At 38.4% G+C, this 72,089-nt stretch overlaps 3 protein-coding genes across 4 annotated transcripts in view; 1 reads left to right on the plus strand and 2 right to left on the minus strand.

The window, feature by feature from the left end:
* Positions 1-11,826: 11,826 nt before the first annotated feature.
* LOC145778139 (uncharacterized) lies at positions 11,827-32,569 on the plus strand. The gene is made up of 11 exons (XM_082589563.1): positions 11,827-12,026; positions 16,721-16,842; positions 17,343-17,391; positions 17,620-17,769; positions 20,509-20,691; positions 23,183-23,392; positions 24,240-24,345; positions 27,127-27,266; positions 28,125-28,283; positions 28,600-28,756; positions 29,293-32,569. Exons 2-11 carry the CDS (start codon positions 16,748-16,750, stop codon positions 30,495-30,497), a joined length of 2,454 nt encoding a protein of 817 aa, XP_082445689.1. The 5' UTR covers positions 11,827-12,026; positions 16,721-16,747; the 3' UTR covers positions 30,498-32,569.
* Positions 32,570-34,994: 2,425 nt separating this feature from the next.
* On the minus strand, positions 34,995-52,121 carry LOC145778818 (uncharacterized). Its single transcript, XM_082590402.1, has 17 exons — positions 51,981-52,121; positions 50,784-50,971; positions 49,321-49,573; positions 48,865-49,056; positions 47,622-47,791; positions 46,711-46,820; positions 46,382-46,506; positions 46,044-46,132; positions 45,430-45,967; positions 44,850-45,043; positions 44,571-44,737; positions 44,218-44,404; positions 39,336-39,428; positions 39,174-39,255; positions 38,383-38,695; positions 36,935-38,086; positions 34,995-36,581 (listed from the first exon to the last, which is right to left on the minus strand). The coding sequence occupies exons 1-17, from the start codon at positions 52,053-52,055 to the stop codon at positions 36,100-36,102; spliced, it is 4,410 nt and encodes a 1,469-aa protein (XP_082446528.1). The 5' UTR covers positions 52,056-52,121; the 3' UTR covers positions 34,995-36,099.
* Positions 52,122-66,352: 14,231 nt separating this feature from the next.
* Positions 66,353-72,089, minus strand: part of LOC145778487 (uncharacterized) — a 20,430-nt gene continuing 14,693 nt past the window's right edge. For both annotated transcript variants that reach the window (XM_082589973.1, XM_082589972.1), the window contains 4 exons: positions 71,496-71,676; positions 69,802-69,940; positions 69,220-69,380; positions 66,353-68,374 (listed from right to left, as the gene is read on the minus strand). In XM_082589973.1, the coding sequence (XP_082446099.1) occupies positions 68,069-68,374; positions 69,220-69,380; positions 69,802-69,940; positions 71,496-71,676 (787 nt within the window). In that variant the 3' untranslated portion in view covers positions 66,353-68,068. The remainder of the gene's footprint in view (positions 68,375-69,219; positions 69,381-69,801; positions 69,941-71,495; positions 71,677-72,089) is intronic.

Here is a 72,089-nt window from a genome sequence, read left to right on the forward strand (position 1 = left end):
ATAAAGAGATTGAAAGCATCATTCTCAATATCGTGACGTCACACGCGTGCCAAAGGAGGGGGGTTGTAACCCCCCCCTTGGCTACGCCACTGTAGCCTACTATAATTGTTGTAAAATCCTACAAAATGTAGCACTTATTACAACAATACATTTTGCAGAGCCATGACCATAAGATTGCAGAGGCGTTGGACTCTTTGGCATTCCCTGACGAGCTGCATGCGCTTGTCGCTGCACTCCGAAGGGTAATGCCAATGGAAGGAGCGTTCATTTTTACTATGTCGAGGAGGGCTCTTTCCACCTCAAGCACCACAGAGCTCATGCAGATCGCATGGGCTAAAGGCGGCTTGAAGAGCCACTTCTCGACGAAGTGGAGAAAGGGCGTTGTGACGGCTAAGAAAATTACACCTACATGCCTACGTGTTAAGGATGTATTTGTGTCGTAGCAGAAACTGCTGCATTACCCAGATTTTAGGCTGCACACCATAACTTGAATAGTTAGTAGCATGAAGTAGGTCTTTCAGACGTAACAAATGAAATCGCAGCCTAACAACACCGTTGGGTAGAGACTGGGGTTTGTTGAATCATTGCTGTTTTGTGCACTCCGAAAGTTTTTGGAGAAAGAAATATTTATTTCAAGACTGTAAACACTGAAATGCTGTCGCATTGCATTTCTTGCTACACCAAACCTTCCAGGAGTTCTTACTAGACAAGTGTTTGACTGCTTGCTTTTTATTGATATGTAAATTTGGGCACAACCCAAAACGTTTGCCTACCTGACGGAAACAGAAAGTTAATTTTGAAACGTTCTGTTTAAACGTGAACTTTTCTGGGAAATGTTACAACAAACCCCAGTATTCCAACGTGTGCATTACACACGTCAACAGTTTGCTGTTGCAGGTGCACAGTCAAAGACCCGAGATGACCAATCAATTGGTCCGCCATATGAGCCACTCGGTACAGACGGCCCGCGGACGTACAACTGCACCAACGCCTCCAGTAATGCAGAGGTGGTGACTTCCCAGGTATGGAGTCCAATAAATTCACTCCCATTGTTGTTCATCGGCACCAATACGGTTCCACATTTCGTAGAGTCGGCTACTGTTGCCTAGATTAACAAGAAAGATCTCACGGAGAGTAATTAGGTTGTTAAAACGGAATCTGATCTGGGTTTTTACTTATCACCTCAATGTTTTGAGGTATTTTTTTGTGAACATTTCTTTAGTTACGTTTTAACTTATATGATTTGCATTTCGGAAGCAGGTCACTAACGGTGGTATCTCAACTGTAGCCTACTTACAGTAGTGGGTGTCCTATAGTTAACACAAAATTTTGTTTAGATTGATAAATTGGCATTCTGAAGAAAGCGTAACTCTACCCACTGACGAGACGCAGCCATTTCCTACTATTTTCTATTGATTCATTCGTTTCTTGTGCCTGTTGATGTCTCGACCAAGTTTTTTCTCATCAGCATTGGCGTGGTTTCAAAGCAGGCTTATATTTTTATGGACACCTTCAGAAATATTAAAAAGCATGTAGTAGACCTAGCCTGGAAGTGTTCGAACAAAAAATTTCTAAACAAAACGAAATTCTGTTATGTAGCAAGATTTCTCTGCTTGGTTTTGCTTCGACTTCCAGCAAATTTTACTTCGTTTGAATCGAAATAGTGCAGGCCCTTAGGGGCAAAAATGAGCATCTTTAGGCTAAACGTGTTACACGTTGTTTTTTTGCATTTTTTTGTAGTTGATGAATCTAACTTCAATTTTAGTGGGTGCCGCAACTTTTTGGGTCACGTGATCACCCCCAAATCTGGGGTTCCCCCCAAGTCAATTTTGAGCTCTTTTCACGGCATTTTTATGCAATTAGATACGTTATTTTTTTACATTTGGACTGACTGCCACTACAAAATGCACGAGATAAAAATCACACAAAATTATGTTATTAATGACGTCATTGTGACGTCATGTATTAATTTTTTGCTTGTTTTTTTCTTATTGTAGTCGCTTGTTTGTTGTTGGTGTTACTTTTTTGGTTACAATAAGTTACCAATGGTTTTTCAACTGATTTGATTAGTATTGAGTGTCAGTACTAACATATTCAAAATGTTAAGGAATCCAACTTCCGGAAAGTGGTTATTTTCAAGATAGCTTCCAAGATGGCCGCCAAACCATTGAACAAAACAGTAAATTGACCATAACTCAGTCATCATATGACCAAAACATGTAGTTTTGGTGTCTATATCTAGGTTTTTATACCCTGTGAAGTCAATGAGACTATTCTCAGAATTTTTGAATTATCTGATAGCCTATAAATTCAATATGGCAAACCAAGATGGCCGCCAAACCATTAAAATAACAGTAAATTGACCATAACTAGGTTATCATATGACCAAACGTGTAGTTTTGGTGTCTATATCTAGGTTTTTATACCCTATGAAGTCAATGAGACCATTCTCAGAATTGTTAAATTATCGGATAGCCTATAAATTCAATATGGCAATCCAAGATGGCCGCTAAACCATTAAAATAACATAGTAAATTGACCATAACTAGGTCATCATATGACCAAAACATGTAGTTTTGGTGTCTATATCTAGGTTTTTATACCCTGTGAAGTCAATGAGACTATTCTCAGAATTGTTGAATTATCTGATAGCCTATAAATTCAATATGGCAAACCAAGATGGCCGCCAAACCATTAAAATAACAGTAAATTGACCATAACTAGGTTATCATATGACCAAAACGTGTAGTTTTGGTGTCTATATCTAGGTTTTTATACCTTGTGAAGTCAATGAGACCATTCTCAGAATTGTTAAATTATCTGATAGCCTATAAATTCAATATGGCAATCCAAGATGGCTGCCAAAACAATTAAAAATGTACAATAACAATGTATTGTTTATTAAACAACCCAGTAAATTTCTATCACAGGGATTTCTATATACAGGGTCATCAATATTTAGCGTTACAATCTATTTCATCCATCGAGGTTCTGGCTAAAGAGTCGAGAGTGTCGTATGGGACCATGTCAACTTTACTCCGAAAGGACCTGAAGATGTCTCCATTCAAGCATGTCAAGAAACAACAACTTTCTGCTCAAGTTGTTGATAAACAACTCCAAAGATCCCAGATTCGTCTTTCCTGCATTCAGGATGGCATGCTACCAAATCTCGTTTTCAGTGATGAGAAGAAATTTGATGTTGAACATCACTTTAACACCCAAAACGATCGGGTTTGGTCGAGGGATGGGATGAAGCATCTCGAGTGGTAACAAGGAAACAATGTGCCACCTCAGTGATGGTCTGGGCAGCCGTGACAGAGTCCGGTAAAAGACCCCTCTTTTTCGTTGACCAGGGGGTGAAATTGAACCAGCAAAACTATCGAGATGACATCCTCGTTAGCGCATTGTTGCCCTGGGCCCACAAGCACTTCAAAAAACGTCCCTGGTCTTTTCAGCAGGACTCTACACCATCACATGGGGCTAAAAATACTCAGGAGTGGCTTTCCGAGAATGTCCCGCACTTCATTCTCAAAGAGGAATGGCCCCCATCTTCTCCCGATCTGAATCCCCTTGATTTTGGGATCTGGTCATACCTTGAGAGCAAGGTCTCGGCCACTCACCATCAAAGTTTGGAAGCTCTGAAGGTGAAACTGCAGAAGGAGTGGGCCAAAGTCCCTTAGAAAGTAATTCGTGACACATGCAAGGCTTTTCCTAAACGTCTTCAACTAGTTATTGACGCAGATGGAGGACATATTGAATAATATTTTGTGTATTAATTCTCTATTGCTTTTTCCACAATAATACATTTGCCAAAATTCTAAATTTTCTTTCATTTCATAAATATAACCAATTTAAGTTGTAACGATAAATACTGATGACCCTGTATAGCCTATTTGTGTTAACTGAGCAGGCATAAAGAGCTCATACGATGTGGTCATGTAGACTCTTGACATAATCAGCGTAAAGAAAGCAAATGGATCAAGTATTACTAATGCTCATCGCTGTCACTCTCGATGTCATCGTCTGTAATTATGTGATTGCTGTATGGACACATGAACCAGTTTGGCATGGTCCACATCCAGCATGGTATGGTAGCACATATCTCCGGCAACTACAGTGAGGTGAACACGATTCGCAAATGCAGTGATCATTTTCAGTAGGTTGTCCGGGGCAGCTTTCATGTCCGTCATGATTGGAACCATCTGATTATTGTCTACTTTCCATCCCCAGTCTAGAGCATCCATACCATCTTCAGTAACCTACCCATCCTGACCATAATCTGGTAGTAAACTCTGAGGCAGTGGAATTTGGTAAAGGATGATGTAGGTGGCAAAAGTTCAGGGTGAACAAAGGATTTGGCTGTTTTAATTTTCTTGACCAATGTATTGTATCGCTGTGTTTCTAGGTTACTACTGCCATCGTTGCCAAACGTAACGGTCATAGCTTTGTTTCCAAGATGATGTGGTCTGTCTGATTTGGGAGAATAAAGCAGTTTGCACATTCTTTGATTATTGGTTGACTTTTCACTAGTTTCTTGAAAGCGTCTTCTTCCCGATACCAAATATCCTTGACGTTGAATCACAACCGGTGAATGCATGAATGAAGAGGAGTTGTGAGCATAATTATGTCTGGTCCGATGATTGCTTTAAGTTTGTTGATGTCGTGTATCTTGGTTGCGTAAGCCTTTTCGGAGCGGAAGTAGAGGTCTTTAATGTCTGGGTCAGTGTCAGCATAGCGTAGTATCAATATTAAAAGGTCCGTGTCTTCACCAATTAAAGTCGTACTATGTCGATGAGGGCTGTCCATCTGCCGTCTTGACGATGTCAACATCTGCATCACCTGGAGCGTTCCTCACATTGCAGCTTCTATTCCTCAGTTGAGCAGAAGTTAATCCTTCCTTGTTGGAAGCTCGAGGCAAGAACTGCTCCTTCTTTCCAATGAACTTGGTGTCTACAGTAAAGTGAACAACCGGGTGGACATTCATGCCGCGTCTTTGATGGGTATTGTCTTTGATAGACGGACCACCATATCCACCACAGACCACCGTTGCTAAGCGATAATGACGAATGGTAAAATCTGCATACGACTGTGCAATAGACCCATAACTGTCTCCAGTTTCAATGGCACTCGATGCAACAAGAACCCTCCATCAAGGACGTAGTGATCGGTTTTCGAGGCAGATTCTTTCACTACTCCATAATCAGCTGACATCACACTGCTGGCATGTTCTGTGATGGCAGTAGCTATTTGAGGCTTAGGCTATCTTCTGCAAGAAACAGGGTCTGGGTGTTACGTGGCTGTCACAAGTAATACTCGTCTTCCTCTCAACTGGCCTGAGTTTTTGGGAAATGACAGCAACAAAACTACGTGATATCAACTGGTTCAACAAGCTGTGATAACTCCAGTCGATCCAAACTTGTTTACGATTGTTGTAACATCGTTAGATACAGCTCTTAACAATCAAACATTGGACATGTCTGAGGTTTCCCCATGTGATCACGAAGAGGCAGACACCCGTATGTTTCTCCATGTGAAACATGAAAAATCCGATGCCATAGTCAAAACAGTAGATACTGATGTGGTAGTTATTGCAATTTCGTGTTTTGACAAGTTAGAAATCTGTAAACTATGGGTTGAATTTGGAGTTGGAGAAAAAACTCGCTTCATTCCAATCCATGATATTGTTTCATCTTCACCTCAATCTCCGATGATTTGCGCTTCTTTACCTTTGTTTTATACTATCACAATCTGTGATACTGTTTCGTCTTTGGAAAAAAAGGCTTGGGATTGTTGGAAGCTTAATCTTACCGCAATGTGTGGCTTATTTAACTCTCTGAATTTCTCAAGCTCACCTAGTTCTATAAATGACATACAAAAGTATGTCATAGCTCTTTAGGCAATAGTCCTACTATCACGGATGTAGACGAATGCCGTTATATGATGTTTACCAATGGTTGCACTATTGAAAAGCTGCAACCAACGTCAGCTGCTCTGATGCAACATACACGCAGAGCGATACATCAAGCTGAAATACGGAAATCAAGCCTCGTAAATGTTCAGCAACTACCTTCTCCTTTAGCTTGGGGTGGAAGCATAATGATGCAAATCAGCTTGTTCCGTTTTGTCAGTCTACTTGTGGCTCTCGATGTTCCTGTAAGAAAAAATCCATAAAATGCACAAGTCTTTGTTCATGCGAGTACGAAACATGCAATTCGACCACAAAATATCCAATCCTCTCTGATGTTTCATCTTCAATCCACATTGACGTTTCATCTCCAATCCACACTGATCATTCAAGAAATGCTTTTGACTTTCTAAACTCTATCTTGTAACTTGAAAAAACTTGTCGTACACGAATGTTTTTAACATCAAATTACATATGGTAGAAATTTAACATCGAAAACCGCTAGTTTTTTCATCTTGAATTAACAGTGTTAAGACTCTGACATTGCATCATCTGGGGTCGTGTATTAATTTGATTTGTAGATCATAATTAGGCCTACATATTATTTTAAAGTGGCATGACCAAAAGGGAAATTCACCCCTGGTAGCTGCTCTTCTGGTTATTCCCTTGATGACGTCGTTATTGCGTCATACTGTACTGGAATTATTGTTATTGCTTGCAATTGTAAAATTTTAAGCATTTGCAAAACTTATAATGAGAGTATTTGATCGCCTTTTTCGGAATAAACTTACCTTTGGTTCCTGAATTTGAAGTTATCTAGTTTTAATAATGTAATGATGACGTCATAAAAGATGTAATCATGACGAAACTACTTTTAGGAATTGTGAAATGGTTTTAGTAACCAGTACTCCAACTAAAACCAACAGCAAACGACCAAAATAGGTTAAAAAAGCAAAAAAATATATGTGATGACGTCACAATGACGTCATCAGTAAAATTATTTTGTGTTTATTTTGTCTCACTTATTTGTATGTGCTTTTTAAGTTAAAATATACAAAAATCAAATATGTAATTGCACAAAAATGACGTAAAAAGAGCTGAAACGTGATTTCTGGGGAAATCCCCGATTTGGGGGTGATCACGTGACCCAAAAAGTTGCGGCACCCACTAAAATCAAAGTTGGGTTGATCAACTGCAAAAATATGCAAAAAAACAACGTGTAACACGTTTAGCCTAAAGATTCCCCTAAGGGCCTGAACTAAAATAAAATGCTTGAGAATTTCAAAGCGTAGAAAGTGCTACAAAAGGTATAGGTCTGTTGCCTGCACCACTTCAACGATTTACTAATTAGGCTTATTGTAGTTTAGGCATAGCCAATTCATTAAAATTTATGTTAGGCTAACGGCAATGAATATTGGCTCAGTGACAGCGTGATAGCTTCCGTTCTCCATATAGATCTGTGTAGCTCGTGTCACTGGTTCAATCTTGAAAGCTCAATCGATAAACGCTTAACGTTGACAAAGTAAATCGACAACTTTTCGTAAATCATTTTTTGCTGTTTTCTGTCTGTTGTTGTTGAAGCTTTATTTTGGTCTACGACCACTGACTTTCTGTTTTAGGTTTGGTGGCTTGTAAATTTTTAAGAGTGTTTTATCGATGCTTATTTTAAACCTTTCGATTTTGTCATCTTTTGTTGGTGCCAAATTTGTGTTTACTTTATCGTTCTATACAATCATGTTCGCGTCAGCATTGAAAAATAAATTGAATTGTTGTCATGGTAGCCTAGTTTTTATTTATGTTTTTTTTATCAATTTTTCACCCCGATTTTGCAGTATGTTTGTTAAGTTTTGAATAAAGTTATCCAAAATTATACAGTAGCCTAGGTTCCGCTATAACACAGCTTAGACTAGGCTTACTTCACTGGCTGTAGCTACTAGGGTAGCGTAGTCTACTACTGTATTATATATTAGCCTGACAATAATTCAGGTTTCAAAGTCTCTAAAGATATGTGAAACCGAGAGGTTTAAACTAGCTTTGTCCTCCAAAAGATAACTATTTTCCTCTATCAGTCACATACAGCATTTTTGTTGTGTGTGCTTTTGCTAATTATTTTTTTGCAATTGACAAGCACACGTTTCGAAATCATTTCCCGGTAAGTTGTGCACTAGTGACTCTGGGTGCACTATTCCGATTGCTGCCATGGCACCATATTCAAGTCACATCACATAGCCAGGTGGTCACGATGTCAGATAAAGAATCCGATTCTTTTTTTTTTCGAATTGAAAAAAAAGCCCATTTGCTGACAGTAGGCTAAGGTTAGCCTACCATATTCAGTTTGCATTGACAATAATTTTTTAGTTTGCAGCAATTAAGGATAGATACTCATTTGGATATACGTAGGTTACAACATATTTTCATTTCAAATGGTCAAAAACGACACAAACTGAGATAAGTGGGTCCCTAAACAGCTGCCCCCCTGGGGAGGGGTACGAGAGGCGATTAATGGCCTGCTACCCAAAACCATGTTTGCACAATCATAACAACGATAAAACAATCAATATTTTTAAAGGGAGAGAGGCATGGCCCAATGCAGGGGCGCCGGAACGGTTTTTGACTGGGGGGGGGGCAGGATTATGAAAAAAGGGCACTTTTATTGCTGAAGGCCAACTTTGTTTTAAGATAAGATATAGCAATGATGCTCATCTTCGAGTAATGATACAAGTGTCCAATATACAAAAAACAATGGCACGAGAGGGCATCATGCTATGTTATGATGATGTAGGCTAATTACCTACTGTGATACAGAATTTCGTGTCGTGAATATTATTTTGAGGCAGAAATGAAAGATTATAGCAGGCCTCGAAATTCACGGCGGACATGTCCGCCGTCACAGCATGTGATGCCCGCTGGAAGTACCATCTAGATCGATCATATTTGTCCGCCGAGAAATAGCATATGAACTAGCGATACAAATAGTCATTGCAAAGCACGAACAATTGTTGCGAGAATATAATTTCCCTCGCATTTAGAAAATTTGAGTACTGTATCCCTTAGCTTCCATTCAAAAAGGAAAACTTTCGCTTCAACGATTGATGACATTGAATCAGCGTAACAAAGGTGAATTTTTCGTTAAGAATCGATGGGAATAGTGGTAGGCTACTTCTACACTGATCACGCGCAACTTAGTTCAAGTTTTACGTCACAATGTCTGGCTTTGATCTCCAAGTAATATTGATAAGGCAAGGTTGGTTACAAAATTAGACTATACGAGTAGGCTATATTACAGCAAGATGCAGCAAAATTTGTTAAGGTTTGGTACCGTATTACAGTAAGAAAGAAAACGCCCAAGGAAAATCCACTTTGACACGCAAAAATAAACCTAAAGAAAAAACCCTGATGAAACTTTGCACAACAGAAAATAGTAGCGTTAGTGTTCAAGTTTTCCGACTCATGCCCAGAGCATAGTGACGGAAGAAGCCACACGACCTCGTTCGGTGAAAGTTAATCAGTTATGCGGCGTGAGCAGATAGGCCTACACGGCGCTTTGACTCTTCAAGCGCACGTCGTTGGTCTGATGAAAGCCTTTCAGAGTGACTTCGATGAAATTAAAAGCCTTCTAAGTTGCAGCTATAGTTCTCAAATGGCGAAGAATTATCAAGATAAAGTGATTAAGCAAAATAAGCATGGCAATCGACGCTAAAACTGGTGCGTCCACCGTGAGACTTAATTTGTTCGCCGAGATAGCTGCTCAGACCGGACACGTTTGTCCGCCGTCTACAAAAACGAATTTCGATGCCTGTTATAGTTAAGCTAAAAGCTGAAATTGTTATATCGTATTGCAGAATGTGCAGTAGCTTACATGACCTTAAACGGGCACCATTGCTCCCTGCCCGCATCCACAGAAAACTTGAGGGCAGAGGGCATCCGCCCCCCTGCCCCCCCCTTCCGGCGCCCCTGGCCCAATGCCACCCTGTGTACGCCATTACCTACAAGTATGCAAAAATTACCAGGAATAACCTATCAAGGCTTTGTCAGTCCGAAGGTAAAAATTCAAAACCAAACCGACCAACCAACCAAATTTTAAGGCTGTCAGACGAAATTTTTGAATTGGGGCACTTTCTTAGATTATGAAAGATTGATTTTTAAAGATCATGTACAAATTTACGATGATAGCACAGAAATTAGAAGGCGAATTGGAATGGCAAAAACAGCTGTGACATTACTTACCACGGTGTGGAAACAGAGGTCAATTAGTAAGAACACAAAGTTAAGATTACTGCGAGTGGGAACCAGGGTGCGAACTCTCGTTTTCCCAATTGCCACCTATGGATGTGGGATTTGGACATGCAAAAACATGATTTTAACAAGTTAAAACGTTTTGAAATGTGGTTCGACAGGAGGCTGTTACGTATCAGCTGGATGAAAAGAAAAACAAATAAAATTTGTTACCCAGCAAATAGACGATGACTGGAGTCTGATTAACAATATTAACCTCAGAAAATAAAAATATTTCGGACATATAACAACAAGCACCTCGTTGCGCGAAAAAAGCAAAAAAAAAAAACCTCGTTGTAAAATTAATGTTGACTGGGATGGTGCAAGGAAAACGAACAAAGGGACGACAAAAAATGAAATGTTTGACAATATCAAGCAAACTACCGGAACAAAAAATATGCCAGAAGTAGGCTACTAACAAAAACAGAGCAAAATAAAGGGAGTTCATATGGGAGGCCACAGCTAATCAAATATGATTAATCTGTTGAAGAAGAAGTCCAAATTAGCAGAAAATTTCTATGAGTTAATTTTGTTGAATGTTAGTGACATAAAATTTGGGGAATTTGAGCATCACTGTGAGAATTTCTTCCTGCGTTTTGGCAACGCAGTGTCGCTGTCGCCTATCATTTTGTTTGCATCGTCACATTCGTCAGGCGCAGCTCGGAAAGAGTCTGCTTTGAGAACGCTGCAAACGCAACGCGTGACAAATATTTGGACAGGCAAAAGTCAAAACTACCGAGTACCTTTGGTTTTAGAAATGTTACCATTCCTAACGTTCTCATCAGTTGCATCTTGTCTTCATGCGATTGTGCTGAAAGTACTGTAGTACCGGTATAGTAAGTAAGACTAAGCATCATAATTTATATCAAGATAAAATGGAGCGCAATTTTTATTACCGTACTTAGCATTATACCAGTGTGAGATAACGTTTGATAGGCTCAGTAGAACTTATTTTAACTTCACGACTCACAAGTTAGTTTGCCAACAATGTCTCAAAGAGTCAGTTCCTCAACAGTGCAGTAATGATTGGTACACATTGGTTTTCAGTTCTAAATCAAGTGCATTTTTTGATAATCAAAGTTTAAATGGCTAATGCATAGTTTATCTTCGGTGTTGATGGATACAGAGTTTTGCATTTAAATTTTGCTGCTCTAAATACAGATTAGGCTGCATACAAGTACGGTACCTTGTTTTAATCTGGATCAGAGGTAGGCTAATGTGTCCAATGGTTTAAAGAGTAGGCTACGCAGTACACAAGTTTGACATTTAACAAGCTGCTTGGTATGATATAGTTGGTTGGGCTGTTGGCACATTTGAATCAAGATAGACGCTTTGTTACTTAAAAATAGCATTGAGCTGTATTGAAAACTCAGTACCGGTATTAACTCTTGCACGTTTACTTGTAAATACATATTTTTGAAAGTTAAGTTCCATGTCAGTAATTAGGCTACACAAATATATTTTTTAGGTTTTTACTTGCATAAAATGCTTCATTAAGCATTATGAATGATATATACAAGATTAAATCCTCTAGTAGTTGCATTATGCTTCTTTATTCAAAGTTACATGTTTACTGAAAAGTAAGAGATTATCTCATGCCATCAACATGCATGAAAACTTGCCAAGCTCTAAAGTGGTTGATAGGATAGAACAAGCTTCCAGTGTTTCTTCTACTGCACTTGGCTCATCTGTCCCTTCCTCTCAATATCAGCCAGCATCTATTCGAAGAAGAAGTTTACATGTTTCACATTTTGATGCTCTTCAAACTGCTGTTTCAAACTTAGCAAGAATAGATGACTTTGACCTGGAAGAACTTGGATATGGCTTTTTTTCTGATGTATTTAAGGTAAGATTGTTGGATGTCAAGCCAAAACTTATTAAAATAATCTTAATCATCATACATAGAATGTTTATGTTGTTTGTATTAAGTATGTGCCGTATTTGTTAATTCCTAAAGTTTAAGTTTGTATATAGCAAATATTAATGGTACTGCCCTACTGGTATACATAATATATTTTCTTTGTTATACTTGCTTGTGCTATTTTTGACCACATTTGTTGTGAACATTTATTTGATCTTTATGTCTAAAGATTGCAAATAAATCGGAACCGACATGTGAGTTCTCATTGATGATGGTGTGGTGGTCATTATATTTTTGTGTTTGTGCTTTAACTCAGTTTACTTTACCTCCACTCTCTACATATTGAGTTGATTTTGCAATATATTTATAAGTGGTAGGCCCACTGATCATGTGTGCAAGTACAGTTGTGTTCAAATTGTACTTTACGGTGTATTTGCATGGTCGGATTGCTGTGACGTTATTGCATTTTGTTGAAACCCCTCCCCCCTATGAGCTATGTGCAGTTTTGCACCCCTGCCCAAAAACTGTAATATTATTTCTTTTGATGCTGTTTATTTCATACTGCACTTTCTTTACATATATAATATTATTGTAAATATGTCTATCGAGATTCTACAAATATTGCAGCAATAGTACTACACACTATCCATGTCAAAGTTATACATACAATTGTTTGAGAAGTTTATTGTCCAAACTCCAATGGTATTTGCTTATTGGGCTTGCCATACTTAATTTGTCATATTAAAACCGTTGCAATTGCCAATTAGTACCAGTTACTTAGTTACTCTATTATTAGAATTAGTGTTTACCTATTGAAAATATTTGAAAAACTAGATGTGATTTTGCTTTTTTATTTGACATTTATAATAATTTATGGCTGAAGAATCGTCGAAATTTCTCTTGTCTGTTAGCACTTGAAATTTAACTTTTAACAATGGCAGTCGGCCGGAGCCTTGATAGTTCAAATATAGCGCTTGCGGTAAATTTAATTTCTTCCCTAATGCAAACATGTAAAAAGGCAGGTTAATTTATAACTTTTGTGTGAATTCACTTTCCATTGGTAATCTACCTCATTGAGATTTGCAGCGTCATTGCTTATGCCTTGATACGGCACTTTTTAATAATATTATTGATTTGCTTGGTTCTGTTTTTGAATGGTAGGGTGCTGAAACATTTATTCAGTGTAACCAGTTATGATATATCATATTGCATTTGTTAAATGAATTTAAGTGTTGCAGAAAACCTGGTCTTGCAATGTTTGTTTTCCTTTTGAGTCAATAGAAAATGGTTACCACCTTCAGGACATTCTTATTTAAAAGAACTTTATCTTTTTTAAAGATGTGCAAATAACATGATATTTGCATATACCTTTGTCTAACTGTGATAAACACAATAGGGTATTATGTTACAATGAAGCTTTGAGTGGTAAAAGGTTTATTTTATTTTAACAAAGCGATTATATCAGTCAGCCAAACGCTACATTCAATTTTTCTAATTACTATCTAAATCAAAACGTTATATGACTATATACATAGACCAAACCCTTTGTTTTTACATGTGACTCTTTTTATGGGATTTTTTGCAGGATATATGTAGCCCAATCATATAATCGTTTGAGTGACTATGGTTGATGATGATTGGCTGATAAAAAGTAGTTGAAAAATTCTCAGAAATCATTGTAGGGCTTTCCAAAGATTTTGATTATAATTGTTGTTGAATTTGGAGAGGTAACCTACCCATGAGTCAGAAGGCCATTTTTTCCAAAACCATCCCATTGGTATCAATTTAGGAGAGCAAGATTTAGTGAACACTGAGTAAGACAACAAACAAGAGTATGCTTCCAAAATCCTTTGACTTCACAGCCCTATACAACAAGCTACTGCATTCTACCGCAGCTCATCTCATAAATAGCATGGAATGTTATGTGCAATACTAAACAATGATCCCATATTTCACTATCTGTTTACCAATGCGACAGACGTTGCCAAAGCACCACCTGCAGCTTGGACAAACTAATATGATATTTTAGATTTTACACGAAATGAAATTTTTGTATTGTAAATCTTGTGAAAGCTATTTGCGAAACTGGGTACAGTATATGTTAGTTTACCAGCTTGAAAAGCTGCGTCAGGCGTATTGTATTTCATTGCGTAGTTTTAAAAAATTCTATGCACCTTTGAAAAATTTGCTCCTTTAATGCATTGCCCTGAAGTGCATAGCAAACAACGAAAGAAATGATATCTTGACTTCATCAAACATTGCATTGGATACTTGGTCTGAGCACTGATTAACTGCTCTTGAGAAAAATCTTTTTTTTCACCATTGTTTACATTGAAATATTTGCACACGTCGAATCAATGCAAAAATAACTGATTTACTGGCTTGTTTGATCGGGTTAATGAGGTTCAAGATTCAGTAGTTGCAAATATCTTACAGTGAGCTGCCAATAACAACAAGGTGAATAAATAATATTCAACCATGGCCATCCGTGAGCTCCACTCACACTACCAATGCTAATTATTGTGTTATCGGTGATGTTTAATTTTAAGATAACTCAGTTTAATTCGGTAGCTCAGTTAGTAATTAGGAGTTGCTGTGTTTGTTTAAAATTGTTTTTAAAGTGTTTGCTTTCAGTTGGTAAATCTTTGATCCTCAGGGACAGTTTGTTAATCCGTTTCATCCACGCAGTGATTAAAATCATAAATCTGTAAGCTTGCAATTAATGCGTTTTTATGTTATTTATCGTTGTAACAAAACAGTACAACTTAATGGACGACTGCACAGTGTACATACACTCATTGTTTATTACAATCCGCATATGCAATATTTCTAATTGATTTCGTTTGTGGTTATAATTTTTCTTCTGATTTTGATGGTATCAGCCACTTTAGATGTGATATGTCATTTTAACCTAATATTTTTAACCTTATATATATTAATATTAACATTTTATATATTATATATATTAATATTAACATTTTAACCTAATAAGCCATGAGCTAAGCGTTTTACAGTGTGTACTGTAGTGCTCAGTTGGCTGCTCATCCATTTTAAACGCACTCACACATTCACACCTGTGAACAGACATTTTTCTTTTTTGTTCAATCAGTTGTGTTGCTAAAAGAAATGTTTCAAACAATTAACCCAAATTTCTTTTGCATGGTTGGGCTGTATTTGGTTTTGTAGGTCGCGTTTCTGATAATAGAAACGTTGTCAGACTATGTTAAATAGCATGGACAACTGGGACAAGATTGTGAAACTTTTAAGTTTTCACTTAATTTGCTATAATATAAGGCCTGTGGTACTTCGCTATTAAATAGTTGCAACGTTCATCTGATGAATGAGAAAGTAAGTGAAGCAATAAAAACAATTTGCGTGTTTCTACTTTTACGTTCCAATTTGTAACTAATGCTAGAGAAGAAAATGATACTGATAAACATCCAAACTTTTCAATAAGATTTTTCATTTTTTGAGTTGCAATTGGCAACCCCCTTTTCCTCTCGGCTGACCCGGAATATTTAACACTTGTATTTGCATTGTCAGCTTGTGTTACGTGAGTAATGCAAGAAGAATAACAGCAAAGTTTAAAACTACCGTACCTTGTGGCTATTTAAACTTTCCCTTTTTTCCTTTGGATGCCTAATGCTCCATTCTGTTTTGGATGCTTCGCATGACCTACGCTGAAGTCAGACAATCAATGCTTTTCAGCGTTGAGTGCTTGTGACTCAGTTGTGAGGAGTGAGGACAGCAGAAAATTCTCCCCGGTAAATCGTTTACCGGTGCCACCTATGTTTTAACTGTTCATGTTTGTTGTCGACCTGTTCTGCGCTTTGCTTGACCGACACACAATAGTCAAATCAATAAAAGAACTACGGCTGTTTGTCATAAAGACAGTTGTATGTCATTAAGACAGATTGAAAATAACTTACGTTTTGACATTCTATCACCTTAAAACGAAGTTCTCAATCTGCAGTAAATGCTGACATGCCCAATTGTCAAAGACATGATATTTTACCTAAAATTGCTGTTTTGCGTTCTCTTTTAAACGTTGCCTCAATACTACATTGGCGTTGAAGCGATGTAAAAAAATAGTATGTTAACAAAATAGTAGAATCGTCTACGTCAGTGGTTCCCAACCTTTTTCGAAACGACGTAAATTTTCTAAAAAATGATGTTTAGAAAATTGTACGACACAAACATAACCAGATATCTTTATTATCAATTTTACTTTGTCAACTTTGAAGTTTTTGTGATTTCAAGCAACATTAAATTGCAGTAAAACTGGTAACGTTGGCGCATGATTGGCGAAAGAGGTGCTTTAGGTTCACATTACATGGGTTGCCAAGCCCAAGAAACTTCATTGTGATGAATCGTACCTCCTGCACAAACAACTACACTTCATCATACTTAAGTTCAATCAACCTGTTAGAGCACCTGGTCAGGGGCTTTACACGTTTGCTTTTGAAGCCTTGCTCAGCGCTCCACTCCAGGACTGATATCAAAATATATCAGAAACCTGTGGATTCACCGAATGGCATCAAACGCGACTTGTAGTGGTAATGCCCATACAGAAAATTCTTCATTTTAACATTGATTCAACGTTTGCAGACATTGAATCAATGTAAAAATGACAGATTTTACCGTCAGGGTGTTTCATCTTGTTGCTCTTTATTTTGCAGGCCACACACAAGCAAAGTGGGAAGGTCATGGTGTTGAAAAGGAACCGGAGTACAAACACCAAGATGAACATCTTGAGAGAGGTCCAGCTCATGAACAGGCTTTCTCATCCCAACATACTCAAGTAATTGTCAAGTCTTTTTCAAATGCGTCAGATTTTGATCAACAAACGATGATTGAAGTTTTGTAAATGCAACAACTACACTCGTGTGACATCCGATCTCAGCCGTTGTCTCAACACGCCTCAGCAATCTTCATTGCTGCATTTGTAATATTTTGTTACTTAACTTGTCTCTATTTGTTGTTGAGTTCTAATCTCCATATTTTGGCCAAACCCCCTCCCGTCTCTCTTTGAAGACGTGGCATCATCTGATTGGTTCCTGTGCATTTAAACTTTTCTGATTGGTTAATGTTGACCAACATAATGACGTTTTTCCAAAATACAAATGATGTTATTTGCATTCTCACAAAAAAAAAAAAAATGTGGTTTATTGTACCATACCATTGCAATTCACGACATACAAAAGATATTAAAACACTCAATATCACTAGAACATTATTTGCAGCTGGTCAACTTTATGTATGAAACAAAAACGAAATTTCTTTAGCTTTGTTCTTGTTCAGGTTTAAAGGAGTTTGTGTGCACGAAGGCCAGCTCCATGCTCTTCTTGAGGTAAGCTTCATCAAGCTGCTAGTCCTGACTGTGATTTGTTCACTCATTGTGATGCTTTATAGTTTATACTTTATATGATCAATTTTTTTCGTGTCTTTAGGGACGGGAATTTTAATGATGTTGACTATTGCTTGATCATTGATTCAATACACAATGCACACGAAAGTAGGGCATGGCCATTGGTCGTACGGTCATGACTTGGCGTGTTCAAACATTTCTATTGTTTAGTATATCAACGGAGGAGATCTAGACCAGCTGGTCACAAAGCAAAACGTCGTTCTCTCTTGGGAGCAGCGAATACAATTAGCTTTGGACGTGGCAAAAGGCATGAATTACCTCCATGCTGTTGGAGTGTTTCACAGAGACTTAAGTTCTAAGGTTGGTGGTACAATTGATTTCACAATGATCTGGTTCTAATAAAAAACAAGGTTACTGAAATAGTGATTGATCTTGCAATGTTGATGCTTTTATGCAATCTGTTGCTTTGATGATTTTATATGACGATTGCAAATAACGTATTCGTTATTAAATGTTATTATCGCACAGTGTCAAAAGTGATAGCAAACGTCGCAACAGACCGTGAGGGTTACACTGCACCTTCCTTGCTCTCTGTTCATTGTTACTCAGCTGAAGTAAAAGATTTAACATAAAAATACTATACACGAGGTCACGAGTGTAACTAAACTTAAAACAATTTCTTACCATTGTTAGTGTTACACTCTACAATCTTTTTCAAGAAAATTTCCATTCAGCATATCAATGCTTTTTACGTTAATTCATTGTTTGCAGACGTCGAATCAATGCAACAATGACCGATTTTCTGTCTAAGATATCATCGGTTTTGCACATAAAATGCTAACAAACCGTGAAGTTATGCGATCTGAAAAATTTAAAAAATACGTTGTTTTGATGTCAAAAAAGCAACGTTGTATTAGCGAGCACTGTGCCTCAGGTTTTCTGTGTGTTCGAATACGTCAGCGCACATTTAATGTAAAAATAACCAACCGTGCACCGCATTTGCTCGTTTTCATATTTTTAACGAGAAATTGATAACAACACAATCCCAGCCAACAAATCAGCCTGCAAATGTTGAATTAACGTGAAAAAAGGCTTCATTTAGTGGCTGAGACTAAAGGTAGATGAATTCTCAGTAGATGCGGCTACCCTACAGCCAGGGTTGCCAGATTCTGAAGAGCAATACACTGTATACCAAATAATAATAAAAAATATACCAAACCTAAATCTAACTTTGTTTTATATTTGAAAAGTTCAAGTTTAGTGAGCTGTGAATCAAACACAAATTGCTCAGCATTTGGCAGCACTACTTTATATAATTTTTGTTCCCAATTCTTGTAGTACAAGTGTGTTGAGATTCTTAGTTAGTTGACATATTGTTACGCTGTATTCCTATTAACTGAAAGAATGGTAGGTGGCAGCTTCAGCTAAGTGGGCCTTGTCTCGTCTCTAAGCGAGGTTCACACTTGATGCGGAAAACGGCAACCGTTGGCCAGTTCAGAGTAGATTTTACTCATTGCGTTAGGTTCGGCTACCGGAAGATTTTCCCTTTTCAACCGCCAAATACCGCCAAATAGTAGACTACCGTTTTCCCTAATCTGTATCCTTGGCAACCAGCAAGTTGTCTTATTGCAATTCGGGCAAACGCAGGTCTTCGCACGTGGCTTGGCTAGTTGTAATCATGAAAATAAAACGTTGTGTTGTAGTTTTTGGCCTAGGTTAGGTGTTTTCTTGTTCGCTAGACTAACCTACAAACTCAGTAGCAACTCGAGTGAACTTAGTAAAAGTTCTGTGAATCCACCTTAAATATAATGCGATACATGTAAAAATTAGCCAAAATTAAAACCTTTCTCAAGTTAGAAATTTGACATTACTCAAACAGTTAACATATGTAAAACGTAGTTTTTACATGAACTTTTGTTTTTCAAATCTGTTTGTGTAAACTTGGTGCAAATTATTTGTGCTCATTGTGCTATGTATAATTTTGTTTTTTTGCCAATAAAATTTAAAAAAAAGCTGAACTGGTGTAATATTTTTAGATTTGGTATATTTTGTATTATTTTATTGTATATATTGCTCTTCATAATCTAGCAACCCTGGCCTGACGGTAGCCGTATGAACTGTGAACCGCGTAAAATTAGCTTAGGTCTTCAAAACATAACCACTCGTCCATTATTCTGTGTCTGTTTGGTTACAACTGTTAGTTTTGTTTGATCCTTAACATTTTTCAAATTTTTCTTGCTTTCATATTTTCAAACTTTTGTTGTCTTTCAAAGCCAACTCAGCTTCTAATTCAGTCCTTGTGTTTTGATACAACATCTGCGTTGAATCGATGTAAATGAATTGGTTTTTTGTTTGGAAGGTGCTAGGAGTTTGCGATCAAGATATCAAATTGTGGCGACCATTGTTCAATTCTCAACGAAATTGCGTGTGATTAGCTTTAATTCAATTCTCTATTGTGACGTTGTTTCGGGTGTCTTCCGACCTACACTTACCAGCCTTTGCACACAAAATTTGCAAGGCTGGAGACATTGAATCAACCTAAAATGGCCTGATTTTTTTGCTGAGACCTTATTCTTTTGAGTTAGCTTATTATCAATAAATTATAATGCATTGACAAGAAACTTTGAAGGGTTCATGACAGCTAGCTAGTTGGATGAGTCTCAATAGCTCATCTTTGTGAAAATTTAAATACATTAAACATTATATATAACAACTTAATGTCCTTGGGTTTGACTACCGCATCGCTAAGCTTTATGAAAAGTTTATCTATGTGACTGTTGCATTATTAACTGACAAGCTGATGAAAGAATGGACTTAGGCTTCAAAAAAGAATCACCTGCAGACTGCAGTAATATTTGAAGTGTATATACTTTTTACATTTCTGCATTTTGAACATTAACCTTTTCGTAAGTGGCTTAGTTTTGAACTAAAACGTCTCCTGTTGAACTGTGCATGTAATTGCTTTCCAATAAATATTATCTATTGATTTAAGGTTGAATGCACAGCCTATTATGATATAAACAGCACCAGTAAAACAATTAATCAAAATAGCCATCAATCTCTTGTTAATGTTGCTTTGTTTTGTCTTTTTTATTCAAGAACTGTCTTGTTCGAGTGACTGTCGACGCGAAAGGAGAAAAGAAGTATTCTGGCATTGTTGCCGACCTAGGACTAGCCGAAAAGATCCCAACCTGTGCTAAGGACCAGGAGAGATTAACCATCGTGGGGACACCCTACATCATGGCGCCTGAAGTTTTAAAAGGAAAACCATACAATGAAAAAGTAAATGAATTATTTCTTTAGAGGTTAATCCATTGTGGCGACTGGAAGAATTCCCACGTGACGTCCTCGTGACAAAAACACTCATTGCAACGTAATTTTGACAAGAACAAAAAACACGTTAAACTGCAACATCAATTTATCATCGTGTTCGTCTAAAATCTAACTTTTGTGCTGATTAGAATTGCCTGTGTTTCACCAAATTGCAGTTTCCTGGTTTTGCCCAACATTCTTATCATCAGCAGCTTCCTACATCTTTTTTGCGGTGGCAAAAAATTGCTTTTTTGATGATGTCATCAATCAAGCTAACCTGCTTCATAGCCTAGGGACGGTACATTACGGGACGCGCAACTCCGTTGTTCCTTCAACATTAGAAGGGTCAATTGCCAATTTGACATTTTTTTTACGCTTTACTGCATGCTTGCTTTCAACTAAAAACCTCTTATTACTTCAAAACCAATTTAACTCTTCTTATATAACCCATAAAAAGTAAAACATTTTGTAAATTAGAAAAAAACGTAACCCTTCTAGTGTTGCGGATAAGCCAAAAGCGGATGAAGTTTCGCATCCCTATGATCTACAATCCCTACATAGCCATATAAGTCATTCAATTTACTTGAAGTTTTTCAATGTTGAAAAGATGCAAAAGGGTGTAGACCTAACTGTCGGCCACCTTTGAATAATGCATCTGTTTGGATTTGTTCTCACCTTGCGGGTGCTGCGCTTCAATAGCTCGGTTTGTGTGAGAAAACGAATCTACTAAACCAGAAAAATCAATCCTTTTTACATTGATTCAACATCCGCAAACGTTCAATCAATATCAACAATGATTAATTTGCTGGCTGGGCAAAGATCAAAGACGTCTCTTCATTCATGTTGGTGTAACTTTGTATAACAATAATTCATTGCAAAAGCGCGTAATTTCACGAAACATGACCAGAGTTTATTGAGGCAAAAACCATCTAGTTGATTGGCTCTTAAGGTTGATTGATCACGGAACGCCACGCGGTGTGGGTTTGTGGTAAAAGGTTCTTTAGAATCAGAACGTCTTTTCTTTATCAAATCCCGCCTACGCATTGAAAATACCGAGAAAAAAATTCTTCTACAACAATGCAGCTCTTGTATCGAGCCCACAATCCACATGCGTATGTTCTGTGTGTGTAAGTCTGTGATTGCCGTATCTACATGACGAAAGACTTGAGATGACATTGTCCACAAGCCCCAGTGCGTTTCAGATTTTATGTGCCCAACTGGAACAATACGCCTTCTACGAATGGTTTAGCGTTGACTCAATGTGAAGACAGGTTTTGCTAGCTGGGTGACTTGATTAGATTCATGTTCTCATAACCCCCCAACAGGCTGGATTGATCTTTTTTGTATTGACTTGTCGTCTGCACACATTAGTTCCGTTTGGCGTTTTCACACTTGAAGCTCGTTGTCTTTTAGCCAGTTTTCAAATATATTTCCGCCTTGGTAAACTGTGTTGAAATCGCTTGCACACACTGAATCAACGTAAAAGGAATCAATGTTGTTGGCTGATACTTTGTACTATAACCATGTTGATGCAAATAAATAACTGATTTGCTTGATGGGGAATTGGTTAATTGCTCGCGGCGCGTCGGTATGCATACGCGGGTGTTTTGATGTGCAGTTCAATCAAGTCAATCACATGGCACTGTCGTGCTTGTTATAATTTTATTGGAATGAACCATAATGAACTCAATGACTTCACGACGGCAAATCAGTCGTTTTTTTTACAGCAAAAGCTAGTGCAATTCGCTATTACCACTGCGAACTCGCTGCATCAGGCTAAGAAAGGTCGTTAATATCTACATTGTGAAGTAACCGAAGTAAGTTTTTTCGTTAGCAGATGAAGGGTTTCATTAAAATTTAAAATTGTTTATGCTGCGGAAGATTCAAATGGATTTCTCCCCGCGATACTTTTCGGTCCCAATAGAAAAAGAACTTTTAACTTCGATATTATACCGACTTGCATCCATGGCCCCATCTGGAAATATGACCTGATTAGTTCCATTTTACACATTGTTACTGTTTTTTTTTTACTATTGTTGACAGTTTGTCTTCAATTTTCTAAAAATCATATTTTTATCATCTTTCACAGCCTCCTCCAAGTAGTAACATAAATTATAACATCTCTAGTTATGTTTATATTTAGATTTTACGTAGAAAATTTCAGTCGTATTGTTAGCACCTTGCTAACAGTTTTACTGAATTTTTTTAAGAAGTGCATTTTCACCTTTTTCACTGCCTCCCTCGATGACATCAGCTGGTGTAACATTTCCAGGTAGTAAAAGATTAGAAAGATGGTTTTTGGAAAGTTTCCGACCGACTCTTAGCAAAAATCCACGAATTATAACAAAGATGTGCACATCAAGTAACCGACGCGTCAAATTACACAATACACATTGTTAACCACGCATACAGTCACCCGACAGTCGGTCAGCGTTTTAAAATTTTCAAAACTTTGAAACAGTCGGACATCTTTGCTTTCGGACTCTTGGTGTGCCAGCTCATAGCTCTTGTGTCCGTGGATCCAGAAGAAATCCCTAGGAGCTCGGACTTCGGTTTGTCTCGCGACCTCTTCGACAAGATGGTGAATAAGCCGAGTGAAGAAGATTCCAGTCGTAACACGCCATTGCCACCTCCCAATGACTTCCTGCAATTGGCTTACCATTGTTGCCAGGTAGGCGAACGCTTATCTTCCAGACTGCAAAATTTGTAATTTTTACATTGATTCAACGTCTGTACTACTAGTACATTTTTCGTGCATTGAGTAAAGCTGGAACTGACTAGTAAACAGGGAAAACATGAAATTCCTAACCTGGTGAGCAAATCAGTACCTTTTTACATTGATTCAACGTCCACAGATAATATTGTTGTCACCTCAACGTCTTGAGTCAATGTAAAAATGGCTGATTTGTGGGCTGGGACTGATCGGTTATCTACGAAATGCTTGTATCGCTCCAATTCAGCCAAAAATTGAAAGACCATGCTATGGATGTGTCAGTGTTACTCGCAATAAATCCTTGAAGGCTCGGGATCAAACCAATGATTGTATTGGATTGGCCATGATGCTTCTGGAAACTTCTGTTGCGGTAATTTTAATATATCTATTCACAGGTTGTACGATATGTACATAGATGTTGAGCTGTTGTTTGCTGTCTGATGCAACTGCCGTGTTCTCTTGCTATTTATAGATCAATACTGTATCCGTGCAGCCAACCTTTATATAGCGTCTTTCCGAAAGAGCAGTCATTTTAATGATTCATCATAAGCATAACTCAACGAAATATTTTGTCATAATTTTTTTTAAGTTTTTGCAGCAGAATTTTTATGTTTAGTTCTTTTTACCAATAGCTTTCCAGATCTTTTCTGAAAAGGAATACAGCCAAAATGTTATGTTTTGTTTTAGAAGCGTGATCGTTCTTACTGTCTATTTTTGTAGTATTTATGTTACGTTATTTGTACTGTACTTATATTACATTTACATTATTGATATTACAAGGTTAAGTTGTTTTATCAACTTTCAGCTCGTCCCAGGAAGCCGACCACCTTTCAAAGAGATTGTTGATCATCTTCAGGACATCTTGGCTGCGGTTGAATGCAACCCATGTGGAACGAAATCTGCTTGCAGAGGTAAATAATTGAACGCAAGAAGCTGAACGTTAAAAATCCTGAAAGGTATCGTGTAGCGGTGTCACCTAAATAACTGCATTATTTTAAAGCCATAATCAGTGATAACATCAATATGAGAGATTAATGTTTGTTTTTATTATCTTTATTTTACGTTTAATAAAAAAAATTGAACTGGCGACAAGGAGATGCAAGTTCTTGCAAATATTTAACATCATCGCCGAAGTATTTTACTAAAATTCATGATCAGAAATTAATGTGCAGACTGGATTGTCACTAAAATTTTGCAGCAATTTTTTGTAAAGTCAAAAATAAGCGAAACGGCATGAAAATATCTAAATAAACCCGAAGAAGTTTCAAAACGACATGTAATGCCAATCTATAGTTTGCATGCTCAGCGCAGTATTGACTCATTACTGACCTTTTTCGATTATGTCCTTCGCGCATTCAGTATTGTCATTAAGGCTCCAATCAATTAATTTAATCTTTTACTTTAATCTATTTCCTTTTGTGCAGTGGCTCCTTCCTTTTCAAATCATTCAAGTGATACGTTTTTTAAGTCTCTTTGCATTGATCCATGATTGAATCCATCTGATTTGAAAAACATACCAAGCTTTTAAACTTTCTCAGCGAAACCTGGATAGGGGAGGAAGCTATCACAGGAAGAACATATCGAGTTACTTGAATTGAGCAGTTTTAAGCCCGGCATTCATTCATCACGTCATTCGCACTATTGCAGCTAAATAACTTCTGTCATTCCATATCTTTTTCACCACATAATCTGCGCGTTTTGGTTTTTCTTAATACTTCAGCCCAAAGCAAACACTTGCCGGTACTTGAAATTCTATTCCAAAAATGCCAATCATTCTGGCTAACAAAATCGGTTCTATTGTCGTTGAATCAACGTCTGCTTACGAACAGTACAAGTTAAGAACAGACAATAACAAAAATCAGAAATAAGAATTTCAAGAAATTAATAACACCAATATAAAAAGAACAAACTTTGCAAACTTGGATTCTGTTCTCAGAATAATTTACAGCGTCTGTAGAAAGATCTACATGAAACATATGATTTCAAAAAATCAACTTCAAATCGTAGGCCATCTTTTAAATGCTGACAATGTAAGGTCGTTCTAATCTTTTGAGTTAAAAAATGATAGCATGGCGTGATGCAATGACTACAAAAAGTGGAAGTAAATTGATAATAAAATTGCACTTTTTGCATCGTTTCTACATCGACAGACGGCAAGGCTCGATTGCCTTGTGCGGGCGACATTCTCTTTGCAAGTATTAATTCGGCAGGAAAAAGCGCATAAAGTCTTCAACACCAAAGTGCAATGTACAGATTTTCACCCAAACCTCATAAAACGAGTGCTGCAATTAATCATCTTGTCAATCATCAGTAGTAGCTTTTTCTTGCCTTTTAAAGGCTAGTTATTTTGTTGCGACGCATGGCAGCGTGGCCATATTTGTGCTGTTATGTTCCACATTGAGCATTTACGACAAAGCTTGCATCAAGGCATTGTGCACAATTATAGCCCTTGCGTTTAAACTTTTGTGTATTGGCATTTGTGCACAGTGGATTGGTCTCTCGTGTTGAATGGTTCTAAAATCAACGCTATGATGTCACGCCTTCAGACGTTTTATCGTAAAAGAAACTGCGTTTCAACGCAAATCGACCTTAATAGCACACCACCCGTCTGTTTGGGCTTGCTTGTCGCCCAGCTTTTCCTGATCGATTATATCTCGGAATAACTTGACACCGAGTTAAATTTGCACGATAATCTTGCAATGGAGAAGATTGTTTAGCACAAGCGCGTCTTTTTTACTTTTCATGCCGTCACTTTATGCTTTGATGTACGTAATAAGCGTCATATTAGAAGGGATAGAACCATAATAATTCGATAAAGAGCCAGTGCCAATTATGACTAATGTCACATAGTTCAGATATTATTGTAATAATGAGAAATAAAAGAAACCAGCAACCGTTTAAAGTCATTTAATGAAATGTGGGGTGACTCTTGCTTGATTCGGTTACACAATTACTGAATTGATTGTCTTAGCAACAGCAGGTCAGGCGATTTCCTTTCAAACATCTCCTTTAGTAATTTGAAGTAGCAGTAAATTTACCGAACGGTAGGCTTAAAGTTTAGTGTTCAATATCGCTTGTTTCCAGATAAACTGTCCACATCGGATTATTGTTTACCATTTATTTATAGCGGAATTTTCCCTTTTCATTCACAAAATTTGGTACATTGTTTATTTTTTAAATTTGCTTCGTAACTATTCGACTGATCCCCAGCCAGTAGATTTCTCCGGCTTGTTAATAAACAAGAAAATAGCGTTCTAAAAAAGTTGCCTTTTGAGTATGTTTCTTTCGTTTGATCTGAAGGTCTGTGACGATTGCTCAGAAAAATCAAGCAAAGAAGCTGAAAATTTAGTTTAAAAATTTTAATTCAATTTAAAACTTTTGAATTTAATATTTTGTTTTCAGACAGCAAAAAAAAAGACTGATTTGCTGTCTGGGACCATTGTTGAAATGATAGGATATTTTCAAGGATAATTTTTGCTTTCTGACGTTGAATAGACGAACAGTTGGCACAGTTTGTATTCCAGCCGGGTTGTCTGCATTTACGAATTGTATTGAGGTACAACTTCCTCGTTAGTCATCGGCAGTCGACCAGTTGCTGTTTACATTAAATCATTGCAGCGGATTGTCACTGAAGTGACAGTTGGTTCAACAGATTCGTTTCCTTTGCGACTTTAACGTTTGTTGTCTCACAGCTTGCGACACTAGCGAAGTTCTACACCCCCTGCCGAAGGAAAGTAGCGCACAGCAGGCCATGGTAGAGCAAGAAACAACCACAAGCAATGCTGAATCCTCACTTCAAGAAGAACACTTTCGCTTTGACTCCTCAGAAAAGGTTTTTAATGTTTGATTTTTATTTGTTTCTTACTTCACAGTGTAGATTCAAACGATCTGTTATAGCCTGATGCTGCGGGTTCTTTTTGGCAATATCAAATTACACTAGCTTTGGGAACACAGTTCCCTAGTCATGTGCTATGACGAATGGTGTTGACGTCAGTGAGTGGTTTTTTAAAATGGCTCTTTGGGTTAGCTTGAGGCTGCCGGCTGTTGAGTTTCTGTGCTGTTAGGCGTTATTGCTGTGAGGTTTTGTTGGATCAGTTGATTAGTAGATTAGGTGACGTAGTTCTTCCCTTTCGGCACGGTTGTTGATTTTAGGATTTTGTCTGCTAATGATTATGGCCTCTTTGAAACGTAATTGTACCGCGTCATTTTCTCTTGCAATAATTTTAAATTCAAAGTCGGCGTGGCATTGTTGTTGGTGATCAAATACCGAACTTTTATCCGAGCTGAGATGTTCTTTGAGGCGGGAATGGGGTGGGCGGATCGTGCTGCCTATGTAGCTTTCCCTGCATTTTTTGCATATAATCTTATAGACACAGTTCTTGGTGTTGCACATGTCGTCGTTCCGTAGTTGGCAGTTTTGCATCCGGCAGGGTTCGGGTTTTTGTGGTTTTTTAAGTGCGTTTCGGAGGGTTCGAGAGCGCCGAAAGAGGCGGACTAGTAAGTCCAGGTCTTTGAAGATCTACACTGTGAAGTAAGCAACGATCATGCTGCTAAAAGCGAAACTCATTCTATTTGTTTGTTTGGCATCAAACTTAAGTTTTTACTAAATTAAAGCGTTACATGAAAGTGAGACGAGTTAGAGCTGACATTTTCACTCTTTTAATTGTTTTTTATTTAAAATCTTTTGCAGAAGCGTCGATCTTCTTCAGGATTGTCGCGCAGCTTTTCCCACATCTCCCGGGAGCTGCTCAGCCACTTTTCCAACATGATCGACTCCTCCTCATCCAACACGGATTGTGACGTCACAGGGAAGAAAGACACTTTTTCGAACCCGTTTGCGTCCTTGCAGGTGAGTTTGGGGTCAAGGCAGACCGGAGATGGAAAACTTTAAGGGCAGGATCATCCCCGTAAATATTTCAAAACAAGTTTTGATTCCAAGACGTAAACCGGGAATATTTAAAGTTTCAAAAACCGATGAAAGAGTTACAAATGAGATTGTGGTCATGGCTGTTTTTGAAAATAGTTAACCGCACGAAGCTCTGGAAGCGAATTCATGGTTAATACGATGCTGGAGGAAATGAGACGTTTCAAAGCCTCTGCAAGTATGCAGGATAAAAGTCCTCACAATCAATTGTTTGAAAACTTACAGAGTTGTTTTCTTTCAGTATCTTGAAGAATGCCAAACAAAGATGTATGACAAGCCCAGTCTAGCTTTGCTAGAAATGACGTTCGATTTAACGACTTTTGACGGCCTGAAAACGTCGTGGAATCACCAAGACAATTCTTCGAAGAAGCTTCGAAGACCAACGTCAATTTATGCAGGTGCAAAACAGTTTCGTTTTATGGCCTGATCTAAAAAAGCTTGATTTGGGAATTGTTTGATTGGTAAACTAGTAAAGGTAAAGGTGGGTTCCATACTTGATTCAAGCTTTGGGGGATGAGAAGATAAGGTTCTCATTGTACTAAGCCTTCGGCACTAACGAGAGTAGGGTGGCCAGTTCCTTTCTCTCGGCCGCCTTTCCTTCAGCAACTACGCCCACCCAATTTATTACACCCTGGGTAGAGGTGAGCGGTGTTTGTCAACAACCAGCGTAAGCCGGGAGTCGAACCAGGTTTGCATAATTGGAAAGCCAACGCCTTATCCGCTGCGCCATCCCACCGCGGTAAACTAGTAAAAGGTAGTTAACCTAGAATCTAGATACTGCACCGGTGGAATGTGAACATTGCTTTTTAATTAAATCTAAGGACCATTCATTGGTTTAAAAACCGAGTGGTAAACACCACTGACCACTCATTTGAAATGGCGTCCAACTTTTGCTTCATTTATAATTGTAACTTTGTTTTGTTTCTTTTTTCAGTTAATCGTCATTTTCGAGATGATCACGACTCCTCAATCCCTCCTCTTCTCTCCCCTGGTCATCTTTCGCCCATTCGTTCATCTTCTGTTTGTGAAGTCGATCACCAATCGGAAGCTGTCTTTCGTGAATCTTCGAACTCTTCCGAAAGTTCATCACAATGTGAAGATTGCAACTTCCAGCGAGCGCAGCATCGCGCCATGATGCTTTCTCCTCTTGGGAACAATCTCGCATCTTGGTGGTGCAGGAGGCAGCAGGACACGCCTAGACCGCGTACAAGAAGGGAAAGACATTCCCTGGCCACGGTTATGTCGCTTTTATCAAAAAGTAACCACAGTATTCCTCGTAGTATAAGCTTGCCTGATATGTCTCGTAAGGCGATACTCTTCGACTTCCCTGCCGATGAGTTGATTGAAAAAAGTAGAACAAAACGCTCGAAAACTTCTGACAGTATTTTTAGCCATGATCGTACGCGGGAATCCATTACCGAAGAAACTGAGGACGATGTACTAACTTCCACTGTTCATCCATCACCTGAAGCCCTGACATCGTTGCAAAGCAGATTGGCTTCAGACATGAAGGACAAAGGAAGTTCCTGTCCGGCATGCGACTCGACGACGCATGCTTGTAATAATGATACAATTACTGAGTTGAGGTTTAATTATTCATCAAAGCCAGAAGCCAGTTTGAATAATTCATCACAAGGAAATATGATAACTGAAAACAAAGATGAGAAAGAAGACAAAGATGTGACTAACGGTGATGATGTGAGGGAAAACGGAGACTTACACGCTTCTCGTTCGGCATCTTGCTCCTCTTCATCATCATCTTCGGGATGTTCTACCAGCAGTCTTCTCATGACAGTAAGAACCGGAGAAATGACAAAGCGGAAGCGCCTCAACATCCATGGAAAAGCTCCCCGATCTTGTGCGTGTTCTGCAGACAAATTGAATTCTAACTCTTCTTCGGTGTTGTGCAGACATCCTGATAATGTCCCTGATGATGCTTTTGTTAAATCCAATAACCGTGACTCCGGTTATGAGGAAGATAATTTGCATCCTGTGGCATCTCCGAGCAATGAATTCCGAAACCATCACGTTACCTGGGTCATTCCAGAGGAGCCCACCACAGCACTCCCATCTTTTGCGTCGATCCTCCATAAGGATCATCCCACATGTGGTACAAAAGAACAAACCCCTGCAGAATGAAGCGACGACAAATTGCAGCTACATTTTACATGGACCAGAACATTGTCTGATGATATCCGTTGATTTGGTGTCTGCTTTCAATGCAATTTTTATTTTACACGTTCATCAGTCGTTTATTTGCGTTGGTGTAACGGAAGCTATCAAACAATGCTACCAAATTCACTTGCATTTGCCACGCCAGGTACTCGATTAAAGCAAGCCTATGACAATCCTGCATGCACCCTGCGAAACAACTAGTTACAGTTTACAACAACGAAGCGTTTGGTAACGTGTTACTGCTTTTCTATCTTGTATGAATTTGCACTAAAGTTTGGTGTTGACTTCACATGCAACGAATATTTGACTTTAGCCCTAAAATAAGTGAAGATTTACTTGCTCAAACGTATCAAACCAGAACTCTCTTAAACAACACCATTGAAAAACAAACATTTTTAGGCACGTCAAAAGGAATAAAAAAATTACGCAAACTTCTTTTTTGGAAAAATCAATGGAAACTAGCTCGTGAAATACAGCGCCATGGTACACGAAGAAGACTCAGTCATCCACTTAACAAACAAGCCCACGTTACTCGCTCAGTCAAAACGTAAATAATCCCAACCGTGTTTCTTCACATATTCGCTTCATGTAATTCCTTCACCAAAATGCATGCATAATTTCAAGCTATTCATATGAACAGTAGAACCTCCACCAAGCTCTGGTGGTGTAGTGCGTTTCGAGGTTGATACATCATTAAAAAGAACAAATGAAGGTATTTCGAAGGATTGCCTGTTTAATCAAGGGGGATTGATCCACCTAAACAAAACAGGATCCAAATGCAATTATTGTTATTTTTAATTCTTACCACTTTTTACCGAAACCACTGCGCCAACAGAAGTTCTTGCAAAATGCGCCTATTTGCTGGTTTCTTGCTACGCCCCATAATCGGGCCCCTTGCAATAATGTGCGTTGGCCCTCCGTTAATCAGGGTCTGGCCGCAATGGCGTGCAAGATGCGTGCGACTCTTATTTGCGACAAGGTGTAACCAGTTTGTGTTGTTTAAGTTTGTGTAAAATTTCTTCTTTTTTTTTTCTATTGCAAAGCAGTTACTGTCGATTGTAATCGTAATTCATCTTCTATTCGATTGCAAGAATCGCATTTTCTGCTGTGTTCTTATTACCCAATCGATTTGCATTGATTCCACGTCAGAAGAAGAGAAGTCAATGCACTTGTAATAAGAATTTCCAACGGGTTTGCGCTTTATTTCCTTTGCAGTTGCTGTATCCTTTCTCTTTCAAGTCGATTTAAAAAACTTGTGCAATTTGTGTGTTATGTCAAGGTTTGGATTACATCATGACGCAGACAGCAAATTACCTGACGTCAGAAAACGATTGATTTGCTGTCTGGGGAAGTACACTTGGAAGACAATCTAAAATGGAGCGTCTGTCGATGTGTGACTAAAACAGGGCAGTACGGATCGTGGATTGTTTGGTGGAAATAAAATTCTTCACAAAATAATTAAGTTCGAAGCGAAATTAATACAAGACCTTTGTGTCAAAAGGACAGAAAATAATTTTCCTTGAGTTCTGCTTCATCTAACAAAATTGGTCAAGTAGCAAAACGATCTTGCTCGCTAGGACCTCACAACAATTTCTCCGTAAATTCCGAAATGTTTCTTTTGCGTTTAATCTATATCCTTTGCCAAAGAGCACAGCAAAAAATCGAGTTTTTTCCCAGGTAGCAAAATTGATTTTTTTTCCATCTTGCTTCAACGGTTGCAATTTTTCAGCCATGTTTTCAGTTTTTCGCTTTCACGCTGGAAACCTTCTTCATTGGAGGTTTTCACTCTTACTGGCGTTGGTGGTTTGTTGCAGTATAAAGTAGCAAATGAAATGTTACTTTAATGTTCTTGTTTAATATTTTCAAGGATTATTTCAAATGAGCGACTATTTCATCTTGACTTGAGGTGTCGAAACGATTATAGCAAAATTTGCACATTGATATTTCGTGTTTTTATGCTGATGTTGTCGATGCTTTCATCATTGCAGTGAACAATTGGACATGTTGTTACATACGAGAACCACAAAAATGAAAAGTTTTCCTATTTATGCGAGACTGGTTGCTTTTAGATGATAAATTTTCAAACTACAGTAGTGATACCGGTACAGCCTGGCCAAATACGTGTAATGAGGTAGGTCCGGAAGCTACGACTGCGTTAGAAAGTTAGCTGATGTCGACTTGTCGTTTAGTCAGCCATCTTCCTGGCAGCCGAGCAAACCTGAAAGAAAAGATTGGCTCCGTTGAGTCGACGCGGGTTGAGTTTGTCGGGTTGGCAAAGAAGAAACAACGTTTAACCCTAAAAGAAGCATTGTTGCGCCACTAATGCCCCCTCACTACCACACACTATTTCAAGTCTGGAGCTTTCAACGAGCCACGATCGACATTTCCCTAGTTGAGATTGAAACAAAATAGATTTTTTTCGCTATAAGCGTCTATCCATGGACTTCTAAATAGTATCAGGACTGGAAACTCAGTTGACAACAGTAGGCCAAACAGTTGGTACAACAGTTGGCCAACAGTGGGCCAACAGGGTTAGTTACTTGGCTGTTGGCCCACTGTTGGCCAACTGTTGTACCAACTGTTTGGCCTACTGTTGTCAACTGAGTTTCCAGTCCTGATACTATTTAGAAGTCCATGGTCTATCACAAGTCAGCGAAGAGTTTGAGTAGAAAACATAAGCTTGTTCGCATTTATATGTTTTGATCAACAGTAGGCCTAGATAGCGTGATTATCTTGCCTGCCACAAAGTTGTCGTGTCCGTTCTGCAACTGCGTTCTTTTGTCGAAAAAGTGTCTTAGTGTTAACGCAAGTTCATGCACGCGTTAAAAACGCTTCATTAAGGCTATAGGCTATCCAGGGCTTCTCAAACTATGGGTCGCGACCCCAAATGGGGTCGCGTAATGAAATTTTGGGGTCGTAATAAAATAGTTTAATTTAGTTTAGTGCCGGTAGGTTGTAGTCTTGCCGTGATGTCAATTGACCGCAACCGTCGGTGTGAAATGTCGAAGGATAAAATATAACCAATCGTAACAATTGATGCATTGTTACGCTATCATTGCTGTAACGCGCTGACCAGAAGTAACCTTACCGAACTAGTTTCTCAAGGAATGTAGACTAAAGTTTAAAGCAGTTACAAGATTAATTGATTATATGGATCAGTGGTTAGGTTCCGTAGATTCATGTGGTAACAATGGAAGCACAAAGAAAACAATAGATAAAAAGCCAAAAAGAACCGAAACAAATTGAGACAAAAGAACAAACCCCGATTTAATGTTATTAACGTGGATGTCCCCATAATGGGGTCGCATAGAAATATATTTTTCAAAATGGGGTCGCAGAACAAAAAAGTTTGAGAAGCCCTGGGCTATACTATACATTAGAAAATAGTGTCACATTAGGGGCAGGGTAATTTAAATTGGAAAGGTATAAGACTTCAAACACGATTTGGTTTGGTTTTGAATTTTTATCCTCGGACTGAAAAAGCCTTGATAGGTTATTCCTGATAGTTTCCCATACTTGTAGAGGTGTTTGACGCAGGGCCGGTTACCGATATTGACAGTTAAGTTTTCCGATTGCTGAAATGTTGTTGTCGAGGAAGTATTCCATCCATTAGGTGCCGCTGAATGGAGAGCAATCTTTAGGATGTGTTGCAACACCATTGCTGAAAGACGCTTTTTTTTGCAAACCAAAAACGCAGCAGCAAACCGCATCACAAAGTTGTGTACTTGTCTTTCTTAAGTTTCAATTTCCCCACCTCGCTTTACAGCCGACGTAGAAAATCTTGTTGTTTCGACATAATAAACAGCGTCAAAACGATGGCGCAGTGACAATGTAGTCGGTTCTTAAACCAAAGGTTAAATGTTCGATACGGTAGCCACTTTAACAAGTCGAAATTCTGCCACTAAACTTGACTAGAATGAAACCGCCAACCAATCATAAGCTACGGTTTAAGTGACGTAAAAAATGGCGAAAAGAAGATGATAGAAAGCAAATTAGTACCGGTACGCGAAACTGCTAGAAATAAACTATCAGAGGTTTTGTCAGTCCAAGGATGAAGCTTTAAACTATAACCAAACTTTGTCTAGGTTGCTCTGAAATCGTTTGATCCAATGCTTGAGTTGATGCTTTGCTTCAGCTCTTAATTCAATTACAGATTGAGGATCTGAAGTTCGATAACCTGTCTCGTAGGCTTACAAGTCTTTCACGAGAAAAGGGTCTAAACTCTGTAGGCTACTGTTTTTTGTTCGGGTCTAAACTATTAGCCGTTCTCAAAAGCGTTCACGCATCGAGGATCCAAAATTCCACCCTTAACTTGTTCTCCAAACGCTTTGTTTGAAGGTTTGATACCCTGTCTAGGTGACTTTCATTACCCTAAGTCCAAGCTTTGATGTCTTGGCCGGTTGGCACCATCGGTCATCATGACTTTCTGTAAAGATTCTCATGATACATCCGGCAAACACATATGGAACAACTCTTCAATTTTATAAAGCTCAGCAAGTTATATCCGATTACATAATTCAGTTCACATTACCTTGTTGTCAACCACAAAACAGTGCTCTAAAAAACAGGACAATAATTCTTTTAACACAACAACAAACAAGAGGTCTAATAAAAATATAAATTAATCAATGATCTAGATGCAATCACAGTGACACCGCTAGTTCTCAAATAAGCACAAATATCATGCATACATTAAAGGAACGCAAAAACTAAAAAGGCTAAGTTATGCGCTACCTAAGGTTTCATGGTAAGTGCAATCGTCAGGCGCAATACTGAAAAACAAAAATAAAAAGTAAACTAAACAGGAAAAAGTTGAAATGTAACCAACTGAGGGAAAGCAATCAAGTAAAAGCGTAAATGATGAAGTTCAAAATTGTTTACCGGCAAAAATAGCGAACAATTGTTGGTTATGGGAGGAGGAAACGGGAACGATCAAAAAGAACAGGTGAAGAATGAGGTAGACAAAGTCGAACTGAAGAAAGAAGATGCAATGGACAGAACGAGATGAATAGGAGTGAAGACAATCGCTGCAAGAAACGAAACGGTCATCCCCACTATGTTCGCTATTTTTGCCAGTAAACAATTTCGAACTTCATCATTTACGCTTTTACTTGATTGCTTTCCATCAGTTGGTTGCATTTCAACTTTTTCCTGCTTACTTTTTATTTCAGTTTTTCAGTGTTGCGCTTGACGATTGCAGCTAGCATGAAACCATAGGTAGCGCATAACTTAGCCATTTTAGTTTTTGTAATCACCAGCTCTGTTACCTGCATTGAGCAATTTGTTTTGCATTTGCTACAATTTATTCTTGGAGTACATTAAAGTAACATGTAGCTACATGTTTGCATTCGTTCATTTTCGATTTGAATTAGAATACGTACAATTGAACAAAAAAGCAGTATTAAAAACATTTGTAACCTATGTGCTAACAAAATTTTCAAAAGAAATATTTATAAAAGTGATGTAAAAGCAGCTGCAATAGATCAAAACATTTACTGAGTAGACGTTTCCATCATGGAAGATGCTGTTCTTCTTGGTTCGTTGCTGCATTTGAGAATGATTTTCTCTATGGGCTTTGTACAGAACCAATGTTGACCGTGACTTTGGTTACACCTCGTACGTCAATTTCCTCGTCAGCCATCACACTTTCTGCATCCACATCTGCAACTTCTTTCTCAGCGATGTGAAGCTTACTGTCGGATGCACTCCTCTTGCCGAGCAATCCAACAGGAGTTTGTTCATTCTCAGTGTTTGCATCAGCTATGTCTTCACCCTCAGGATTTTCGCTTTGCTGGCGCTCAGTAATCGAGTTCGCCGACTTTTCTTCTACAGTGCATGTTTCCTTCGATGCCATAGTGGATGCATCATCGTGAGGCGTTTCATTTGAAACGCTTGCTTCAACATTGGTATTTGTTGCACCGGTAGTCTCTGCTGAAATTGGCCTCGTTTTTGTTGGCTCATTGACTTCAGTTGCATCGGTTTTTATCTCGACCTCGGCAGGAGGAAGTGACAGGTCCGAAGGCTTGATTTCCAGTTTGTTTGCATGGTCTGAGAAAAAATAACCTCATTAGTTTACTCGTCAGAGGAATAGATTTGTTGCTAGAAGTCGCGAATCATCGCACTGTGACCTTGACTAACAGCCTTGCTATAAATTATGCAACAAATATAATTTATTTTTACCCACGCCAATACTGGAAGTCATCGGCTTCGATACAGATACTAATGTACAGCACTCGGCTGTCTCTTTGCAAAACATATGAGGTAAACACAAAGATTAGTTTCATTCCCTTCCTGTGTGACTTAATTCAAACATTCAGCAAGTAAATATAGCATGCAAAGAACTAGAACATTTTAACCGTTTGTAAAATAATGATTGTTAATCAAAGATTCCTAGTCCGTACCTGCTTTTCGTGGACTTGGATCGTGTGGGCTCCATTGTGTGCCGGAATCAACTAAGTCTTCAGGGGATATTTTTGATGCTGCTAATTTCACAAAAGACTGTTGCATGCCTTCGCTGGGCAAATTAATGGAAACTTCTTCTTGAGGCATCACGGTGCTTTCGTTTCTGTCAGTAGTTATTTGGTCATTTTGTTCTTTTGGATGTTCTGTTGCAATGTGCTCGTCATTGTCTTCACTTTGCTTTGATAAATTTTGATTTGCTGCCACTAATTTGTTTGCTGGTTGATTTGAAGACGCTGTTGGTATGCTAACAGAAGTCCCCAAATCTTGTTGAAGGGAGGATGCTGATGATACGCGCTTGTCGGATTTAGCTGAGTGAGGATGCGAGCGAGTTCCATCACTTTTTTCTGCCGACTTAACATCCCGCTTGAAAACGGATGCTTCACCTCTGTCAAAACTGGCAGATTTAGATAAAAGAGGAGAACTGGGTACGGATGACTTTCTAGTTTTCTTCGGGATACCCAAATCACGGTAAATGGTGTGAATATTTTTATCCAAATTAAGCCTCACTTGATCACCTTGCAATTCAAAAGGAGTGCTGGTAAAACCCAATCCTTCGGTTTCTTGTCGAGGCTGTTCGTTCGTAATTGCGAGACCAGAGCGACGACCTCCTTGAACCGAAAAGTTTGGATAATTTCCTTTAACTTTAGAAGGTGTCGTTGAATAATGTTTTGTTTGACGTTGTTGTTCAGGAAATGCTTTTCCTGACGTCCCTCCCAAACTTTTTCCAAAAATGCCACCGCTTTTGTCTCCAGCAAAATTGCTTTCAGCATGAGCCCCAGCAGACCTTGAGGAAAGCTCACGCATGTAACTGTCATATATTTTGTTTCCAGGACCAGTTCCTGCTGAATTTGTTCTTTGAGAAGGAATTTGAAGAGAATGCGATATCTGAATGAATCCAGACTTTGTTATGACATCAGAGTAGGTATTCCCATACGGGATGATAGATGGTGAGTTGGGAGTGGAATTTCTAACTGACTTTCCAGCCCCAATCGCTATTCTGTCGTTGCGTTTGTAAGCTGGCCTTCCGGTTAGAGGTGACGACATGAAACCACCCGATGTTCTGCTTGGTAGCTGTCTTGGTAGATTTAGATCTAAAGAAAAATGAACTTGTTTTTTAAAATAGTCTACACTCGCATAAAGACCAACTATGCACTGAAATAGTTTTTCATAGCAAAACAGTAGGCACTTAATTTTTAAGAGTAAAAGTTGTAGTCGACGTGCCAGTTAGCTGATTGTGTAGCGAAACTTATTTCAATAAAACTGTTTACCAGGCTTTTAATCAGAAGTTTCTGCAGGTGTACAGCTGTTGCCATCCGAAGAAGGGAGGGTATTTTATATAATATTTGTATTTCTCAACATAAACAATAGTCTTTACTCTACAACATACTGGTGCTTGGCTGGTTGATATTGCCTCGCGGGGATATTCCTGGAGACCTCATACCAAATGACGCTGATTTGGAAGCTCTCTTAAATGGAGCAAGTCTGTGTGAGGATCCTTCGCTTTGAGCAGGATGGCTGCTAGAAGAAGGGATACGAAAGTTATTCCTTGAACTACGAGTTTCGTTTCCTTGATTGAAGTATGCAGGAAAAGAATGTGGAGTCTTCGGGGTATTGAGAGGAGCGTCTGGTGCCGTTTCCATTCCATTCTGTGCAATGCGTTGCAGTGGGGTCTCCATCGGATGGTTTGATCCGTTAAGAAGCTGTCAGAAGGAAAGATTATGACTTCAAAATCTAAAATTAATTCTGAGAAACGTGTCTGCTATACAAACTGAAACCAAAAGATTTCGTTTAATTGAGCAAAAGTTGTATAGGTTGCATTGTATTTCTTAATGTTTAACGAACTGTAGATAAAGATGTGCGACTTTGTTGGGAACTGTGCAGGTAAACCTGTGACCTGCTTGATTGGCATTTTTAAAGAGTGTAGGCTATAGCTGGTACTTTTAAGCATCGCAGCAAACATTCCGTCCGTTTGACGCTAACATTGTGCCGAAATTCGCTTTTCACCGCACAAGTTGCACTAATTAATACTTATATTGGATTTCAGAAGAAATCTAAACCTTTAAAGTTGTTTTTTTTTATCAAAACTGTCATTTTGTTACTTGGTCACTCTTAAAAACTGTATACTTTGTTTCAGCCCAAGTTTAGCATCGATTTATCAAAGTATTCTGTTGGTGGTACCTGCTCATTGACAGCACGGTGGTGATCAATGGCCGCACCTTCCATTCCTGACAAGTTCAATGTTCCGACTGGGATTGAAGATCTATAAACAAATGACAAAAACAGTCCTAGCATACAAATTACTGTAAATGTTGTAAAGTGCTTGCTTGTAATTAAACTTACTTTGGTTTTGATGGACGTATGTCGACTGTCGCAAAAGTACCGTCCGTTTTCATCGGAAAGCTGTTCAATGTCACCGACTTCTCCACGTTCCGCCTGAAAAAAGACATCCAAATGAGTTGCACAAACAATTATTTTAACCTGACTTCAATGAAAAGATGTTTCTGATAAAATCTGTTAAGAAACTAGAAAGTGACTAGAGAACTGCGAGAAATGGTGTAGATCAAGAAGACTATAGACCAGTGGTTCCCAACCGGGGTGCCGCGGCACCCTGGGGTGCCAATTGCAAAGCTCAAGGGTGCCGCGAGATATTGAGATATTGCAATACTGCGGCCCATTTTTTGTTTTAACTGTAACCCTTTAAGTGCGGAATTGATTTATTTCTAACCGAGTTTCAATGAGTATTAAGTTTCGCGTCTCCCAGTTATTCACGGCTCCTTTCTGGAGAGTCGCTTAGTGGGGAAGTCGCTGACGACAAGTAACTTAGATAATCTGCGGTATGCCTTTGTTTTCTCTCCCAGGAAAAACAGCGTGAAAGAGATTTTGACTCTTTGCTTTTCTTTCCATAAAAACGTTTGAAACGCATCATTATTGCCAGGTTTTATGATTTTATTTTGCGTTTCACGGCGCACAATTGGGTCTTCTAATTAGCGTATTTAGTAGATATCTTCGACCAATTAAATAACGTAAATGGCAAAAATGAAACTCTCTTAACTTCAAACGATGATGATGATGGCGTATGAGCGATGTTTCCAGGCTAGATTGGAGGGCAGGAAATCTTCAGCCACTCAGCAGTCTCGTCGTCCAGGATTCTCAGACCATGCGCACCGTGTGGAGGCCGGTGGATTAGGCAGTGGTGGATGACATGGTCTGCGGTCTGTTCCGTGGCACCACACTCGCATTCTGATGAAGGAGCCAGGCCCCACTTGTGCATGTCCGAACGAAAGCGGCCGACGCCAGTTCGCAGGCGGTTAAGCCTGACCCACGCAAGCCTTGCGAGGGACATCCCTGGTGGACGGGGATCGGCGTCGGGTATGAAGTCACGGAGCGTGGAGGTGTGATTTTGCCACTCCGTGTTCCACATGTGGTTCGTCCAGTGTGCCGCACTTAAACCAAGTTCTTCTGCGTTCTTAAGGAGTTGTTGTGCGGCAGGCACAAAGGGGCGTCTTGATTTCAACCGCTGCTTTATAGGTGGTGGTCTCTTGAGTGTTGCATGGAGGAGATGGTCGGGGTCCAAAGCGCGGCGAGCGAGAGAAATCGTGGCTCCTTTACGGCGTAGCTCAGCGGGTTGGATGCCTGCTAGGATGGGTAGACAGTCCGTTGGAGTGGGACGCAGGCATCCAGTCACAGTACGCAGTGCGTCGTTGATGGCGGTATCAATCTGGTGGGTGGGAGAACTACGACACCAGACCGGCGCGCAGTACTCAGCGGTGGAATGAACAAGGGCTAGGGTAGCTGTACGAAGAGTTTTAGCACCAGCTCCCCAGCCGGAACCCGCCAATCGCCTCAAAAGTGCGACGCGTGTAGATAGTTTTTTGCGCAGTGACTTCAAGTGCCGGCGGTACGTGAGTCACCTGTCCAGGGTTATGCCGAGGTATGTAGGTTCGGCACAGTAGGGCAGGCGTTCCCCATCAATCTTGATGTTTATCTCACGCTGTGCCTCCCGGTTGTTAAGGTGGAAGGCCGCCGACACTGTCTTTGACTTGCTGAGCTGTAGCTTCCATTTCTGGAGGTACGCTGATAGTGTTTGCATGTCTTGGCTGAGGTTCCTCTCCACTGACTGCCAGTTTCCTGCTGAGTGCAGGAGTGCCAGGTCGTCTGCGTAAGCATATTTCCTGGAGATGGTGGGGGGCAAGTCGTAGGTGTATATGTTGAACAGGAGAGGAGCCAAGACTGAGCCCTGTGGGACGCCGTTTTTAAGTCGGCGTAGTCTGCTTCGACAACCGCTACCGGTTGTGAGGGTAAAACTGCGGTTTTGCACAAGTTCCATCATCATATGGACCATGTGTCTGTCAGGGAGCAGACGGAGTAACTTGCAGGTAAGGCCGCTATGCCATACGGTGTCATAGGCAGCCGTGAGATCAACAAACACGGCGCCAGCCTTCTTCTTAGCCGAGAAGCTGTCCTCAATGTCTTGGGTCATAAGTGTGACCTGATCTACGGTTGATCGTCCGTGTCGGAAACCAGCTTGTTCACGGGGGAGCTGCGGATCTATTATTGGTTCGACACGGGCGTAGATGAGTCTCTCGAGGATCTTGAAGGGGATGCAGAGCAGTGAGATTGGACGGTAACTCTTCGGGTCCCCTGGGGGCTTCTTCGGCTTAGGGACTGCAACCACAAGGGCTCTTCTCCAGATTCTGGGAATTCTCAGGTGGCGCAAACAGCAGGAAAGGAAGTCTTTTAACCAGGACTTTAAGGAGGCAGCAGCATGGAATATCAACTCCGGGCATAGGTGGTCAGGGCCCGGGGCTTTACCTGGCTTTATGTGCTGGAGGGCGGCGGAAAATTCTTCCGGGGTGAACTCACCCGAGATGTTGTCCCCGTCTGGGGTTGTTACCCTCCAGAGGTCCGTCATTTCTTGCAAGACGGATCTATCGGATTCACGGTCTCTCGATTTGTATTTCCCGTTCTCCACAAGTTGTGAGGCGATGGAATTTGCTGAAACGGGACATTGTTGACGAGAGGCACGTGATCTGCCAGTTAGGTTGTTCAGTGTACTCCATGCTATGCGGCTGGAGTGCGTGAAGTCGATTGATTCAACGGCTTCTGTCCAGCGCTCCTTCCTCTTTGAGTCCAGCCTTGCCAGCAGAGCTGTGGCTGAGCTGTTGGTGTCATTGCCCTGAGGGGCGTGGAGGAAGTCGGAGTAGAGGCTTTCGCACTCCTTGTCCCAGCACGGTATGTAGGTCTTTCGTCGGCCGCGGGAGATGGATTGTTTTGCCGCTGATGTTATTGCATCACAAAAGTCCTGGTAGGCTTCTTCCACGTTGTTGGTGTGAGGGGATGGGAGATATTGTGTGGCTTCATTGGTGAGGAGGCTGTAGTACTCCCAGTTAGCCATTCTGAAGTTCCATCGATTAACAGGCTTGCTCGGGACAGGCATTATGAGCGTTGGAGCCGTGATAATCGAGGGTCGATGTTGGGACCTGGGGAACTTCTCTAGCACACGTCTGTCCGGTTGGCAATTATCGGGGTCATCACTTGCGAAAGCCAGATCGGGGTTTGTACCAGTGTTCCAGCGTCCGGAGAAGAAGCTCGCTGCACCCTTGGGATCGTGCAGTAGGGTGAGGTTGTTATTGGCTGACCATGAGGCCAGGCTTTCTCCATCGGTGTTGGTGGTGTTGTAGCCCCAGTTGACGTGGTGGCAATTAAAATCGCCAGCATAGAGGCTGGGTTGGGGGAACACTGGGATGGCTGTTGGTGTTAAGCGTGAGGGTGGTGGCTTATAGACATTGATGATGTGATAGCCTGATATGTCTATGCATAACCACTCTATCTCCGACTGGGCACTGGACTGGTCTATTGGCGTCCAGCTCAGTTGCTCATGGACAAACGTGGCGAGGCCGTGTTTCCTGCTGATGGTTGCGCCTGCGAGTGTGAAGTTTAAAACGATAAAACGAAAGCACTGAGAGAAAAACAGCAAATGTGGTTCTTAAAAGTGGTGAACGGAAACTTTGACATGCTTTCACATTTGTCTGAAATGAATAACAAAGAAGTTGTCTCATTAATAACTTCTTCTTGATCAGTTCAGTCGTTTACGACTCTTGGTTACTCTATATGTCATCTTTCTCCACATCTCTCGATCCCACGCAGCCTCCTTCAATTCATGCATTCCCATATCACTGTCATTTACGATTTTGTCAAGTTATCTTGTTTTTGGGCGCCCCTTCCTCTTCCTCCTCTGACCAAACCAAGCATGATGTCTTTTTCCATTGATTTGCTTCTCATTATGTGGCCAAAATATGAAAGTTTCTGCCTGAAGATTGTAGCTTTTAGGGATATGTCCGGTTTAATTTTAAGCTTATGCACAACCAGATGCCTCTCGACGAGTTCTGGATAAAAATTCAAAATGAATATCCTTGCATTGGAAAGAAAGCTATTGTGCTTTTGCTGCAGTTTTCCACGTCATACCTATGTGAGAGTAAGTTTTCCATATTATCGAACATAAAAACTAAACAACGAGAATGACTGCTTATAGTCGAGGAAGAAATGCGGGTGGCTTTATCGAATGTGCCCCCAGATATTAAGGGACTTTGTGCAAGAGGTCAAGGCCAAATTTCACACTGACTTTTGAATAAATCCATTTATTTACGCGCGCTATATACTATATATTGTACAACTCATTCTGTTTTTTATCATACAGTTATTTTTAATACAGAAACCTCATAAAATTGATCCAGTTTTGCCAGGGTGCCGCAAACTATTTATCTCTTTGATAGGGTGCCGCAAGGTCAAAAAGGTTGGGAACCACTGCTATAGACTGTAGACCAACTTGGAAGGGTCCAAAGAATAAGATTGTACTGTACGAGCAATCGAGCATGTGCTGAGAAGGAAGATAAAAAGTTTTCTTATAAAGGCAGTGGATGTGAGAGTGAATGGAAAGACCAAAACAAGGACGTCAAAATAAGGTGATGCCTAATACCAATGCATTTCACACTAATTGCAAATTTTGCATTACTTTACGTGTTGTTAGAACACAGTTGACGTTTCTTAAACCAACCAGTATCCACTCTTTTTCACTAATTCAACGTCTGTTGATGTTAAATGAATGTAAAAATGGAATAATTTGCTGGCTAGATCTCCGAAAACGCCCATCTTCCGTGAAGTTAATTTGCAGAGTAGTTTGATATGAGTTTCAAAAAGATGCTTAAAGTATTTGATTTCACACCTTTTATTTATCGATTCAGTTCCGACTTTTTCAGTCGGTGGAACTGAATCTATTTTTGATTCTCTCGCGTGCTGCTTGACAACAATGTCAGATTCACTCCCTGTTATTCCAGTCATCTTCATCTTGTAAGCTGCTTCGAGTCGAACTGCTTCCAGTTCTTCTTCACTTACTTCTTCCGGTTTTGATTCTGTTAATAAAAATTGAAAACAAAAGTAAAGAAATTTAAAAAAGAAAGAATCAACTGAGATAAGTCAATAAATCAAGATCAAAGCGTGCTAGAAGTGAAACAAAACTGAAAAATTCAATTATTTAAAAATCACTTTCTTTAAGTGCAAAATAAATTACTTGCTGACCTTTAGATAATTTACTAAGAGAACCATTGGCAACTCTCATTATATCAGCCACTTCTAGCTCTTCCAAATGGATTCTTGTTTCAGATTTGAATTGCGATGGTGACGTGAAAGGACGTGGAGAGAAGTTGGAGGTATTAGTGGAGGAATCACCGCCAGTTGTTGCAGATCTAAAAAAGTTTACAAATTGTTCGTTTCATAAAAGAAAACTTTGGATTCACACAAAAAAACGTAATTCATAAGTTATCAGTTATCGTTTTCCACAAGGATAGACATATTTACTTGATAGCTCTTGGTGAGGTATTCACAGTTGACTGATACCCCTTCGATGGAGGGGCAACATTTAGCTCCTTATCCACTGCAGAGACATTTGAATGAGGACGGTAACCGTTTGCGGTCAAATGCACAAAATTCTCAGGCAATTGATCATAGTTGACAAACTTATGATAGACAACCGGCACAGTGTTGCCCTTTTCCTAAAAATTTAGATATTTAGCAAGATAACCCGATGCAACACGACTTAAAGCTAACAACTAAAAAATCAATTGAATGAAACTTCTATGTGTAGAAGAAGCAATTTTCCTTGCATCTATCATGAGTCATGACCATCTTTATCAGGTTCCACAAAATCTAAAGTTGGAACAAGACTTCCTCTACATAAACTTAGTGGTGCGAATATATATGACTGGTTTTTTGAAATTGAAGTTCATACTTGTCTTCTATAGGTTAACAAAAAGTGCTGCGAACCAACATCACATTTCGCATTACGTTGTTTATGTAGCCTGCAGTTAAAAAACTTTGCGTTTATCCGAAAATGGTGAGTTTTTATGATGTTTCAACAGCCTCACTACTGGCCATCTACCTTATTTTTGTCATCGTTGTTAGGCTTCGCGGTGGCTTCAATCACGTTTTTATCCTTGTGGTCGAGTTGATCCTTCCATGACAAAGGACCACGATCTTCCTCCGCGTGAGACGCAAGGTATTTTGCTTTTCGCTTAGCTTTGTTTTCTCGCATCTTGTTCCATTGATTCTTGTTCATCCAAAGCGATGGAGATGCTCCTTCTAGAAGTTTCCACACTGCTTCCTCACTTTCATTGTTCTTACGTCCATTTTCGTTTGACGATTTGCTACCTTTGCGAAGATTGTTCAATAACGACGTGACATCAGCACTGGATGACGTCGTTTCCGAGACACTTCCAGCAACGTATGGATTTTCTCCTCTTGCTACTCCGAGATAACGAAGAAGACTATATTGTCGATTTTCCTCCTCCTCAAGACCGATCGGTTCTTCAATTTGTTCTGGATCAGGCTCCTCCGTATTTCCGGATGATCGTTTAGACCCACCTTCAGAATCGGATTTCGAAGACGCCAATTCTTCCTTCTCGATTTTACTCTCAGGACTAAAAACAATATAGCGTAGAGATTAAATGGGGTTTGAAAAGTCCAAGGATGCTAGTTCACAAGAACAGTGCTCACTTATCAGTCTGCATGTCGGTGTTTCCTTCTTCATCAGTATCGTGCAAACTGCTTTGCATACTACCACTTACTTTCTGTTTCTGGTGAACCTAAATAGAAACAGTAGTAGTTTTTTAGACCCTCTTTTTTAACGCGTAGCTTTGAAGTGAAGCAAATTAACAATTTAAAAGTTTTAGGTTTACAATTTCAACTTTTCCCAACTCGTACATAGCACTGGAGATGCATTTCTCGCCTGACTTTGGGTCAATCAGCTTTACCAACCTTTGTTAAAAATAAGCCCTTGAGTAGCCTTCCAGCAGCGAGAATAAAAAGAAAACAATGCTTGAAGCTCATCAAACCTTCATAGTTTTAGAAACAACTTCTCCATTAACTCCAATTCTTATTCCAGGACTTGCTTGAAGTAATGATGCCACTTTGCCACTCACACGTGACTCGATTGAGTAATATTCATTGTCGGCTTCATCTAAACATAGCAATGTTTAATACTTTGCAATTAATGCAATAAGGAGGGACTTTGCTAACCACACACTTAGTTCATATCGCTACATCGAAGACCTTAGATTTATCAGATTTTAAAATTTAGGTTTTACAGTAAATCTATCAGCTTGAAGGCTTAAATCTTATACGACGACTAACAGCTGTTTTATAACGTATCATGTTGATGTACCTGCAAACGCTGTGAGAATAGGCCGCTGCTTGACAGGATCATTTCCTGCAAATGTATACCATTGCTGGCTAGCTCCGAACTGTGGGGGAGCTCCAAGCTGCCTTTCGTGTCTAAAAGTTTTGCAAGTTTTAATACCTGCAATTCAATATTACCATCGAAGATCATTTTAATCCAAGCAAACTTGAAATCAATGAAAGCGTAATCGTAGTGTAATGTATTTTTTAGTAGTAATAGGATCTGTTTAAGTTTTTTCTCAGCGAAGCTACATTGCAATTGCGGTATGTTGTAAACACTGTAAGCACACGACTCAACAGCTGTTTACGTTAGGTTATAAAAGGTGCATTTTGTCTTGCAGAAACTAAGCTTCATCAGCCCATCCAACAAGCAAGCTCCATCTTTTCACATTGATCTAACGTCTGCAAACGTATAATCAACGTAACAAGGATTTTTTTTAGCTGGGCAACCATAAAAAATGGTCATTGTACATCGTTTCAACGTCGCTACGTAAAAACGTAAAAAGATATCTTTTGACTGCTGAAAAGCATCAGCTCAGTTCAAGCATAAAAATTTCCACAATTGATTTCACAAAAATACGTTTATATTTAATAACTTTTTCAAACAAACTAAGAAAAATGGAGTTTGCCATTGTATTTACAAAACATACTACCAAGAAGGAGCCCCGCGTGGGTGAACGAATTCTCCACTACCGGCGTTCTTGGATGCAGAGAAGACTCTGATGAAGGAGTGTTTGCTCAAACTAGCACCATTTCCAAGGGAAAGATAACAAGTGTCACCGACTCAATTATTCGACCTCGTAAACGATGATGAAAAAATACCTGTAGGACACTGCATGGCACAGAAAAGATATAAGACCTCAGCATCTAGTTCATCAACGATGACATTACATTCACCTTGGTGGAGATTTCTTCTCTTCGCGTGGAACAGAGTTAGCAGTCTCCTCCCAGGATCCCGGTTTCGATAATGAAGTCATTGCATGACTCATCGGACGAGATGAAAGATCTTCATCGAAGAAGGATATTGGAGTGGAATCAGATACCACCCACATGTCAGAGTCCGACACCTTAAAAAGGTTAGAAGGCTTGAATAAAAACTTACTTCTATTTACAGACTGAGAAAACCAAACTCGTAATACTGAAGTGTTCTAGCGTATACAAGGCAAGTACAATTGTGAATGATCTGGAGTTGGCTGTGCAGTCCAGTTGTTGAGCGTCTCTCTAAAGTTTGAAAACACCAGACATCCGCTTGAGATCACGTGACTGCTTTTGCAAGACACTTAATCACATGTTTGTGGAAGAACGCGAAGAGTTGAAGCGATGGTTGAAGATTGGTTTCCTTGCTTTCCCGTCCATCCATCGTATCGTTCACTTAACTCTGTTTTCATACATAGGATTATGCTGCAGAACTGGAGAAATGTACTGTGGTGATGTGTCAGTACTAACTCGTTTTCTGCTTTCGAATAAAAGATAGCTATTTTCAAGAAATTGCTTCAGTTCTTATAGATTAAAAGTTGCTTATCTTATAATTGCTTATTCTTTACCAGTTCAGTTGGTTTTTGTTCCTAACTGTCACAGCGAAAGTAATATACGTCAAACATAGTAAAGGTCTATTTGTCCGTTTGTAATTGAGACCGAAATATAATAAAATGAAAGCTTTACAAGGTGGCAACACATAAGCTACTTTTGATTTGACCATCTTCTTACATTCTCCATTATTAAACTATTGTTAAGTAATTGTTTGATCAATTGATTGGAAATGAAAGTGCTTTACTTTACATCAAATATGTCCTGAGACATTACTATGAATTCTTCTTTGTAACGGTTTAAACAGTATTTTCATTTTAAACTGCTACGATTAGTTTGTGGAGTTGTTTGCGTAAAGTTGCACAGTGTACCGGTATGTGCTTTGATACACTTGAATAACACCCCCAGCGCTCTTACAAAAAGCTTTATTGCTAGCTCTTGATTTCTGAATACCTCTTTTGGGGGGCCAGCCGGCCATCTCTCCCTTGTATTTAGCATGTGGTTGCAAAACAGTCCTACCTTCAGCACTAGGTTGCGAAATTGGATAAAGACAAGTGGTAGAGTAGTTCTGTGTGACCCTTACTTAAATCAACCATGTGGTGATAATAGTTACCTTGACCGTTGTGAAAGGACCAGGCTTCATTTCGTATTTATTTTGAGAACTCTCACTTTTCTTCGTTCCGGAATGAGATGTTTTTGAACGTTGCATCGACGTCAGTGACCGACACCCGACACTAAGCCGATTTTGTTGTCCCAGGGCAGGAGCGGACTGTGCAGTTCGGGCCCTCGTTGACAAGGTACGGGCCTACAAACAGCTTTATTACCAATCACATCCTCAGCCAGAACAAGTGTAAGTTTTTACATTGTTTCAATGTTGCCAAGCGTTGAGATGATGTAAAAACTGATAATTTTGCTAGTTAGGATGGTCACAAAGTTGAGGCATTATCAATGTGAAAACATGTTGTTTACGCGCCGATAATAATGAACGTTATAAACTCCAAAGAAAATAAAACTCAAGTAACAATTCTAAACATTTTTAAACTAATTCAAAAATCTTGATTTGCGTTACTTTTGTTGGCGAGTGCGTCAGAGGTTTGTTCGCAATCTCCTCCATGACTTCGTCTCTTGCATCGGATGGACCTACGTTCACGCCAGGAGGAGTGAAAGTAAGTTTTTTCATGGAAGTCCTAGAAGTAGTCAAAGATGCAGCTCGGGATGAAGAACGAAAATTTCGCCGACGATTTTCATTGTTTAAGCCTCCTCCAGAAAACGAGGTTGAAGGACGAGAATGAGATGCTGATTTGTGAAATGATGCGGCAGATCTAAAACATATCAAATGAAAATATAAACGTTGGTATGGGCAAGGGAAGCAACTTTGATTAACCTCATTGATACGAATCTATTAAGTATGGCCGCAACAAAGTTTTTGGAAAATTTTGTTTTACCAACATTATGCCTGCATCGAAATGTTAGCATTTGCTGCAATTGAAGTATTCATACAAGAAAAAGCTAGATTTATTCCACAAAATTTACCAACATTGCAGCTAAAATATATCTTGTAACTGTTAGCAGTTCACCCTCTGCAAACAGCGACAAACAAAACTGAACTGAAAAGCCATTCAAATTTTTTTTATTACAAAAAGCATATTCAGACATTATTTAGTCATCTTGAAAGGAATGCCACGGTTAAATTTATTACAACAATTGAAGCGGTTGGATACACAAGGTTCAAGGTGGTCTATTGGTTGAAAGCAAACGACAACGAAAAACGTACACACAAGATGGGCTACTTGAAACTCTAGCCCACCTGGCTTATCGCCTAGAAAAATTAAGCACAACATCTGCTTAAGAAAACAATTAAAAGTCACAGCGTTGTCAAAGAAGAAACGTTTGCGCTGCGAAAAACGTATTCCATTTTACATTGGTTCGATGAATTTGAAATTGGAGTTTTTGCTTCATGATTACAGTACAGATTTCGACAAGGTAATAGAGCTATGAATTAAATTACTTGAAAACGAAGACAGCATTGATGCTGTGCTTATAGGGTAAACAAGGAAATTGCTAAAATGACTCTCTCCAACGCTTCAAGCACATGGGAATGGCGAAGAATAGACTCGTTTGAAACATACCGAGTTACAAGCCAATTGTTCAAAGAAAGAATAGAAATACCAGCCATGAAAATTATGCGTGTTGTTAAACAAAAAAAACAACTACGCGACTTCTCTAAAGTCGGATGTAAGGTAAGGAACTTGAAAACGAACAAGGTAAGGAACTGATGAACAGCATCATTCGAACACAACTCAAATTTCTTAGACATATCATCAGGAAAGAATATCAAGATCTCTGTCTAAGTGTCTCGCTTTTTGGGAGGCGTGCACGTGATAAGCATGCCTACCATAAGCCAAGTCCAATTTTTTAGTATCTGGAATGTTACTAGGTGGAATGGTCTATCATCGAGCAATAATGTAAACGTGATGTAGGTTATGTCAAACCTGTGTCAAACTATTTTTTTTTTAATGAAATCCGTTTTACTTCGTTCGCTGAGCAGTTTGCAACATCTTCTCACGATCTTCATCCAAGATCTGATCTATGGTTTTCTCCCTGGAAAGATTAGTCCGAGATGTCCCGGCAAGAAGAATTCGATTGTCCATGATCGTGTTGAGAGGAAGATCACTTGGATCCACGACGTCATACTTGGCATCAATATCTCCAAGGGACCGCTGCGAAAAAAGGAATTGTGATTTGTTTGCTTGAGCTTTGTAACATGAGTTATGAGCTTGACAGGACAATTGAAAAATCTCGCGCTCAGAAAGCAGGCAGTGCTAACAGGTTGATACGAAATGATTCACTTGAAATTTTATGAAATATTTTCTTACAATCACAAATCGAAAACTTACGTTGCAAAAATGTATCGAGTGTTTTATATTATTTGCGGTAAGTAAGGTTTTAAAACAATAGGAATCACGTTTTAAAAACTGGTGAGACATCAAAGTGTTTGAATAATGAGCTAAAATACTTGTAGATCAAAGAAAAACCAAATGTATGAATTTGGTTTTTCTTTGACATCTGACTGACTGACATCACTTTGAGCATGCTTAGAGAATGGAATATTTTAGTTGACCTCACTTAACTTTTCCAAAGTGGGAAATAAGTTTGAAATTTATTAGCTTTTTTTGAACTAAAATGTACAACTAGGAGCAGAAATATTGTTCAGTGTTTCGATTTTTTTATCTTCCAACTTGGTTATACACGCTCAGTCTTCATTTTTTATTCAGTTGAAAGACGTAGGCTAGCAATTGGCTGAACTCCCAAAACGCTTTTCGATACTGACTAGTTGGAGCAGTATAGCTGGCAATTTGGCAACGTAACTTGCTGCCGTCCTTTTTGCATTGAAATCAACACTTGCTATTGCGCCAACTGCAAAAGGCTTCAGGAAATCATTGCACCAAATTTAGAGCATGCTACCCGTAAAATTACAATGAAGACAATAATTAATACTTCCTGCTTTTTAGGAAATTTCTATGAATCGGAGGTTTCTGCGTTGACTCATGAACAAACCTCATCAAAACAAAATAAAATTATAATTGGAAAAAATAAAGCGAGTGAGTGCACAATATAAATACTGTACAGTGTACATACATAAGTCGGAAACAAAACAGCAAGATAAGAACGCGCAGCAATATTGAAACCTTTAAGTCTATCACTAAATAGCGAAAAAACTAAACTCACATGCTTTTGCTTTTGTAGCACGAGTGATGTGTGTGCGTCCAAATATTCAAGAGCTGCTATGATTCTATCGGCCATCTTCTTTAAAGACTTCTCAACAAAGTCACATTGTCACAACGCAGAAAAAATGTTAATTACGCTATTCCTACAATTTAATGACGTATTTTAGAAATATTCTGCAAATATCTACGCTTAATAGCATTTCTTATTTTGTGTCTAAGTTTCCTAAAATACGGTTGTTGGAAATAATACAATCTTTACTTAACGGTGTTCGTCTAATAAAGAGATGCGCATGACCGACTCTTGGGCTTTAAAAAGTACAAAACATTTTCTGAACAAGATAACATTTGAAGCTTTGACCTGGGATTTGCTGATTCGTCGCTCATGCAAAGTTTAGTAACTTTTTTCCTTAACAGTTGTAGTGCAGCTGTTATTTCCGCAGCACGTGGCGGGCCGGATGAAATCAGTTTGCGGGCCGGTTTCGGCCCGCGGGCCGTAGTTTGGTGACCCCTGGCCTAATCAATAGAAAGTGTGGTAATTTACCTAATGGCTATTTCATAAGTGATTTTGCCAAATACGATTAGGAAACATTTGACACAATAAAGGATTACATTTATTGCTCAATATACAGTAAATAAAAATGGCGATATTAAAACAACTTTCTAAGCATCACTTCAGGGCAGCTGGTGAATGCCATAAGTACTTCCCACGAAGGCTCGCAACAGGATTAAGGTAAAAATCCCACCATGTTCTGCTTGGTAACGTTAATACACGCAGAATTTTCACAAGTTATTTGCACTTTAAACGAAAAAGCTAATACCATCAAATACTGGCTAAATAACATCAAATTTTATTCGTAAAACACAATTTAAAGCACGAAAACTATAAACGCCTATATTTACTGTATTTGCGTTTTTACTTGCAAACCTAACTGACAAAGGCTAAAATAAAAAAATAAAACAACTCGTCTTAGTGTAACCTCACTGGATAATCAAGTGCTACTGTTTACTTAACTTACACCACACAGCAAAAACCTATTGTGACCCAACCACGAAATAACTCGTGTGATGTTTGAAAGGTCAAAGGTTCTAGGCTACTGACTTGGTGGTTAGTTCAGAACGGCATTGCTCGCAACTAAATACTTGCAAGTTTCTTACAGTTTTGCAAAAGCAATTGCTTTTAAGCGAGCGAATACGACTCTGAGGTGAATCAGTTTCCATCCCTGGTTTCCATTCACCCACAATTATCTTTTCATTATAAAACGTCACTTTGCTAAAATGCAGCTAGCAATCACCATGACTGGAATGCAAATAGGGAAACAACAAAGCCCTTCATTTCTGTTAAGGGGTCTACAAACTAGTTCAATAAAAAAGCAATATGAACTTCCCTGTCTTGTTGAGTATTTTTATACTCAATGCAGCCTCCATTACCTACTCACTTCTGTGTAGGCATGAAAAATTGTCAACATTTTTGAAAAGGTCAAACTGGTTTGAGCTATAAAAGGTCAGCCTTCAACGCCCCAAAATGTTAGTGCTTTTTCTGGCATCTTAAAAAGAGTGTCTTGAAAAAAAGAAAGACAATTTTTCAACTCTATTTGTGTACGTTCTTTAGACCTCAGTAACAAAATTACGACGCTTTTTTAATTCAATTTTATAGTGTCGTGGCCCATGGGTTGCGTTTGCATGCAGAAACGGATTAAAAAAGTCATTTCGGGGATTTCGAACAAAAGCGGCTACGAGTCAGACCAGATTGCATTCAAAAGAAAAGGCCTACAAGAAAACTTTACGTTGACAAGGCAATGTCAAAGTCCTGCATCATAGCATCTTTTCACATATAAACTAGATGGGCAATTGCCCATCTAGTCCCTTTGCTTGCCCCCGTAGTCCTTTCTTTGCCCCCCTAGTTTGAAACTAGGTGGGCAATTTTTAAGATATAATTTTTGTTTAAAGTAGATCCAAATTAAAGAATGAACAGCTAAATGGAGAGCTTCAGCATACATTTAGAACTTATAAGCCTACCTTTGACCTTACGATACTTATTATATCCTTTAAAATATCCAGACACTTTAAAAGCTCTCATAAAAGAATTCGCCATCGACGTAGATTCGTGGGAAGACTTAGCCGCAGAACGACCAACATGACGCAGTCTTATTTATGCAGGCGCAGAATCACCTGAGAAACATCGTAGGCTATCTGCTGTCAAAAAACGAGAACATCGCAAGCATAGGCGTAGCTATGGGGGGAGAGGGGGGCGAAAGGGGCCATAACCCACCAAATTTTCAAAGTTTAGATTCCGAAGTTGAACCCTTTGTTGAAAATAACCTAATTCGTAGAAATTTATATCGTTTTCCAAGACATCTGGCTATTAACACCCCCCAGGACTTGTTTTAGACACACAGAAAGACACCAATAAATTTTGCAAATCGTAAATCGAGCAAACTTTACGCGATTTACGATTCTTTTTGTACTTTGGAAGCAATTTCAGAATCGCTTACTCTGTTGAGTTGTTGTGTAGCTGAGTTTTTTGTGTTTTCTAATTTTAGCCGCAGTTTTTGCCCGTTCGTGTGTAACAGCTACCGTGTATGTTTATGTAACAGAAACGTGTATGTTTATTTATCTGCTAATAAATTTCATACAAATATTACCCTGAAAGTGTTTCCAGAAAGCGCTATAATCCATTATTTGAGTGTAATTTTGCAAAAAAATTTCGGGGGAGCATGCCCCCGGACCCCCCTAGAATACGCGTGCCCTTGGCACGCTCCATCCCCCACCAGCTTTATTGCTTCCCTTGCTTAACCCACCAGGATACGCCACTGCATATCAGGTGGGGATGTCTTAAATCAAACACTTTGTCGTTCTCTTCAATTCATCAAATATTTGGGCCCTCCAAATTTTTTTTCTAGCTACGCCACTGAATTCGCAAGGCCCGAGCCTTAAACAACCCTGGCCCCAGCCAACCATCCTTCCAATGTCCATCTTGCAGTAGAAGCTTCACCGCACAGATAGGCCTCATCAGCCATCTCCGCACTCATGTAGCCTACACTGACCAAAACCCACATTAAAAAAAGCTTGAACTCAGTCTGATTGGCCATCTTCGGAATGAAGGGCGAACATAACTTACATTGTCTTACAATATCCTTCATAGCCGTACGAGACCAAACCATTTTGGGGGGGCAGAAAGTAATTTGCCCAAATGTGCACGCTTTTATAGAAATTGCCCAAATATAATGTATGCGGTGCATGATAACAGTGAAAAAACAACATAACAAGATCACCAGCAGTGGCGTAGCCAGTAATTTTGAAAGGGGGGGGGGGTTTGAGGGCGTGTTTTGCTTATTACGATACCCAGCAGCGGGGGGTCTGGGGGGCCTCCCCCAGAAAATTTTGAAAAATTACTTTGAATTTGGTGCATTCTGAGAGTATTTTCAACAAAAATGTGGTTATGAATATTCCTGTAAAATGGTGCTGTCCGGTGGCATAGCAAAAGGATAAGATCATGTTTTCTTCAGTATTTTTCGGAAATAAAGCTACAATTCTCAATGTTTCCTTGTTGCTAATTCCTGGCTGAGATATTTGAATATTTGGTAATGGCAAAACTCGCTCTTTGCAATACCCAGCCCCCCCCGGCTACGCCACTGATCACCAGCTAGCTAGAATTTCTTACCAAAGTAATCAAGATAGAACAACTGAATTCATCTTTGAAGAGCATGGTAAGTAGGAGTAACAAATATTGTTTTACACATCACAAATAATAAACAAGGCCACTTATATATTCAGTTGTGATGTCATAAAAGACTCAGAAAAATAAACATTGCAGGAAACCGGCTCAGGGTGACCATGCGGATTCAGAAAAAAGTAATTAAATGTAATAAAACACAGACATACCGTACTACTTCTGTTCAAATAAACTTTGTTCAATCAATTAAAGTAGTTTTGATGATACGAATTTTAGTACAAAAATAAAAAGGTCTGGCAGCACTACTTCTAAAAATATGGTTAGGCCAGGTAATTTGATGACAAAAATAACTAAGTTTAATATGTTCTAAGTTTGCATACAGACGGTGACGTAGGATTCAAAGAAACCAATTAGCCTAACAGTATGTATTTACATTGATTCAATGTCTGAATATTGAATAATATTCAATCATCGGATTTGCAGAAGGCGTCGTTAGATTTTCAAAAAATCGCCGAATAGGAAACTCGCCGAAAAAGGCTCTCACCGAATAGGGAACTCGCCGAATAGTAGCAGAACCTTTTATGAAAGTAACCAAACAAAGCTAAGCAATACCTTAACATTACAGTACTTTTAACAGGTATAACATGTTTTTGTTAAATGTTGTGGTGTTGCTTAGCTATGTCCATTCATGGTTGAAAAAGTACTGTGACCTTCCCACCCGAATTGTTTTGTAAAAGTAGGCTATTCACCAGATTTATATAAATTCCTATTTTGTAGTTGCCCAAATCAAGATGATGCATTTATGGATAGGCTATTATGAAAAAAATTAAAGACTTTGTAAATTTTGATGTCGAGGCAACTGCATCATGCCAATTTGGGCAGTTTTATAAATAGGCCTAGACTATGATGAGATAATTTCATATTTTTGTTGCCCAAATCTAAACGATACAGTTATGTAAATGGGAAAAATTAATGAATTTGTTCATTTTGGGGAAACTGCCTCACGCTAATTTGGGCAGTTGCATAAACAGAACATAAACAGACAGTTTCATCAAATAATTTCATGTTTTTAGCTGCCCAAATCAACACGATGCATTTGTGAAAATTAATAAAATTAGCTTTATAGCAAATTTTGTGTTTTGATTTGGGCAGTTTCACAAAAGTATTAGAGACATATTTTGGTGGCTGCCCAAATTGGCATGATGCAGTTGGTTAAATGCATTTCGTACTATAGTTTGATCACCATGCAATACAATACATCAATACGGGTGTGCCAAATGAAAATTTTGCGGCACATTTTTTGTGCAAATAAGAGGCTGTACTTAGTTTGATAGGTAAAATATATTAATTTATAGTTTTTCTTAATTCATGCAACTTTGTAGCTTTTTATATAGCAATTTTTGCCCTAATAATTTTAAGATTTTGCCCGGATTCGCGACGTTTTGAAACAACAGGGGGGGCGGCTGCCCCCCCTGCCCCCCTGGCTCGTACGGCTATGATATCCTTAATGTTCCATTCAAGCAGATTAATTAGCAATTTGTGTTGTGAGTACTGAGTAGCCTACATCAAATTTTGTGTGAGATTCTAAATGCCTGAATTAAGTTTGTTTCCTGATTTTCATCAAAATAAAATACCAGCTCTTTAATCATCTAATTCTGCAAAGATTCAACTCATTATAATATCTTAAGCAGTTGTGTTTCATAGATTACCATAGTTGTTTCTTTTTACTTTAGTGCAAGAGACCTCTGCAACTAAATGTTGCTAGATTAAACTTTATTTCATTATTATTCATCATAACATAGGCCTATTGTGGGCGGGGATGAATATAGGAATCAAAATGGGTCTCAAAAGTTTTGTCTAGGTATAATATGCCTTTTTACCTACAATTTGCCTGAGAAATCTACATTTTTAAACTTAGCCTACATGTTTTAAGCTCGGGAAAAATGCCCTTTTTCCTATCATTTACGCGCGAAAAATGCCCTTTTCAACATAACTCTCGCGCTAAAACTGCCCGTTTTAAAAAATTTGCCCACCTAGTCCCAATTTGTGAAAAGATGCTATGTCCTGCATCGAAGATTTCCTAAACTCTCATTGGGTTTGTTCCTCATTTGTCCACTTATAATTTCGTCAACTTAAAAACCTTTGAAGTTACAAACTTTGAAATGCTTTGGAAAAGAAATATACTTTGTAGCATACTTTATTAAAAAAAAGTAAAATTGTTTATGACTTCATGTTCATTCTGGTTGCGTGGTTACTTGCAATTCCGCGCCTCGTAACGGCAAGTCAAATATAAAAACAAAAATTTTGCTGACAACATGATTAACACATTAATTCAAAGTTAAACTACCAGTGTGGGAGCTGTTGTTGAAAAGCTAATTAGATTAAATTTTTATTACTTCCTCCTCATTTTGCTGTCTGAGATGAAAATCCGTCATTTTTACATTGAATCATTGTCTGCAGACATTGAATCAATGTAAAATGACAAATAGTTCTGTTTGGGTTGATACCACCATTACAAGATCACCTTTACCTGCAGTTGATGAAGACCTGCACCAAATCGCAAACTAGTTTTGTTAATGCTTCTTAAGCGCACTAACGAACCGAAACTTTGCAATAGCTTCACTTGGATCTTGTTGCAATCATTCTTGAAATGAAAAACTTAGGTAGTGTACTTGACAAAGAAAGGCGTTAGGGCCAATTTAGGAATATACGGACAGTGCACATTGACTTAAATTTATCCTAATTGACTACCAGTTCATGCAATTTTCCTGTCAAACTTTCAATCACTGTAACTTAATATTTCATTTGTCTTCTAAAACTTCCAGTATCATGGCAGTATATTTTTGAACCCTTTTTCGGAATGTATTTTTTGTAGACTAGCATGCCTTTACATTTCATGCTATCGTGCCTCTAGAACAGGGGTGAGCAACCTTATTGAAATCATAGACCTCTTTGAAACAATTACCTATATCAAGCCTGTAAACCTCTAGAACACCAAGACTGATTCTAAATAAAAATATTACAAAATTTCTGATACAAATTTTAGCATTTCTTCCTAAAATTATCGATCCGGTGAAAACATTTAGGGATCAACTAAAAACCTTCCACGTTGAGGTTAAACGTTGGTTGCTGGTCGTTAGACGTTGAAATGATGTAACTTGAAACTATTGCTGGCTGTATATTATTTTTACGTTGTTTTATCGTTTCAAGGTCGGCATCAGCAGTCGCAAACGCCAAAGTTGATTTTAACATTACACTGACATAACTATGTCAAACATCATTGCATCGCTTTGAGCATGCTTAAAGAATGGAATATTTTAGTTGACCTCCCTTAAATTGTATATTATCGTAAGACTTTCATAAATACTTCATATCTGAAACTTATAAATATTAAATTGTAGAATCATTTTTCCGCCAAATAATGGCCTCGCTATATTAAAGAAAGCATGAAGTGGTCGTTAGACGATTAAATTTGTCAACTCAAACCCCAATAACAAAATAGCAACCACTTGGGCCATTCAAAACAAAAATCTTTCAAATAACTGAAATTAATCGTTTGTTTCGAATCAAAACTTTTTCGTTTCGAAATGATTTTTTGGTGAAACAATTTGTTGAGTTGTACAAAATCTTATGTCTCGATTTAGTTTTGTATCAAATCTAGTTTCTGACTGAAGAGTTTTGTTTCGCTCCATTTGGAACAGACTTTCGTAAAAAAAATGTTTGTTAAAGTTAACAAACTCGTTTTGCTAAAGATGAAACACCTCTCATAACTGTTGAAGTTAACTGACGATTTTTCTCTTTTCGTTTCACCTGTCAAAATCAAAAGTGTTGAATTTCGAAACAAATCAATTTTTCGCTTCGACGTAGAATGGCGTTGTTATAGCGACTTCATTTTTCAATCGAATTTGTTTGCTATTTTGATACCATTCTGTTTCGAAAGACCTTATAGTAACTTCCTTTGACCAAATGAAATTTGATTTATACACTACCGTACCAATAGGTTACTGTGCTACTTTGATAGTGAGTTGTTTGACTTACCACTCTAGTTGTCTTTTTAACTGTGAAGCATAAAGTTTCGCGGTATGTTGCTGATGTGAGCAAAATGACGCAAAACGAAAAAGCTGTGAGATACATTTCGCAAAGGTCTGAGTAGCCTAAGATTGCTTAGAAGTTTACCTTGCCTGTCTAACAGGATACAACCCTTGGCCTTTTGGAACATGAAAAGATCAACTAGTTTTTGCTTGACCGGAGATTTTCTAAATGAAAGCCGAGTAAAGCTAAATAAACACTGCCACAATGACACTGAAAAAACATTTCTTTGGGCAATCACAATCGCGTATCCTTTCTCTAAACTTTCTTTCACTCACCGCGAAACAATTTTTGAAATACTACCGAGAAAGCCTGTTCACTATTCGATCAGCATGAAATACGTAAAATTCGTAATTCATCCTTGGTCACGTTGAAGCTTCAAGCCGTGACATGATGTTGAATCAATGTAACACGGACTGGTTTGCTGGCGGTGTTGCAGCAGCTTTTTCACAAACTTGCTTTTTGCAAGCAGATACTCGCTTTGCGCCAATCACTTTACAATTTGTCACGTGACAGCCACTTCCTAATTATCACCAACTGTTTGGCGAGTTTGTCTCTTCGCTCTGAGGTTTATCGTTGAAAGGCATTCCAAAGCAGGTACTCGAATCTCAATAATTCTTTGGTTGGTCAGCATCGCTTAAAATTGTTTCCACTACAGCACGCGTACTGGGCTTTTCACAGAATGACCATTGTCGTAATTTAATAGAAAAAAATTCATTCAGCTCCCAGTGGTTGCAGCTCTAAGGGAAAGCCATGATTTACAACATTTTAATTGGCATGTGGATAAAGAAGAATTTGCTGAAAATTTAGCAAAAGTGAAAACAAAAGTGCATTTCGTCTTTTTGTGCTTTGCAAATCTTTCAGACTTCAGTTCACACTGACTCAGTAGCTTGATTGCCAACATAAAATCGTTACAGGACGTTCAACCAATGAAAACAAAACCTTTAAGCTGGGGAACTTATAGATAGTTCTCTTTGTTGACATACAAGCATGCCAGACGTTTTTTGGCCTGGCTGTATTAGTCTAGCTTTTCTATAAAACAAAAACACTACAAAGCGATCTTTCTGAGTTTTTGTATTCAAAAATGTGAAGTGCTTTACTCGGGTTGTTCACCAAAATCTTTTCCTTACAAATCGATTTGCTTAGTAATAGTTTAAAAAAAGACATAATCAATTTGAAGTATAAATAACCAACACTTTTAAACTTTTCATAACGACCTGCTGAACGTTGTATAAATTCAAGGGAAAACTAAAGACCATTCAAACAGGCTTACTACGTCTGACACTTGAAGATAAACAGATCAATAGGATTTGAACATTTTTCTGTCGACTTGCCACACAGACTGTTTTCAAGTTTAGAAGAAAATGCTAGTACGTGGCATCATTTTATAATGGTCATCAAGATTCAAGATAGAGGCAAACTTTGACCTATCTCATGTAAAATTATGCAATGTAAGTGCTATTCGATGTTGACAGTATGTGTAATTCACTGAATCCACTTTTAACAAGCAACAAAATATGGTTATGAATTCGTAGTCACTGCAGTGCAACGGAGAATGTGCATTGCAAACAAACGCAAAGAAAAATATTAATTTTTTTGAATTTTTATGTTATAATATTCAGCATAAAAACGTCCGTGAAGTTTCAAATGGACAGCTATCCGGTATACTCTTTGATACCAATTGCCAGGGGCAGATCTAGCAAGTAGCTTCAGGGAGGGGGGGGGGGCGATTTCAACAAAATAATTCATGTGTAGATCTACATAAAACCAACCTTGCAATAATTCCGTGAATACAGTTACTTTTCTCTGTTTTAAGGGGGGCAATCGCTCAAGGTCAGTGGCGTAGCCAAGGGGGGGTTTTGGGGGTTACAACCCCCCCTTTGGCACGCGTGTGATGTCACGATATTGAGAATGATGCTTTCAGTCTAGAAAAAAAATGCCTAATTTTATACAAAACTGCATTAAAAGAGCGAGTTTTGCCAATACCAAACATTCAAACATCTCAGCCAGGAATTAGCAACAAGAAAACATAGAGACTTAGCTTTATTTCCGAAAAATGCCGAAGAAAACATGATCTTATCCTTTTGCTATGCCACCGGACAGCATCATTTTACAGAAATATTCATACCCACATTTTTGTTGAAAATGCTCTCAGAATGCACCAAATTCAAAGTAATTTTTCAAAATTTTCTGGGGGAGGCCCCCCAGACCCCTCGCCGCTGGGTCGTCAAAACCCCCCCTTTCGAAATTCCTGGCTACGCTACTGCTCAAGGTAATTTGCTAGAACAGCAACAGTTTTACACTCGCAACAAATAGATCTTAAAATCGGAAATCATGGATGATCAACTTGACCTAACATCATCACATAAGAAACCGTGGAAATACAGAAGGCCACGCCTAACATCAAATTGAACTAAAAGGAACACAGTCTATATTGAACTAGAGCTAAAAAAGCAATAAAAAACAAACATCTTGACACGTGTGCCACTTTGTTGTGGATTAGCTTACTGAAAAAATCTATCTTTAAAATCTCGCCTCCCACGTAAAACCGATGGGAAATTATTTTTTGGTAGCAACAATGTCATGGACTCATGGTACATTTTTTCACAATCAAGCATAGATAGTGGCTGCTAGACACTACCAGTAGCCTATGCGATTGTTATTGTTGTTGTGGTAATTTGCACGAAGTTTATGCTTGAGGCAGCACTTAGCTACCTTACTATAATGTAACCTATTTGTCAACATTCGCTCCAATCTAAATTTTTCTTTTCGACATTTTGTTGGATAACTGTTTTACCCAAACAAGTGCATAATAACTGAGCTTTCACCCTTATTGTCCTTGAAATGACCCCCACAGTCTAAAAAATCCCAGCACAGCAAACAGGACACCTCTCAATCGACTACTAAGTTGTTATTCCATGGATAGCCTACCATGCTTTTTAATTTTCAAATAAATTGCAGAAAGACCCTTTCGCAGTTTATGCTTTGACAAAACTGCTTTAAATAAGTCGTTTGGCTTGCGGGTAAATAGAAAAAGGTACCGTACGTAGGTGGCAAAAATTAAAATATAAACGCCTACAAAAAATTTAGTTTAAACGGTCCCTTTTTACGTGAGAAGTTCAACAAAATGCTTGAATGACTTTCAAACTCGTTTAAAGTTGTTATAGTTTTATTCGTTGCTATATTTAATGACACCTACTCATTGTAAAATTGTCCATCCTACCTAGTTTAGAAATTGCAGTGCTAACGAAAAATGTCATCCACTTAAACCCTCTAAAACCTCTTCAAGTATCATTGTTAAAGTTAATTATTTAACCAATAACTTTCCAACCAGTCTACGAGCAAGACTTAAATGTGCTCATCACTAGTAAATTGTCAATTTCAACTTGAAAACATTTCACAATAAACTGCTGGTTTAAATTTAAAATTTTCTGACATTCAAGGTAACACAGGTGGGAGCGTATTTGATAAGGGGGTACCGCCACCTTCGTGAGCTGAAAGCAAAAAAAAGTAAAATGAATCAATCTCTTTCTGCACAAAACTTGCATTATGCATCCAAATTGAGTTTAGTTGGAGGCCTTTTTAACACTGCTTGCCTCCTGCCTGTAAGGTATACATAAACACCTACCGTAGGCTACTTGCAACACTAAGCACTGATGGAAATGATTTTGCGGCTCAACGTGACAGCTCAACCAGCAGCCTACTTTTACTAAACTTTTATCACTAATTTCATTGTGTGATCAGTTCTGAAGGGACTGCTTGCATGCTCAATCGCTGTTACACCAAACCTCAAATTGAATTTTGAAAGCAAGTTTTTGTTACATCGCTTTGTTTTTGCCTGGCTAGTTTTATTTGTCATTACTGGCGTAGTAACAATACCATGACGCCTCCACAGACATACGATCTGTTTAAAACTGTACCATGGTTTTGGTTAAATGTTTCTCGTTTAGGCACAGCAACACATATCGAAAGAGCTTGATACCAAACACCAAATGCCAGCCATGAAAAGTATCAGTCAAATTGCGGAAATTCGATCCAATTTTTCCTTGGTTTTTTATTATTGTGACGACAGCCATCTTTCACGACAAAAGTGAAATGAAATACTATCAGCTAAACTAGTTTGATGAGAACTTTCCAATGTTGAAAGCCATTGATTCAATGTTTAAAAACCTTCGTCTTTGAAAGTGAATACATTTTTGAATGATTGATTTTTTTTTGCTACTAACTTGAGTACATCGCTATAACAATGCCCAGTTAAACACAAAGAAAGTGGCAAGCCAAGATACATACTAAACCTAATGCCAAACCCTATTTTGATTTAGGCCTACTGCCCTACCATGTCATACAGCAGGCTTACCCTGGATCTACCAACTCGTTTTGCCAATTTGGTTTGCATTTTGCAAGATTAAATCTTTTGTTGCTTGCACAGTAGAAGTGGGTATGATAAAGTAGTTATTTGCCGTTGTTATTATTCATGATTGCGATCTCTGCGATAATCTACGAAACTACTAAACTTGCTTTTCAATGGAATTAGGCCTGTTCACGTTTTAAAAATATGTTTGCTTGGAATAGTGGTGAGCTTAAATTAATTGAATCTTCACGAACCATTACGTAGGGTCATGCGCTTAAAATAGTTCTGCTCTTTCTGATGCCAAAATTTTCTTGTGTTGTTTTTGTTTCGAAGACACAACGAAACCAAACTGTTTGGGTTCAGGAAAATATGCTTGAATTTACTGTAGCAGAAATAGAACCGACGTGCGTGAACGACGACTGAAAACAAAACATTTGCAACCATGTTTATGTGCAGGTGAATCTTAGCTGAATAATTGTAAATATACGTTTATTTGGTGCAAGATAAAACAAAAGCTAGTTAGGCGGTTTAGGCCTACATATAACTTGTGGAATAAAGTAGCCTGACAATAAAAAAAATTTATAAATAAAATATCACAAGATTTCTGAACACTTCCAGATGCCAAAGCCATAAGTTATGAAATTCTCTGATCTCAGACCGGCTCGGTGGCTTAGTGGTTAGTGCGTCCGCATCTGATTAGGTAGGAATGGGCTCGATACCCTGTTGGGTCAAACAAAAGACTTTTTAAAAATGGTGCTAAATCTAATTCTTGCTTGGCACTGAGCAATGGAATGGATTGGTAGGCATTTTGACATAGGACAGTTTTCCTTGCGAATCAGCTGATTTCAATCATGCGACTCAGCACGTGATATTCTGACCGATCTACTCGAAAGATTTTTGATACAAAGAAAATTAAGTGAATGTATCGCCACAAGCAGCGTGGCCTAATGGGTTAAGGTTAGGGCAAGGGAATAGTCATTTCGATTGCGTGGGTTCGATTCCTACCCTCTGCTAATGTTCTTTTTTCTTCTGTAACTGAACCGAGTGCAAGAAGGATGTTAATCAATTGAGTTTATAAGGAAAATTGTTCTACCTTTCTTAACCAATGCGCCGCGGCGAAATGCTGGTTCGCACGGAAAACTGTCCTATGTTAAAGTGCCTACCGAATGGATTCAGGTAATACTAATAATGTACTCATTTGCGCCTCTATACGGCTGCATTGAAACTGTCTGCTTTGTAAAGCGCTGAGGAGCAACGCATTCTGCCATGGATACAGCGCTATAGAAAAACAAACAATATTATTATTTCAGATGGATAGTTTTTACATTTTAGGCTTTGTTGCGTAAAACAACGTATCTTGAAGACAAATTCTGCAGGTAAATGATGAACCAACAGCTTCAATCAAACATAAAAACGTGCTTCATCAAGTTCTCCTCTGGTTCTTTATGACTCCCGATGGAGGGCACCATCGATTGATACCTCAAAGATAATTTACACTTACACAAAGGGATACGGAAGCCGTCAGTTTTTACACATTAAAACTAAAACATTTTCGACAACTTTTACTCTATACTCAAAACTCTCCGACCATACAGTTTGTTGGTTATAAATGTTTGTGCTTGTCATCTAGCATCTCTCCGTACACAACCCAGATAGCAAAATCAGTCAATTTTACATTGATTCAACCAGGGATATCTAGAGAAGGGGATATGAAGGCTCGTAGCGATTGCCTTATTCTCATGACACTACCAGGGCGGTAGTTTGTAGTGCTTTAAACATGTGGTTCTTTTTAAAATCGTAGAGAGTTTTGTAGTGCAACTGGTGCAATGAGCTACAGAAGACAGTTAGCAAAGTTTACGTAGAGCACATTTAAAGAATACTTGTTTACAAAGACAGTTGAAAAGTTACCAGTAAGCTGGGTTTTTTTAACAAAGCCTTTGCAGTAGGCTAGATGTAAAGCAAGTATATGGGTAGTTGAATTAACAACCATGAGCATGCTGTGAATATCCAGGCCTGATGCTAATAGCGCAATGCAGGTTATCATAACAAGATTTATTAAACTACTATCGGTGCCAATTGTCATTTTACGATAAACAAAGATTATTTACGATAAACAAAAGCCCTTCTATTGTCAGACGTAATAAAAGCCTTCGTATCCCCTTCTTTAGATATCCCTGGATTCAACGTTTGCAGACGTTGAATCCATGTAAAAATTACGTAGGTTGCTGGCTAGGAAGCGATTTTCAAACCTCTAATGACACAAGTTTGCTTTGGATTTTATTTTTGATAAAAAAAAAGCGATACAAATTCGTTGTTGTAATGAAATCACAAAACTCATACACGTGATTTGTAAGCACTTTAGACAAATATTTTCGTCATCCGGAAGTTCAACGTACTGTATCATGACTTTCACTCAAAAAATTTGTAGATTATAATATTAGATTGCAAAAGGGTACCACAATATGAGAAGACGTCGTTGTGCAAAGAAAAGATATTTGACTTCTAGATAAGTTGAATTGGATACACAGAAGAAACTCACATTTCACAAATCTAAGCAGTCAAAATTCATAACTTATCTCGGCATATGGTTAGGTTTTCTATTTGTTGTCGTCTGTTGTTTTTACGCTGAAAGTATTTAACTAATTTTCCGTTACAGCTGACAACCACTTCATTTTGTTTGAATTTGGCGTCCACTCAGCGACAGTGAAGAATTAAGGCAAACATCAATGCGGAAAACTTTTTATCAAAATAAACATCGGGTTTAACTCAGAAGTAAAAAAGCGGCCAGGAAAAACCAATAGACTTTATACAATCTTTTATATTTTTGAAGTTGTTCATTGATCAGAAACGATGTTTACTTTATAAACATATTGTAAGCTTAGCTGCTTGTTTCTGGCTTACAAAGGCAAACTTTTTACTTCACTAACACGAGCAAAGTTGTTGAGACAAAGCTACGTTTAAACAGTTTTTTTTTGCGGTATAAGACCTTCAGCTAGAAGATTTTAAAGAATCTCACTTGCTTTTCCAACTTTATCTGTATCTACGAACACACATTATGATTGAAAGCTTTTCAAAAAAATTGTGCTTTGAGCAAACAGCTTATTGTGAGAAAATGTGAATTGATAAAATATAACCTAAGCATGGTGCAAAATTTCTCAATTTTTAACTGGTTTAGGTCAAAAATTCAATTAAGTATTTTCGTATTCTAATACATAGATTATTTGCCTACACGACCACAAGCTATGGGCATAGCATACCTAGGCTACTAGACAGACTATGCTACATCAATATAACTTTACAAACCATCTTCTACTGTAGACACATTAGAAATAAAACAAAATAACTTAAAGCTTCAGTGGAGAAAATAAAAACACATAAAAAGTTGCCAGGTGTGAGCTTTACAAAACTCTAACACATGACAACACTGGCCTGTTAAGACAAAGTATTTGAAAATTTACGAATTTAAAATGCTTGGGTAGTCTGATTAATGTGTAGAGTAGAAATGAAGGCCTTTGATGCAGTATGTAAAAAGGAACGATTTTTAAAAGTGCGTTTAAATTTTTGTGATACACTGCATTGCAATGCAATTGAATGTTTATTTCAGAATTAATGAATACTTAATTTTCTCATTTAGATACAGCAACACATGATCACTTGAGAAAAAAAACAGGATAAAGTTCTTGAAGTTTCAAACTATAATGTATGAAGTCTTGCATTCACGAAAATGAAGAAGGAATAAACGCGATGAACAACAAATAAAGCAAAATTTATTTTGACAAGATGGTACATATATTGACAACAGAAGATCAACTGCTTTCGCATATAAATTACATATCAAGTGAAATTGACACAAAACAAGAAGAAAACTTTCCTTCACCTCTCTCGAATGTTTCGCCGGTGTTACACACAAGCCAGACTTCTACAGTCCCCTTCTATTTCCTTGGATAGTACAACACATGCGCCGCATGGCGGATGTTTAGTAGCTGAAAACTTTGACCGAGTTTGCAGCAAAATCTGTGACTGCCAAGCGATAATCTTCAGCACCTAGGCCAGTGGAAACAGATATTTGAGCCGGCATTTTGACTGATTGGCCAGGTTCAGAGGCTAAGTGTTTCAAAAACTGACCGTCCTGAGAATATACTGAGAGTCTATGATTCCACATGTCGGCCACAATTATGTTATCTTGACTGTCCACGGACACGCCGTAAGGAAGATCCAACTCTCCCGCATCATTTCCCTTAACACCAAATGTCCGCACCAGCTCGTTATCTTTATCAAAGATCTGTTAAATAAAACACACCGGTAAATTTTCAGTTCGTCTTTTGATATTAATTAATCGATTATTAAAGTAGGCTATGGTCTGTAGTAAGCTACTTTCACTGAATTTTTTATAGGCAGATTCTTGCACTTCTTTAAACTTTTGCTGTGAACGTCTTTTCACCTTACATTTGTAAAAGTTCACCTTAAGTTATTAAGAAAACTAAACTAATTCTCTAAATAATGTATTCATATATTTATCACTTCCAGCTTGATTGAATGTGCGTTGTTTTACGTCACTGTAACACATTTGTCGCTCGTTATAAGATCAGTGATAGTTAATAAGTTATAGAATTTAGTTGATACTATAGCGTAATAATATACTCAGTATATGTAGAGTGGATGAATCACTATTATCAAAGTAACCTTTACAGCCTGTTTCACCCTGGGCGAGATCGTTAGAAGGTGATAATAGTGATTCAATTTACTTGAATTGGCTCGACTTAGCATTGTGTACCGCGCAGGGCATTGAACACTCTTTTGTGGTATTAATGCCATTGATCGTACTCAGTATGTGTATTGTGTATATATGTATTTAGTAACGACTAACAATGATCAAAATATTGTGGTCTACAAACCGGGTCATTTTACTCAATTACAAAATCAAATTGTCGGCCCCTGCGTTACTCTTCTATTAATATAGGCTATTAGATTACTTGGAATGTTCATTAAGAACATCCGCTATTATTTGTTCACGTTTTGATTTTATTATTAAATGTAAGCTCCTAACCCTAACCTTCTGAGTAGAAAAACATGATTTACGCAATGAAACTAACTAAAACTAAACTAAAACGAAATGGTACCACTCACACTTATTTTGTCCTTCCAATCAGAAACGATTATGTTGTCATTGCTGTCAACAGCGACGCCTACCGGACAAGAGAAATCTCCTTCCAATCGATAGATCTGCTGACCACTAGCGGCAATAATTTTCACAGCATTGTTGTCTGTATCGGTGACAACAATTTCCCCTGAACAGAAGAACAGTTCATTTTCATGCATTTTGTGCTGTTAGAAACTACAATCAGAGAGCCAATACTTCTGAAGTCACCGCAAAGGTATGTTAAAAATAAGAAACACAAGTAATTGACAAACATTCAACTCATGCAACCTTTAACGTTTTTGCTAAAAATAAACAAAATACAAATTGCATTTTAAGTTTTTCCGGTTCAAAAATCAATACATTTTAAGTAAAAAGTTACATAACAGCAATTAAAGTACATAAATTTTATAGTTAAAGCTTAGTTTTTTTGTATATTGATGAAACTCAAATGAAATAAAAGTCTTTGGAATCAACAAATCATTAATTAATAAAGAGATTGAAATCAACATTGTTCGTATTCATGTTAGTTAAAGGTAAAGATCACAATATGCTTGAAAACGACAATTCACCTGTTGATCTAACAGCGAGACATTTTGCAAATTTGAACATGTTCCTGCCGTGCTCAATCACCAATTTCCCTTCTTTCGACCACACCGTCACACAAGTCCCACTTGCTACTGCTAGATAGCCATCCGGTGTTTCATGAAGCTGCACAACATGAATTGAAAGCATTCACTAAATTGATCTCTTTCTTTAATTGTTTTGCTTAGGTATGGTCTTTACAAGGGCTATGAAACAGCAGCAAGTAACAATGATCGTGCAACATAGTCTACTGCCCTACTCCAACCAAAACAATACAAGAAAAAAATTGTCAAAAAGAATAAGATAATTACAAAAATGAAACTACACCATAGCATCTTTTCACAAATTGGGACTAGGGGGGCAAATTTTCAAAAAAGGACACTTTTAGCGCGCGAGTTATGTTAAAAGGGCATTTTTCGTGCGTAAATGATGGGAAAAAGGGCATTTTTCCCAGCGTAAAACATGCAAGCTTAAAAATGTAAATTTTCGGGCAAATTGTGAGAAAAAAACATATTATACTTAGACTAAACTTTTGAGACCCATAATTGATTCCTATATTCATCCCGCCCACACAATATTGTATAAATAATAATGTAATAAAATTTAATCTAGCTACATTTAGTTGCAGAGGCGGAGAGGCCTCTTGTACTAAAGTAAAAAAAAAACTATGATAATATATGAAACACAACTGCTAAGATATTATAATGAGTTGAATCTTTGCAGAATTACACGATTCTAAAGTATTTTATTTTGATGAGAATCAGGAAAAAACTTCGGTAATTCAGACATTTAGAATCTCACACAAAATTTGAGGTATTCACAAGTCACAACACAAATTGATAATTAATCTGTTTGAATGGAACATTAAGGAAATGATAAGTAAGGTCAAAGGTGGGCTCATAAGTTCTAAATGTATGCTGAAGCTTTTCATTTAGCTGTTTATTCTTTAATTTGGATAAAACTTGGATCTAACTTAAACAAAAATTAAGTCTTAAAAATTGCCCACCTAGTTTCAAACTAAAGGGCAAAGAAACGGATAGGGGGGCAAGCAAAGGGACTAGGTGGGCAATTGCCCACCTACTTTATATGTGAAAAGATGCTATGAACTACATTGTTAACTGTTTTATTTGCATTGAGAGACCTTAGAACCAGGTGGCATTGAGAAATGCCATTAGACAGAGCAGACAGTCATTGACGTCCGATTCTCCCAATGCGAGGAACAGGAGGCATTAAATCGTAGAGATAGATTGATGAACAGAAAAACAAGAGCAAACTATAACACCACTATCGATAGCGAAACCGTAATCATGTGACAAATTTTGTCTGTGCACGTGCCACGTGTTGACGGGTGCGGTTGGAGTTGTAAGCGACTTGGAACGCTGGAAGATTGCTACGCTAGCCAAGATGTGATGGTCTGGATGAACATTAATCTGCTCATCAAGATGTGAGGTCTGGATGAGTAGATTAATGTTTGAGAAAAGAAAAACTGTTACAACTGTGTAAAAAACTGTGTAGAGAAAATTGTTAAGATAATCCGTACTGAAATTAGATCGATAATAGCGCTCCTGAAAGAATGCATAAAACCGTGCCCAGACAGAAAAATCCGTCATTTTTACATTGATTTAACGTCGACGTTAAATCAATGTAAAAATGACGGATTTTGTTGTCTGGCTAACTCTACCTGAAACGGTTCGAATTGTTTTCCAGCTTTGGTAACACGAGAATGAAAGGACTTCACAAGACTTCCATTCCGATCATAAGCTTGAATCAGTCGTTCACCTTTGTCGGTCACCACAGACACATAGCAAGTGCCTGACTTTCCGATGTGCACACCAAACACATTGCCAGGGATGTGAAGTTTTCTGAAAACAAATTTACACAATGAGTTCGTGCTAACATAAATTTGGTTAAAAATTTTGTTTACATTTTATCGTGTTTTTTGTTTGTATTCTATAGTAAACCATGAAAAACGGTAAATAGCTATTACAGCAACGTCCACTTCTAAACGAAAAAATCCAACGTGACTAGTGCCATATTTTCTAATCTAACAGATATAAACGCAAACGAAAGGCATTGAAAGTTAACTAAGTTTTGAAAAAGTGCAAGCAATGCTGTCTGCATGAAGTAAAGAAAATTATACAAACAACATTGCGTTCTAAAACAATGTGGCGTGGATTATATAAACATAAAAAGATAAAGTATTGCTCCAAATGCAGCAATTAAATTTTAGGCAGTTGTTACATTTGAAGTGCATGCTGTTGCACTGGATTCATGA

Source organism: Aplidium turbinatum, chromosome 10 (genome assembly GCF_918807975.1).
Source record: "Aplidium turbinatum chromosome 10, kaAplTurb1.1, whole genome shotgun sequence".
Classification (NCBI taxonomy): Eukaryota; Metazoa; Chordata; class Ascidiacea; order Aplousobranchia; family Polyclinidae; genus Aplidium; species Aplidium turbinatum.

Bases quoted from the DNA above. Each gene is read 5' to 3' on its own strand.
- LOC145778818 (XM_082590402.1), bottom strand. From the start codon at position 52,055: ATGGCCGATAGAATCATAGCAGCTCTTGAATATTTGGACGCACACACA. The intron at 46,507-46,710 runs GTACATCAACAT...TGCTATGTTTAG, and splicing joins TATTCTCACAGCGTTTGCAG to ATGAAGCCGACAATGAATAT. The intron at 45,044-45,429 runs GTAGATGGCCAG...CTAAATTTTTAG, and splicing joins ACAACGATGACAAAAATAAG to GAAAAGGGCAACACTGTGCC.
- LOC145778139 (XM_082589563.1), top strand. From the start codon at position 16,748: ATGGTGTTGAAAAGGAACCGGAGTACAAACACCAAGATGAACATCTTG. The intron at 17,392-17,619 runs GTAAGCTTCATC...TCTATTGTTTAG, and splicing joins AGCTCCATGCTCTTCTTGAG to TATATCAACGGAGGAGATCT. The intron at 27,267-28,124 runs GTTTTTAATGTT...AATCTTTTGCAG, and splicing joins GCTTTGACTCCTCAGAAAAG to AAGCGTCGATCTTCTTCAGG.